A 70515-nucleotide genomic window follows, 5' to 3' on the forward strand; every position below is an offset into this window, starting at 1 on the left:
AACATGTATTATGTAGTACAAAAACCAATTAGTAGCTAACCGTTTATTTAATTTTAGGGCTTCCCATCCCACCCTTTTGACGGCGGAGAGAAAACAGAGGAAAAGAACAGGCAACTGAAGGGTCTATTTTAGTAACGGTTTTTTAAAATAACTTTTTATCTTTCAAAAAAAAAAAAAAATTCATTTAATAACCAAAAAACACAAAACTATTCTCTGTTCTTCGAAATATAAAATATGATGTTTTTAAATAATATATTTTAACTGTTTTCCAGTGTGGTTTTTTTTTAAAGGTGATTTTAAAAAATAATTATACACATACAAAGAATGATTAAAAATAAAATATTATATATAAAAATTATTTTTAAAAACATAGAAAATAAATTAAAAACATTTCAAATTCTTAAATAGATATTTATTTTATAAATCATAAAATTAAAAAGAAAAATATTTTTTAAAATAGTCAGCAAATAGACTGAAATCGCTGAGCAGCATTTGGGCTAGCGGAGGTGGGAGAGAAAGGAAGTGGGCTTTTAAAGCTTTAGCATATGCTAGATTGCGTATGATACGTTACAGGTTTTAGCCTAATTAATTACCTAAGGGCTTTTATGAATAGCTAGCGTTTTAATTTCATATTGAAGAGTCGAAGGGAGGGAAATAAAAGTAAATACAGTCAGTTTCACTAACGTCCAAGCATCGTATTAAATAATTTTGACAATTTCAATAATTTTATGAAATTTAAATCTAATTTTTTAATTAGTGAATGTTACTGTCATTTCATATGAGATAGTAAAATTTAATACAATTTATTAATATGAGTTAAACGTGGACACATTTTTCACGAGTTTAAACTAAGTATGATGATGTATGAGTTAAATTTATGTTGATTTTAATAATATATTAGGTCAACTTGCATAATATAAAATTAATTTATCTAATAATTATATTAATTAACCTAGTTATAATCATAACCAATATATTTAATTCATATTTGACTTAAAACCCGTTAGATAATAATTTTAGAAAACATTTTTAACATTTTTAATACTTGAAAAGTTTTATCGTCTAAAAGTTAAAAATGTTTCGAAACATTTTCTAAAATCATTCTCAAACACACTCTTATTTAAAATTTGATTTTAAATAAATAGATGAATTGAATCCTAAACATATTAGATTGAAAGATTAATCGTATCGGCTCAAAGAACCCAATCTTATTATTAAATAAAAAATTTTATTAAATAAGTTAAATAACATGTTATTGATCATATTTACATATATATTTTTAACCTAAATATTATTCTTAGGTTATTTGAACTACGTGACTAAGTACGTGACTAACATGACCTACCAAGGAAGTACCAGCCTACCTTCCAACCAAGCGGATAATCTCCCTTCGTGGACCACAAACCGGAGCGCAGATACCTATCGCCGGCCGAAATCTTTCTGAGGACATCCATCAAGAGGGCGACGGCGTAATCAGCCACGTCCTCAGAGAAAGCCTGACTGCCGTTGGCGACCGCAATCCCACGGAGGCGGCAAGTCGTGAGGTCAATGTGGTCAACGCCGGCGCTTGATGCCACGATGCACTCAAGTGAAGGGAGTTTATATATAGTCTGGGAGGTGACCGGAGTGTGATCCATGCAGAGCATGACCTTGACGTGGGAGGATTCAGGTAACTCAGACATGTGGATGAGTTGGAACCGACTCAGTAACCGGTCCTTGAAAGGGAGCCCAAACGGTGGGCTGCCATGAACAAATACCACCCGTGGTGCTTCTGCTTCTGCTTCTGCTTCTGCCTCACCAGTGATAGCAGCCATGTAGTTTCTCCGGTGTCCATTCTGCGGCAATGGTGTTTCTCCGTTTAACATTTTCCACCTTTTGCTAACTTATTGTAGGGATTGGGAAGGAGAAGCGTTGGGATTATTCAATCTGGCCTTGGTTGACGTATGGATTCTCTTGTTATACACGGGTCTGTAGCAGACACACATAGAGACGTATAAGATATGTGCTTTCCAAAAGATGACATGCAGTCGATTATCACACCCTTATTCTCCCTGTTGATTTTTCAAAACTACATAGTCAGCATGCAACACACCGGGGAGTTTCCAAATGAAATGTCTTCATCAATAATTAGAAGTTCGTGGAATGGTGGCTCTTCGGATCACTAATAGCCAGCCATTCAAAACTTTCAAATCAACTTCCAGATTCCATATGGTGTTATTACTTGAAACATGTGATGATAAAACAATTCCTCATCTAGAAAAGTAATCTTCATTTGTTTAAAATATGGAAATAAAATTATATTCACCAAAATGCCCTTCATCAATTTTGTGCATTTGGCACAAATATTCCCATTTATAAATGACAAAATATATATTAAATATGAATGAGACTAATTTTGAAACTATATATATATATATACATAGAATAATTAATATTTAAAAAAAAAAGTAATTAAGGTGTGGTTGATAGTAGCAGAGCCAGAGATTTTTGTTAGACGGGTATGAAAAAAATATTATATTATAGTCATTATTTATAAATTATAAGATAATTATGAAGGACGTTCATTATCCGTTATCACCAAAAACACATGGAGGATATATGTATATATTAATTCATTCAAAACATGTCTTATTATTCTTTGGAACATACCCGAGTCCATTTTTCCACAATTTTGTTGAAGAGGTACAAATCTTCTAAGGTTGTGGAGGGCACTACCTTACTCCGATTCTCTCTGACGATGGGAAGCAGGAGAGAACATGTTCTATTTTGTATTCAAAACGTTGTCATCCCAAGAACTAACACTGTTATGTGGATTTATACTCTCCTACCTTAGGGACCATATCCTTTGGTTATTGGGTCTCATGAGTCTTAGGCCCATCATTTAAGGCCCATGATGACACTGAGCTTTACACATAAGGTGGTCTATACTCTAGAACGAATAAAAATCATATGTATATATATGGATAACTAAATCCTAAACAATGATTAATATGATGTTGGTCCACATTTATTTTATCAAATTAATGGTATTTTATATTATTATTAAAAAATGTATAATTTTAAACATTAATTATAAAAATGCATCAAATTAAACAATCATGGTACTAAGAACACTTTAAAAAAGTTTTAGATTTTATATATAAAAAAAAATCATCAAGAATATTTAAAGGAATTTCTTAATAGAATTAAAAAAAAAATGGAAAGAAAAATCATTAGAATTTTAAAATAATTTTAATCAATTTGTACCAAAAACCTTTAAACTTATTTTAAAGAATTTAACAATTTTATTATAAATTTTGATATTTTTCAAATAGAAGAGGTGCGGGGCTTTTATGTCTCATATTGTCTTATCACTTGATTTTATTTATTTATACATTAATCTCATTCTTTATACTTAGATTAAGGAGCCTGAATTTTTTTTATATACTTTCAAAAGTGAAAATTAAGATTTTCATATATACCAAATCAATACCTTAATTTTTTTTAATAACTAAATATAAGATATTTGAAAGTAAAGTCTTTTACTTAAAACTTATATTTCATATAATAAATTGTTAAAACACTGGTAATTTAATGGTTAGATATTGATGGATTCACATTATATCCCTACTTCCAAGTAAAAATATAAGTAGTTAATAAAAACTAAATAATTTTTTTTTATAATTTAGTTAAACCAACCACAAAAAGTAAATATAAAAAAGGAAAAAGGTCAAATGAACAAGAAAAAACAAGTATGGATAATATTAAATAAGATTTTATTTTATTTTTGAACTTTAGTTCAATCTTAATATATTATTAGTAATTAATGGTAGATATTATTTTTTGGTAATAATATTTAGTCACCATTATTTTTCATTTTTTTAAATTTTAAAATTAAATTTATATTCTTTTAGAGTGGGCAAATTTTCTATTTTTATTTTTATTTTACTAAAGAATTTTTACATCTAAGAGTTTTTTTTTTGGAAAATTGAATATTATTTAAAACTTGACTTAAGAAATAATGATTTTTAAAAAATCGGTTTTTTTTTAAAAAAAAAGTTTGAAGTATTAACAAAATTTTACTATCTCAGATTTCAAAAATTAATTTTTAAAACATTATATATATTTAAATATCTCTAGCAATCCCTAAAGGTACAAACCTACCCCAAAAGAATTTTAAATGCGATACTGAATTATCATAACAAAGGACAAAACTAGCATTAATATTTCAACTCCAATTCTCTTACAACTCTCAACATTCATTGTACACGTTTTTCAAACTTCCCACAATTTACCGAACAACCTAAGCTCAGGGTTTGTTTGGTTGGGAAGAAAACGTCTAAAAGAGAACTAAGAATTAAATTCTTTAAAAAAGTTTTAGATTTTATATATAAAAAAAAATCATCAAGAATATTTAAAAGAATTTCTTAATAGAATTAAAAAAATGGAAAGAAAAATCATTAGAATTTTAAAATAATTTTAATCAATTTGTACAAAAACCTTTAAACTTATTTTAAAGAATTTAACAATTTTATTATAAATTTTGATATTTTTCAAATAGAAGAAGTGCGGGCTTTTATGTCTTATTGTCTTATCACTTGATTTCATTTATTTATACATTAATCTCATTCTTTATACTTAGATTAAGGAGCTTGGATTCTTTTATATACTTTCAAAAGTGAAAATTAAGATTTTCATATATACCAAATTAATACCTTAATTTTTTTTAATAACTAAATATAAGATATTTGAAAGTAAAGTCTTTTACTTAAAACTTATATTTCATGTAATAAATTGTTAAAACACTAGTAATTTAATGGTTAGATATTGATGGATCGATTCACATTATATCCCTACTTCCAAGTAAAAATATAAGTAGTTAATAAAAACAAAATAATTTTTTTTTTATGATTTAGTTAAACCAACCACAAAAAGTAAATATAAAAAGGAGAAAACAAGTATGGATAATATTAAATAAGATTTTATTTTATTTTTGAACTTTAGTTCAATCTTAATATATTATTAGTAATTAATGGTAGATATTATTTTTTGGTAATAATATTTAGTCACCATTATGTTTTATTTTTTAAAATTTAAAAATTAAATTTATATTCTTTTAGAGTGGGCAAATTTTCTATTTGGATTTTTATTCTGCTAAAGAATTTTTACATCTAAGAGTTTTTTTTTTTTTTTTTGGAAAATTGAATATTTTTTAAAACTTGACTTACGAAATAATGATTTTTTAAAAATCGGTTTTTTTTTATAAAAAAAAAAGTTTGAAGTATTAACAAAATTTTACTATCTCAAATTTCAAAAATTAATTTTTAAAAACATTATATATATTTAAATATCTCTAGCAATCCCTCAAGGTACAAACCTACCCCAAACGAATTAATCTAAATGCCATACTGAATTATCATAACAAAGGACAAAACTAGCATTAATATTTCAACTCCAATTCTCTTACAACTCTCAACATTCATCGTGCACTTGTTTTTCAAACTTCCCACAATTTACCGAACAACCTGAGCTAAGGGTTTGTTTGGTTGGGAAGAAAACGTCTAAAAGAGAACTAAGAATTAAGTTGTCAACCAATTAAGATGGGAGGATTGTAGCAATATTCCATTTTTCTTTTATACATTTCCTGACACTGAAAGGGATGGAATTGAAACTTTATGTGTGCAGTCCATGTCTAACGGTTTCTAAACAAAAATCTCAGACTACCTTATCTTTAGTGGGTGGAACTAATGAATCAGCATTCAGCAATAGGCATTATCAAGGAGAATGACTTGTTAACTAAAATATATGGACCTTTAAATATCTAATCCTTTAGTGGAGACGACAGGGAAAGGTTTTACCTGTACGCAAAGCAAATGTGGCATAGACTGATTTTTCAACGAGACTCCATGAAATCAATCTGGAAAGGGAATGTCTTAAGAGTTAAGACCAATAGGTTCAATTTGATCTTCAAGAAGAAAGGAATTTAAGGACAGGAAAAGACAAGTTCAAGGGAGCTTCCTTGGAAAGCTGGGTGGATGGGAATTTGCTGAACATACACAAGACTCTCAAGAGTTCATAGCTCACATTTGAAGTAGAGTTAAAAGTATACAGTACATGCCACCATAAGTTCCTTGGGTTTGGTCCAAATAAATCTGTGCACCATAAGATTTTTCATTTATATGATTCATCTCAGGCTTGATAATTTTTAATCATATTTCTAGATGTCACAAATTGACAAAGATTAAGTCATAGTTGTTTAAAAATTAGGGCCACCTATTTAACACCAGATGGCTTCACGAATCACCCATCTGCCTAATGTTTGTGTTTGGTTCTGGCCGGTCAATTGGGTCCTTCTGGTTCATCAGACTCGGGAGTTTTTTAAGTACATGTGGAGGGTCAGGATTTTGTGTAAAGGTGTGTGGTCCAAGGCTTTGGATTAAAGTAATTCGTACCCCTTCATTTTGATTATTGGATGAATATTACAGGATGGGATTAACTATGACAATTTTTCCCACAAGTTACTGCACAGGCCCAATCTGGATGAAACAAAAAATGGAGCTGCGTGTAGGGTTGAAAATTTTCCAACTGCCCCTCGAAAAAGTCTCAAATCTTTATCAAGAATTTAAGGCTAACATAAGTGCATAGATTTCAGCTTTCTTCCCACCAGTCATACCATTACCATATTGGCTTTATTTTTCAATGCAAGTAGCTTGAGAATTAATAATGACATTGGTAATTCAAATCCAAAACTTGGTTGTGCACAAAAGAAGAATAGAAATCTCGAATTTTATTAAACAAAAGCAGGCAGAGAAACAAACATATATGATGGCCTATACCTGCCATGATCAAAGATTGGGAAGCTTAAAAGTTAAAACACAGACCAAACTGTAACAGAACAGCCAAATAGAGAGCTTAGTATAGCAGATGAAATACAATAAGGCTACAGCTCATTTGGAGAGTAGAGCCTCCTGGGTCTTCCTGAAGAGCTTGTGCTGAATATGTTGGGCAAAGGTGCGAGGTGGGAAGAGTGGTGGCTCAGTCTCAGACACCGTCTCTGGCAGTGGCTTCAGGATGATCTTCTCCTTAGGCGGCTCGCAGAAAACTGCCCATGAAATCCTCACCTTCTCCTTGTTGACCAGTCCCCTGTGAAGAATACTCTTGTACTTACCATTGCTGAGAATCTCTATGGTGTCTCCAATGTGCATGATGATGGAGTTGGGGACACACTTGGCTGTCACCCACTTGCCCTCATAGAAAAGTTGCAGGCCGGGTACCATGTTGTGGAGGATGAAGGTGAGAGCGCTCACGTCAGTGTGAGCTTCCACCCCGAGAGCCAATTCAGGCTGGGGACACTTGGGGTAGTAGTTGATCTTCTTTTGGAGTAGTAGCTCTTCCATCCCACCAACTTCCTTTTCTAGTCTCCCTTCTTCCAATCCCAACCCAAGCGATAGCACCGATAGTATCTTGGTTGCCAGGCTCCTAAGTTTCACCGAGTACTCACAGGTTGCTGGACTGCAATCACAAGTTTGAACAAGTAATTCTTAGAACCCAGAAACGATTTCAAAATTAGTAAAATTTGCAGATTTTTTTTTATAATAGAAAATTCAGTTAGTAACTACTTGGCCAGAGGAAAAACAGATCAGCAAACACCGTATAGTTATATAAACAATGAATTGAACTTACATATAGTCGCTTGGTGTCTTAGGCCAGATGGTCATATCGCGCTTGTCTTCAGGGAAGATGAGGTGGAAGAAGTAGTCCTCCCACTCAAGCTGTCCACTAGCATTGTTGGCAAGCTTGCTGCCATAGCCAGCGATCTTGCCGGAGGCCTGGTCATTAGCATACTTCTCCTTTTCCTCAATGGGGAGATTGAAAAAGGTCTCTCCAGCAACCTTAACACGGTTGATAAGGTCATCAGAGATGCCATGGTTAACAAGGTGCATCACACCCCACTCCATGGCAGCTTTCTTCAACTCCTCCCGGCATCTCTCCCGGACCACCTCGTCCTCAGACTCAATATCCTTCAAGTCAATAGTTGGAACCTGAGGCCCTTCATCCTTCTTCTCCTCCTCAAAGACATTGCCAATGCTGGTGAGCTCTTCTTGGGGGCGGATGTACTCTTTGGGGATTGACTGGATCCCACTGCTGGACAAGCTCTCAACTCTAGGAGCCACTGAAGTCACCATTCTAGTAAATATCACTGATCTACTTGTTTTCCCTTCCCTTTCTCTCTTGCTTGCAGTCTGAATGATCAGCACGCTGCATTGGTCATTTTTGAAGCTTTAATTTATAGAGATGGTCTCTTCAACTAAACCTTAAGCCAAATGCTTAAAGATACTGTGTTACTCTACAACATGAGAATGGGGTAGCGCTACCAAGCTACCAACCCTCCAACTCAGAGAGAGAGAGAGAGAGATTGTGTCAGTTACTCACGTGATGACCTCCGCACCAGATTCAACACTAGACAGCCGAAGAGAACCAAGAAGGAAGGTGCGCTGACTGGAAGGTTTCAGGCACGGGGCCTTCTAACCCTTGTGAGATTTCGACCGGAGAAATCAACGGGCAACACGAGCCTCTTGGCCCTTGGCCAATCACCTCATGACCGTAAACTTCTCTAAAGATTCCTTACCACCTACCATCCAAGCCATACACGTTTCAGCTACCCCTCCTCCCCGGAGAGCTTTCCCAGACTTTTGACTTTGACCTTTAGCTAGCTGACAAATGCAGATGATTCTGTGGGGATGTTAATATTTAATTAAATTGGGTGAAGTTTTAATGCATAAAAACTTTAATTTGTCTGTCAATTTCTGATAAACCCTAACATTGAAATTGGTTGATGTCCTCTCCCTATAGTAGATCCTAGGATATAATTCAAACCGGGTACGTAGTGGTATGTATAGAAATGGGACAAATATGCAAGAAAATTTAACAAAACATTAACAAACTTTATCCATTGACAAGTGTATCAATCATACAATTTTTTATTAATGTATTAGCCATTCTTTATAATAAAATTAAGATTACTCATTCCTTATATTTTATTCAAAATAGTTTAATCAAAGACCACAAATATATAATATTTTTATAATATTAGTCTCTCTTAATGTTTTTGGTATTTATTCATGACACATAAGTTTTATCGCAGTGTATATGTGAATATTAATCAATCAGATACCTTTACTATTATACTAAATTTTTCAATAGTCCACTAAAGCCAAAAATAAGAAACTATTCCAAACAAGACCTAAATGAAATTGATTACATAAATACATTTGTTTTTATATTAAAAAAAATTGACAAATTCAACCCTTTAATAAATTCAATTGTATTTATATAGTTCTTATTGTAAAATTAAAACATTTATATATTATACAAGAAACTCTTGTATGTGGTTGTATTCCTATAGATGAACTTAAACAAAGAGATTTATTTTTAAAATACTTTAAAGCGTTTTTTCTTTTCAATTTTCAAAGGATACATAGAGTAGCAACCATTTTGGTCTTTTCATTTTGAAAACACTTCTGAAAATTAATTTGATAAATTAAAATTTGTTTTAAATGTGTTTTTTGTAAAATATTCTAAAAATAATTTGAGAATTGTTTTTTTGTTATCATATATGATTAATAAACTTTGAACAAAATAATAAATGAAAAATAATTTTTATATTTGAGTTATTAAACATAATTTTATTTTTTAAAAAAAAACTATAAAAAGTGGTTAATCATTAAAATTCAAATTGAAGTTTTGTAGGCTTATTCACTTTCATACGCAATTCATACATTACGGTATAGTTAACAAACTGAAATTGACATACTGATGGATAAAGACAACTTCTATTTTTCATGATGAGTCAAAATCATACATATAAGGCTAGAACTTAGAAGAGAAAACCGCCTAAATACGTTATTAGGATTTTGATTGCATTTAATAAACCACATTGTTAGGTAAGAAGGAAATGGACGTGGCAAACAAATATTATATAAATATGGGTTTATCCAGTAATAAAAAAATAAAAAAAATAAATCAATTGTCATCCAATTTAAAAATATTCATAACGATCATAACAATAACAGGATGACAATGAACAAGTTTTTTTCAATACTCATCTCACCTTATAACGGAATAGAAATTTAAATAAATCAGTTAAGGATTGGTTTAAGAATTTTTTTAAAACTATTGTCTTGTCCCGCCTAATCCTGATTATATATAAAATTAATTTAATTTAATTTTTATTTTTAAAATTTTAATATAATATGACATGTATGAGAAATTCGTATATTCATTATATTCTACTTAATTTTTTTAAAGGGACGAAAATGATAATTATTTTGAATGAATAAAATGAGATTGGAATGGAAGCAAGCCGTTTTGCAACCATCCCTAAACAGAGAAGAAAATTAGTTTATGGTCCTCTAAATTGTTAATGTATAATAAATATGATTAATTTTTAAAAGTTCCATGAGATATAGAAGTATTTAAAATAAATTTATACTTTTTTCTGAGTACAGCTTATTCCCAAATATGGCCCACCCCGTTGGTGGTGGTCGTATTTAAAATAAATTTATAATTTTTTCTGAAAATTTGTGGCTAAAGTCGGGTGACAGGCAATTCAGCATTTGAAAATTTGTGCTAAAGTCGGGTGAAAGCAAAATATAAAATTTGATTGAGATGTGACTTGTGAGGAGAGAGAGAGAGAGATGGTCAAAATTGAAAAATAAAAAATAAAATAAAATGAACAAAAGTCTAACGACTCCAAGGTGGTTGAGGCTCGTGTCCGCAACCATCAGTCTGTATCTGCCTTTTTCCGAACTACCAAAAGGTGAAATTCATAAATAAAGGCAAATCATTACTTCACAGCTACTCCCACTTTAATGCTCTCACTTTTTCTTTTTATGAAAACTACACAAGAAAACCAAATACAAATAAAACTTTAAAAAAAATTATATATATTTAAATGATTTAATTTTTATATAATTGAGATAAATAAGTGAAATAAGTTTAAAAAAACATATAAAAATAATTTATTAAGCTTAAACCTAATTTTTATTTTTCTTCATTTTTTTCTTTTCTTGTATTTTTCCAAAAATTTTCTAGAAACCAAACATAATCTTATGAAAAAATATGAGGAAAAGTAAATACTAAATAAAAAGAAAAATGAGAAGAAGAAAAAATAGGAAGAAAAATAAAATTAGATTTAAAGTTAATAAATTATTATTATATGTTATTTTAAATTCATTTCACATCTTTTTTTTTTTTCTTGTTTATATTAAAATTAAATAATTTAAAATTTTATAAATTTTTACTTAATTTTAGTTATATTTTATTTTTATATATTTTTCATAAATAAAATAAATAGGTAAAAAAATCATTTTTCTTAATTTTTTTAGTAATTTTTGGGGGTCAAATATTATCTTTAAAAAATTCATAAATTAAAACATATATTAAGAAAAAAAATAGAATGAAAATAATAATAATAATAAATAAAGCTAAAATCAAAGGGCATAGTTATCGGCTTTGGTCAATGATTCCATAAATAAAAAATAATTATGTCATTATCAAAGGACTGAAATTAAGGAAAAGTCACTTCTATTCCATTAAATAAATGCAAAACATAAGACGAGTCCATGAAAAGACCGAGAGGATTTTTTTTTTTTTTTTCATTTTTTGTTGAAAGTAATTTGTTTTATGACTTTAAATTGTTTTTTTTATGACTTATTATAAATTTTTTGTTAAATAGAAAAAGGTAAAACATTTAGTATTTTTTAAATGAAAAAAATAATATATTAATATTTTCTTTAGTTTTTAATGATTAATAGAAATAAAATATTATAAAAGCAAACCATCAAATACTTAACACTATTGTGAAACCAAGGTTTGATTAATCTTGATTTTGATGATAACAAAATAAGGTTTAGAACTAATAACTATATTTCAAGTGTGATTAGGTAAGACGATTTCTAAAGTGGCAATCATAAAGATAAATCAAGCCAAGGAAAAATCATGAAAAAGAAGACCACCTCAAAGAGAAGTGTTTTTCAAGATTCAAGCTTCATAAGATCTCTTTGTAAGGTTGTTGGTGCATTAGGATTTTCATGCATTACATTCTTTACTTATGCACCAAAATCATTCAAGAGTTATTTTGTTTTAAATATTTTAAGAATTTGATGATTTCATGTTTTTCAACTAAAACATTTTGTTAAATGTTTTTCAAACTTGTTTTAAAAGGTTTTAAATTGAAAAAATTGGTTGTTGAGCCAAAAAAACGGCTCAATCGGTTGAACCGGATGAGGAACCAGTCGACCGCAAGCTCAACCGGTCGAGGGTGCAAAAAACTTTCTCTTTCTTTCAAAACGGTTGTTCAACTGGTCAAGGTTGAACCTCAACCGGTTGAGGTCCGGTCGAGGTCCAACGATCACCTGCCAAACATTAAATGCTAACGCCTAGTCAACCGATCGACCCCTAGCTCGACCGGTCGAACCTCCAATGGCTAGTTTGACTTTTTTCTTCTATAAAAAGGCTTTAATCTTCATTGTTTAAAAAGTTTAACTTTCTCAAACCTTTCTTGATTATATTTGAGCCTTGGAATAGTGTTTTTGAGTGCATTGTTATTCTAAAACTTGCATATCCTTAGTGCACCTTTCAATCCTAGTTTTCTTGTATCATTTGAGCTTAAAGGTCTTGTGCTAGGATTTTTGTGAGATCATTTATTTGTAAACCTTTGAGAAGAAGTTTCTCAAGTGTGTGGTATCTCTTGAGAAGTATAAAGGGTGCTTGGAGCCAAAAGTCTAAGAGGGTGAATTGGAACCATAATCCAATTGTATTGCTTGAAGGCTTGGTTTGGAAGCCTTGAATTAGTGGAACCTCAAGCTCGGGATTGAAGCTAAAGGAGAGTGGATGTAAGTCGGGTTGCGCTGAACCACTATAAACTCTTGTGTTTGCATTCTCTCTTCCCTACTCTTTAATTTATATGCAATTGTCTTTATATTGCTTATTATATAATTGCATATAATTGTCTCTTACATTCACTTAGATTAAATTTGTAAAAAGAGACCATCACCCTATTCACCTCCCCCTTTCCTCTAGGGTAATTACCATAGGTTAGATTAGCCTAATTTTTCTAACAATTGCTTTTAGGAGAATTGGTAGCGCCTGAGGTCCTACAAGTGGTATTAAATTCAAGGTCATGGGTTTGAACCCCAGGGGTGTCATTCGGGGGGGGATTGTTGGCAGATCGGAGGGTTGACTGTGACCGCATTCATCAACTCCCCTTGTGTTCGCCGTGAGCGCTTGGATAAATGCATTATAAGGTTAGAGTATGCGCATTTCCTAACAGCAATTGCTTTTAGAAGAGTTGGTAGTGTCTGAGGTCCTACAACTATTAAATATTATTTAATTTTAAGTTATATTTAGAATTAAGTAGGAAAAAAAAACACTACTTAACTCTTTATTTGTTTAGAGGTTTTTTTTTTTCATTTTCAAGTAAAACAAAAATTGGGGCTGAAAACATGTTTCCACAATGTTTTTATTTTCCTTTTTTTTAAAAAAAAATTAAGCTCAAAAAATGAAAAAAAAAAAAAAAAAAAAGAAGTAAAAACACTGATTTGGTATTTTCAAAAATTTCTTTAAAAAATGAAATTTTCAAAATTTTCTTAAAAATGAAAATTATTTTCTAAACAATTAAAGATGGAAAACATAATGTAATCATATAAAAGACTTTGTTTACTTATAATATAAGAGAAATACAAATATGAGAGAAATTTTAATATGAATAAAATATTATCTCAGATATATTTCAAATAAAAAATTATTCTAAAAATATAATATAAATATTTTATTTATTTATTTATTAAATTATGGATAAGTATAGGTCATTTTATATTGGAACAATTTATTCGATTAATTATGGGTATATTAGAATATTTTATTAAACCATTTATAACGTGAATGAGAACTCAAAACCAAACAAGATTTTTACTTTTTTTAAAACAAACTCATTTTCAAAAATAAAATAAAATAAAACCCATATTCATCATATAATTAAATATTTAAAAATAAATAATTATAATTAGATTTAAATAATCCATATTTTTCGTGTATTTAAATATTTAAAAATGAATAACATAATGAAATTTAACTTGAAATCATCAAATCATTAAAATTATGTAATACAATATAATTCATTTAAAATAATACTCTTTATACCCAAAAAAATTATTATCTTAGTTATAGTTATTCTCATTAACCAATAGCTTCTTTGCCCGTCCTTTTCTTCCCCTTTTTAAAAATAGAAAGTAATGACAACTTTTACATAAAAAAAAAATATGCGTATATCTTATGCATTTTAAAATTTGATGTGATAAGAATTTTTTAATACATTAATTTTTTTAAATAATTTTTAAAAGGCATTATCTTTTTAATATAAGTTATATAGATTCCTCGTTTGTAGGAGGTCAAAGACAGACACAATGAGGTCTCAAGATTGTAAAAAGAGAGTGTAGGAGAGTGAGAGGTCTAGGAGGCTAGAAACAAATGAAATATTCATTTTTTATTATTATTATTATTTTGGTGAAAAATAAGGTATTTTTATAGTATTGCAAAATAATAACTTTTGTACTAATAAATCAATGATGATATGAAAGCTTTTAGAAATGACACGTGGCAAATACACAATGGTCCCCTTTATCAACTCCCATCACGAGATGGTGTATGTTAATCACACCTCAGGGAATATCCAACCTTAGCCATCAATCCAACACCCTCAATTCAATCCTAAAGTGCTTGATTGTGGGGAGACTAATTTCATAATTGAGACTCGTCGAGTCCATTTTAGAAGTTTGGAACCCCACTCCACACTTGGGCAAGCATTTTATGATTTATGGTATTGCAAAATAGTAACTTTTGCATTAATGAATTAATGACGATGTGAAAGCTTTTGGAAACGACATACCTCGAAATGACACAATGGTCCCCTTTTCAAGTTTTCTTCACAAGATGATGTTTACCAGTCTTATCTTAGGAAACATCCAACTCTAGCCATAAATCCAACACCGTCAATTCAATCCTAAAGTACTAAATTGTAGGAAGACTAATTTCACAATTGAGATGCATCAAGTCCATTTTGGAAGCTTGAAACCCTACTCTACACTCGAGAGCAAACATTTTATGATTTAAGCATTGTGTCAAGGGCCGGACTTTTAAGGGGTTTAAGAAATCATCTATCCATAAACATTTTAGAAGAAACAACATAATTGTAAGAAGAGTGAAACAATCAAGCTTCTCAAATGCACATATGTTGCCTTCATCGTAAAATGCAATAGGAGAAATCCCTTTTATTAAGAGCACGATACGAATATGAAATCTAAATCTTATAAGCTTAAACTTAAAAAATTGGTAACTCAACATAATACATTTGTTTTGATAGAAACAAAGGAAATATGAAGCCTCCATGCTCATGTGAATAATTTAATAGAATTTGTATTTATTAAATTTATATATTTAAATAAATGTAAGACATTTAACATAATTGTCAAGTTATAAAATAAATTGACTAATAATAACAATATAAATAAAAAAATTCTATGTACAAGGAAAGTAGGTGGCACTTGCATTCGTTTCTAAAAATAAGTTAAAAAAGAATTACATTTTTAACAACTTTTCAAGACTCAAGAGTAAACTTTGAGATCCAAGAACAATTTTTTCTAACAAATTTTTTAGAATAAGCTCCCGAGGCCCATTAATGGGTTTCTAGAAGATTTGATACTGTGGTCGGCAGGCCTGAAAAGTGGCTGCCTCTACCACTTCTTTATACCCAATTCACCACAATATTCTTAAAATTTTAATAGCCACAGAGGTAAAATTTTCCTTTAAGCATGACGGGTAGATAGATATATGCGTGGCTATCAGATAGTTTCGGGGCCAAACCAGGGAGAAATCTCTATGGAACCTGTGAGCTAGGACACCGTTTTTTGACTCACAGTTCCAAACAGGGGAGAAATCGCCGTAGAATCTGTGGGCTTTTATTTATATATATATATATATATATATATATTAAAAAAATTATCATAATGTTGTGAACTCATTTGCTGGACTTGGTCCAACCCTGATTATATCAAGCCAGATAAATATTTGTGCTCATAGTCTTCAACATTGTCATCATATTAAATAATTAGTCCCTGGAGTGGATCCTTCCAGATTACTTTTACACTTTTTATGATTATTTACTTCTGTGAGACTAGAGACTTGTACATTGCCTGTTTTTTTGAGTTGTAATTAGTGAGGACACCACTAAAACTTCTAATACTAGTTGAAAAATGTTATGGAATAGTTTGAAGTTTCAACTACCATTCACATTGATTATAAACTGAATTTTGATAGTTATTTATATGAATAGCAATTTCGTGGGTTTTTTGGGGTCAACCGCACTTATTAGGACGGGTATGGGAGCATAGAAATCGGGGATGGGACTGGTTTAGGGCGGGGTCGGGTTTAGTAATAATATGTCCCACTCCGCTCTGAATATGAAATTACAAGTTTACCCCCCACCTATAAATATTTGTTTTATTTGATCCTTTCTTGTCTTCCTATCTCATTTTAGGGTTCTCATTCCTCTCTATTGCTAAGGTTGTTATTCCTCCCACTCAATGCAGAAATCCTTTAGATAATTCATCGAAAAAACCATTCAATAATCTCATTTCCTCCACCTCTTCTCTTGATTCATCCTTGTTTATCGCATATTCACAGCTATTGGCAATCTCATTAGTTTACGCTACTATCATTTTCTCCGGAACATAAAATAAAGTGTTTTCAAATAATGTCTTTTAGTTATTTTTCATTTGTTTTTATGAAAATTGTTTTAAAAAATAATTATATATGTAGAATGATTAAAAATAAAACACTAAATATAAAAATTATTTTTAAAACATATTTAAAAATATTAAAAATATTAAAAATAAATTAAAAATATTTTAAGTTTTCAAATTTACTTTTGCTCTATAAAAACTATTTTTCAAAATTATTTTTTAAAATATTTACCAAACATATTCTTAATTTTTGTAGAAGTGACAAAGTTAAATACGATTCGTGAATATGACACAAACTCAACATATTTTTTTGTGGGTTTGAATTGAGTATAAATGAACTCAGGTCAAATTCATATTTACCATAATAACTCATTTAATAAATAAATAATTTTTGGGTCAACATATTGTAAATCTTATAATTTATCTTGAATTTAATTTTATATTAGTTTTGAGTTCAATTTTATTCTTAAATTTTAAACTTAATTATATTTGATTTTTTGTCCAAACCTTTTAATTTTTAATTTTTGTATTATCTTATTTTTAATTTTTATTATTATTGTATTTCTATTTTTTATTTTTTTTCCTCCTCTCTTTTCCCACCCACCCACACTTTCTCTCCCGCCCATTTTTCTCTCCCCCAAAACTCCAACTCTCGCACGACCATAGCCAGCCACCCCATCCCCCCAACCCCCCTCCTTTCTCTTTCCTCCTCTCTCCTTCCTTTCCTTTTTCTTTTTCTCCATTTTTTTCTACCTTTCCATTTTCCTCCCCACCCTCTCTCCCCAACTCCGATTGCCACTCGACCACACCCATTTTCCCTTTCTTTTCTTCTTTTTTTCTTTCTTTTCCTCTTTCCCATACCCATTTCTTCCCTCACCCAAAAACCCATCAAACCTCACCACCGCCGGCGAGCCATTGCCGGTCGGCGACCCCCCTCCTCCCCTCTCATTCTCCCCTTCCACCCATCTCCTCTCTCACTACTTTCTCTCTCTTTCCCTCTCATTCTTTGTTTTTTTTTTCATTTCTTTCTCCTCTCAACTCCACTGCCACCCTTCAGCAACCATCCATCCATGGTATCCAAAAAACCAAAAAAAAAGTGTAAGTTTATTTATTCTTTATTTTATTTTATTTATTATTAATATTATTATTATTATTATTTTGCTTTGATTTCAATAGTAATTATTTGTGAATTTTGGGGTTGTTAATTAATATGAAATTTGGTCCATTTGTTGTTGGTGAAATTGGGTGGAAGATATTTGATTTGAGTTTTGCTCAGTTGAATAGTTTAATTTTGGACATGAATTAATATTGTAGTGTATTTTTGTTACATTTAGACTCTCTATATTAAATTGGATTTGGTTTTGAATTTGGATTTGTGTATTTGGTGAGATATTAAATTTAGGTATAATTGAATTTATTTTGTTTTGTGATATTTTGGGTTTAATTGATTGTGTTGTATTTTGGTGATTTATTTGGAAATTTTGGACTAGGGCTACTAACAAGGGGTATTTTTGTTGGGTTAGATTTATTAATTTGAGTGCATTTTTATTGGTAAAAATTTATTGAATTAATTTGAAGTTTAAATTTTGGCTTGAATAATTATTTTGGACTCGGGATATTTATGCTTATTTTTGTTTTGCATGAGCCAATTCTAATGATGGGTACGTGTGGAGAACCAAATTTAATGAAAGAAAATGAGGCTCATGAAAGTTGTAAATGAAGCATTAAGTTTGTTGTAAGTTTATCTGGGTACATTTTATTTTCCTCATTTTTATTTAGATGATTGCAAAATTTTGTTTTAATAAAAGAAATAGTTTAATAATTTTATTTTAATAAAAAAATTGTTTAGAAAATATTTTTGTTAATAAATGAAAGTTTTTTTTAATAAAAATTCAGAAAAATGTTTTTAGGAAAATCCAAATTTTTTTTAACAAAATTAAAAAAAATTGTTTTTAGCAACTATTGTTAAGAAATTTATTTGTTTAATAAAAATTGTCAAAAAAAAATTGTTTTGTAAATAAAATTGTTCAAAAGGTTATTTTTTAATAAAATTGTCCAAAAAAAAGTTTTTTTTAAAACAAATTCTATTTCTCTAATTAGAATAGGATTATAAGAATGGAATATGCAAATTGAAGCTGTAGAAATAATTTTTTTTTATAAATAAAATTGGGTTGAAAATATGTTTTAAACAAAATTTATAAAAAATTTAATTCCTTTGTAAATAAAGTTGTAATTTTATTTTTTTTTTTGGTTAAAAGTTAGTGAAACCCTATTGTCAAATTGAGATTTTTGTAATAATTTTTTTTTTTATAAAATGAGTATAAATAACTTTTTAAAAAGTGAATACAAATAAAATGGAATCAAATCATTTATATAAAATGAATTGAAATTATTTTGTAAATAAATAAATTAAAATCATTAATTCGAAATTGTTTTTAATAAACTCATTTGGAATTTCTTAAAAAAATAATTTTTAATTTTTTTAATTGGTTGAATGAATCAATTTGGAAAATTTTCTTGTTATTTATTTTGTACATTATTGTAATTTGTTTTTATGATTTTTTTTTTTTGTATATTGATTTATGTCATTAATGTTGGTATCGATGATTAATTAATTAATTAATTGTCGTGATTCTTCCAATTCATTAAGTAGAGACTATAGGTATTTGGGCTTAGAGGGGTGTTACGGCTTTTTGTCGTATCTTCCCAATAGATAACCTAACCCTCCAATTTAGATTCGATTTTTACTGACATGTCTTTTCTAAATAAGAAGTCATAGTAAGGTTTTATTTCTTATTTTATTTTTCCTTTTAAAAATAAACTAAAATAAATGGTGATTTCAACTTTTTCAAAAATCAAATTTTCATCAAATAAAAAACGAGTCTCACCGTTTTGAGTGGAGACACGTGAAAAATGCAGGTCCATATCTGCATAACAAGAATTTAGCCCTAATTAATCCATTTAATAATCTAACTATTAACTTAATTATATATTTAAAATATTTAACCTATATTTGACTAAATTGTTTACATCTATTTTTTTTAAAAAAAAAAATTTAAAAACCAAAAGAAAAAAGGAACATGATCTCTTCATTTTTTTCATTCTTTTTCCACCAATCAATATAAAAAAAAAAATTTAAATATGATTTCTTTCTTAATTACGTGGTTTTTTTTTTATATATAAATTTCTTTTAACTTGGCATTAGTCTCTTTTTCAAATTTTAATGTACATGATAAGAAATAATGTAACGTAAAGCACACCCAATAAAAATATATGTTCCATAATTGATTACATCAACTCATTTTTATTTCAACTCGATCTTAAGGGTTTGTTTGGTAATTGTTTTTTAAAATAGTTTAATATTTTTTAAAACAAGAAAATAAAAAAACACGTTTAGGAATTAAAAATTATTTTCTATTTTATGTTTTTAAAAACAGGAAATATAGTGTATTAGATAACATTTTTTAATTATTTTATATTATTTTCACTTATTTTTTTAGGATTGTTTAAAAAAATAATTATACAAATATATAAAATAATTAAAAATAAAATATTAGACATAAAAATTATTTTTAAAACATATTTAAAAATATATTAAAAACATTTTAAGTTTTTAAACAAAATTTTATTTTACAAAACATTAAAAATATATATATTTTTTAAGAAATTATTTTTAAAAATTGTTTTTCAGAATTATTTTTGAAAATAATTATCAAACAGTTCCAAGGTTTTTTTTTTTTCATTGATCAGCACTTCTCATATAACGGATTTTCAAGGCTTCAATATGTCTTTATAATCACTCAATTGATTTTTTTAAGGTGAAATAACTTCTTATAAACGACGAAATCACTCAAAGTAAGCTTCCAAAAAAAAATCAATACTTGTGGACTATGGAAATAAAACTATATAAATATTTTCTTTTAGTAATGGAGGAGAAAATCGTAACTATTGCATCATGTGGGCAATATTTCCACGAAATAACTAAGAATTGAACCATGGTCTGCCGCGTGATCAATGTACTGCTAACCAACTAGGCATATACATACATATTCCAATCCCAGATTTAGCTTTAATTAAATTAATTTTAAGCCTGGTTAGGCTATTAGGTCGTTGGGTTATATGACGTGGTTCCAATGACATTGGAGCTGTGGTTAGGTTGTGTTAGATTGTTGTTGGATGGGCTATTGGGTTGTTGGGTTATATGATTATATCAAACTATGTGTTGACATTTGGGCTTAGCCTAGGTCGAGTTGAATTTTGGAGACTAAAAAATAAAAATAAAATATAAAAAAATCACCGACACCTTGTACACCCTATACGACGTAGTTTTATACCTAGAATGACCTACTCCGGTAGATAAAAAGGCTTGAAGAAGAATTTTTTATCTTTTAAAAACCAATTCAAACAATTAATGACTTAAAGGTGATTTCACATTTAAATTATGATTAAATTATTATTAATCTAAATTAAATTATTGATTAAAATTTATTATTTTATTTTTACTTTAAGTATTAAGATAGATGAAAGGATCTTAATTTTTTTTTTTGGAATTATTAAGTTAAGATATTCACCATTATCATATTAAATAAGATTACGAGAGATAAAAGAAGGGAGGAAAGAAAAGTGGGCAAGTAAACAAAATTGTTTATTTTAACTTACTATTTTAAATTATTTTTAATATTATATTATTATGTTAAACATGTTTAATGAGTTTAATGATTTTTAGTAGAATTATGCAAACCCTTATTTTGGTCTAAGTCTTTTGGTTATTTTTGGAACATGTTTTCACCACCTTGAGAAGAGTTGACAACTGGTTTTTTGGAGTGGAGAGCTGGATTTCGAAAGAGCCACATGCATGGGACGCATGGCGAAGGACACCACCACGTTGCCATGGTGATGGTTGGGGATAGATACGCCTTTGAGCAAGCTGTAGAAGATGATAACAGAAACAATACTGATGATGATGTTTTGGTGGAACCGAGAGCATTGAAAGGGAGGGAGCTAGAAACCAGTTTTAGAGGGGGGAAATTTTTTTTTCATCCATGGGCGATTCATTTTGGAGAGCTGAGAGTACAGGGATTTTTGTGGAGCAAGAAAAACGGAGAGGGGGGTGAGCTGAACCGAAAAGAAAGGAGATTGAGGTTGCAGAAAAAATAGGCAGAGCAAGCCTTTCGGGGAGGGAAGCAAAGAAAAAAGAAAACAAGCTGCCTGAGAGAGCCAGAGAAAGAAGCTAGGAGAAGAAGAAGAAAAATAGAGGGAGAAGCCGAGGGGGAGTTGGTCCAGGTTTGATCACTGCAAGCTTCATGTTTTCCTAATTTTTTTCACATTGTTTCATGTTCGTTTCTATATTTCATTTTGCCGATTGAGTGTGTATTAGAAACCATCATGTTTTATTGAGCCTGAGATTGTTTTTCTTGCTTCAACAGTTTGGGTTATGTTCTATCTTCTCTAGCTCTGTTTTATACTCACTGTGTGACATTTGAGGATATTATTTACATTCATATTTTGAACTCACTTTGGGATTTCCACACACTGGCTCTTAAGCTCACTGATAAGGATGACCTAGTTGTTTGTTTCTTTTAAACTCTGTTTCTATGGTTATTTCCTTGATGTGGTTTTCCTTTGTTTTTGGCTTGCAATGGAGGACAGGCATTTGTTCTGTGGTTTAGAGTGAGCTAGGCAAAGTGAGATTGTGGGCTGGTGCAACTTTCAGCTTACACGAATTTGTGGTATTCACAACATTAATATAATAAGAGAGAAGTTTGGATCCAATGAAGCAAAAGAAAAAGAAGAAAAAGTTAATAAAGTACAATTTGATTGTACACAACCATTTATAAAATATATGAAGCCTCTTCCATTAACATTTGATGACCTATTTTTTTTTTCTTTAAATGCCCCCATATCTTTCTTAATTCCCAATTTACGTTTTCAAGTATTAATTTTTAAAGTTTAGGTTTTTAAATCTAATTTCCAAAATCCCAAAACTCAAATAATTTCCAAAATTGCAATTTCTTTTAAATTTAATTTGCAAACTTCTAATTCTTAAATTTAATTTTCAAAATTCCATTTCCTAAATTTAATTTTTAAAGCTTCAATTTCTTTCAAATGAAATTTCCAAAATTTCATTTCCTAAATTTAATTTTTAAAACTCCAATTTCTTTCAAATTTAATTCCCAAAATCCCAAATCTCAAATAATTTCCAAAATTGCAATTTCTTTTAAATTTAATTTGCAAACTTCTAATTCTTAAATTTAATTTCCAAAATTCTATTTCCTCAATTTAATTTTTAAAGCTCTAATTTCTTTCAAATTTAATTTCCAAAATTCCGATTTCTTTCAAATTTAATTTCCGAAATTCCAATTCTTAAATTTAATTTCCAAAATTCCATTTCCTAAATTTAATTTTTAAAACTCCAATTTCTTTCAAATTTAATTTCCAAAATCCCAAATCTCAAATAATTTCCAAAATTCTAATTTCTTTCGAATTTAATTTCCAAATTTCCAATTCTTAGATTTAATTGTCGAACTCCAATTTTCAATACTTCAATTTTCAAATAAATTTCAAAACTCTAGTTTTAATTTCACTATTTTTCAAATATTTTTAATTCACAAATTTTCTTTGATTTTTAAATAATCTTTTCTTTTCCTTGATTTTTTTAAATAAGCATGAACATGCAATTTTCATAATTCCAAAATAATAGAATTTGTAGGATTAATTCATGCAAGATAAATTGGGCTTTGGTAGGGGCCTGACATCAGTGATGTTTTTTTCATTGATTGATTGATTGTTATGTTTGATTGATTTGTTTTGTGACACATGTGATCATTCTGTGTTCGTTCACTAATCTTTGTTTTCCGTGAAACAATCAACTCATCACTCAGGTACACTCTTTACCTCTTTTGTTCATTCGGTTATTTTGTTTTGATTAATATTAATTCGGTATTCGTGTCTGATCAATCAATTGTCATGCTTGCTTCATTTTTATTAGTAGAGATCCGTTTTTAGGGACTTAGAGGGGTGTTACGGTCTTTACCGTATCTTTCCGATAGGTAACCTGACCCCCGAGTCCAGATTCTGTTTTTGCAGACATGTTTTTTCCAAATAAGGAGCTACATAGGGTTTTCTTTCTTATTTTGTTTTCCCTTTTAAAAAAAAATTAAAATAAGTGACAACTTCAAATCATTTTCTAAAAAAAAAAATCATTTTCAAAATAAAAAGGTTTTGCCATCGAGTGGGAACGCATCGTACAAAATACGGGGTCCATAAAATGACGACTCCACTGGGGATCGATTGGAGGGTCAAGCTTGAACATAAGTTGAGGGAAATATGGCGTTTGATTGGTCGATCAGAGGGTACCCACCTCTCTTTGTGCTTTTGTTTGCTTGATTATTTATCACACATTGAGAGCTCTTGATGTCATTATCCTTGATGCATGATTAGTTATGGTATTCGTTTGAGGCATCGACATGTTGTTTATATTGATTGATCATTTCGTTTTTCCTCACACATTGACTTTCTTGGTTGTATGATCACTCTGCTCACCTTGACATGTACATTCTTCTTATTGCTTATCTCGTTCATCTTGACATGTTTGATTATTGGTTGTATATTATCATGATTGTTATGGAGCATGCTATCATTACCAGATACTCATCTCGATTAGCTTGTGTGTAGATTTGGATGATATATACTTATTTTGCATGACTGTCTATTGCATGACTTCTCTCATTCCATGTGATTGCATGAGTTGCTTGTCTATGTGGGACATACACTTATCCTTTTATTTCCAAGTCCCTAGTCTCAGTCAACCTTGTTTTCTGTGGTCTCATATTTGTTATGAGACTTGTTGCTTTGTTTGCTATTTGATAGAGCTAGTGATTAGGAGTAGGGTCCAGCGATGAGCTACATCTATGTTTGGGAGCATTCTGGAGGTAGCCAACACATGAATGCTGATTGGAGTCCAAACTTTGAAGACTTGTATAGTCCAGAGCTAGGTGTCAGGATATTTGTGTGGCCAGTGTGTTTTCTTTTTAGTTTCATAGGATTTTCGGATGCACCCACATCATTTACTGTGCACCTTAGATTGTCGATAAGTAATCAGAGTTGTGAGATACGCCAACCATTAGGAGAGGTTTCACCATAGGAGTCCCTAGGATGTCTAGGCAGTGCATGTGTGGAGGTGATGACCACCTTACATGGAAGCACCCCGTCTCTTTGGAGGCGTGCAGAGGGTTGCGTATCATCGGAGGGTACGATCGCTCATACTAGGGACCTTTGAAAGTCTACCATTTTCTTTTTAGGGCCACTTTGACCTTGTAGAATGAGCTTAGATCCTTTGATTAAGATTCCTTCATCACACGTGGGTGCATCTGAGAGCCTTCAGAGCCGCTTTAGTCACCACCTAGGTTTAATGTTTTCTCTTTTGGGTTTCCATTTGAGAGTGCTAAAAGATTCATATGAGTTTGAGTATCAGTTGGATCACCTTTTGTCATGTCGCCTTAGTTTGTTTTTCACTCGATGAGTTTAGCATGTTTTCTTCCTAAGGCTTTCGTCCCTCTCTTGGCTTGGCACACTCCTTTCACTTTGTTGTCACTTACTCAATGCTTTGAGATATGTTCATTGATCATCTTTTTACACTGTACACCTATCACGGGCTTAGTACCTCATTCTTTGTTGGATACTTGATTTGATTTTCAACTCGGTGCTCATATTTTCATTACAAAAAGGTGAAAGACACATTTTTACATTCACACATTTTTCGAGAGAGTCGCCTTGATCACCTTATCATTTTTTTCTTATGGAGCTCGGGTTGAAAGTTGAGTTAAAGATATGTGGTTAGAGATGGAATATTGATCTTGTGATAGTGTGTTTTTCACACCTCTTTTATCTTGGATTATAGATGGGAATTCTCTAGTCACATTTGTAGTCATCTCACGGTGGACACCTTTATGACTCCAGAGTTCTCATCATACATCCAGATTTCAGATTGCCATCCTAGGACCATGTGCTTGCATGTTATATAGTTGTCTTCTAGGGTTTTATTTTGTGTCTTTCATCCATTTCGTTTGCATTGTAAGGAGTCATTTTAGGAGTTGATTGAGTCTAGAGTCACATTCTTGGAGGAGTGTTGGGGGTCGATTGATCAGAGCAGATTCACATCAGAATTTAGATAGTTCGGTTGAGATGTCGGACGAGCTAGCTTCCACACTTGCTTCTATTCAGGAGTTCATGGCAGGAGTCAGTAGACGCTTGGATCAGATAGAGAGCTCTCGCCAGGATTATCGTCCAGTCAGTATTAGCACTGACGAGATAGTTTCCCATGCATCTCAGACGTCGCAGGTTATTTCACCTGGGATTTCACATGGCGTTCCATTCCATTTATCAGATCATTGTGAGACCGCTCCACCACCTACTGCCGTAGTGTCGCCTCCCATTGTTACTACTACTGATGATACTAGATTAGTCGAGCAAGATGCCAGGGTTGAGAGACTTGAGTCCAGGATGAGGCAGATCATATTACAGGATAGAGGTTTGATTTGGGATGATAGGGATGGCATACCGGCGGCTAGCTTGCCTGCCAAGTTTCGCATGCCAAACATTGAGCGTTATAGTGAGATTGGTTGTCCTAAGATCCACTTGAGACTATACAACACAGTCATGAAAGCACATGGGATAGATGGTGCACAGTTAGTGGTCATTTTCCTCATGTCACTTAGTGGGACAGCTCAGAGATGGTTTGCCTCAGTCGAGCTGTTGGAGGGCAAATGTGGCTGGTATGATAGACCGTCTTAAGGAGTAGGATTAGATTGATATGGTTCTTCGGAACCTACATTCGAGGTTTGATAGACGCCTTGTGGGCATTCCATTTCAAGATCTCAAGAGTCTGGTTCAGGCAGCTTTCAGTGTTGAGGAGGCCATTGCTCGAGGATTATGAACATATACTGTTCCTTCTCCTGACAATAAAGGGAAAATGATAGTTGGATCATTTAGTAGATCTGGAGAGGTTGACACTATTAGCTACTAGCATCAGAGACCTGCACATCACTCATACTATAGGTCTCCTACAGTCAGAGCTCATTTTTCTCATCCACAGTATCGGTATTAGCTGGTTTATGTTCAACCGCCTTACATAGCTTAAACTAGCATGCAGCTATGACCGCCACATCCGAGAGCCACTACTCATCCACCATCTAGACCATATGCATAGAGGCCCCCGAGTCCAGATTCTGTTTTTGCAGACATTTTTTTCCAAATAAGGAGTCACATAGGGTTTTCTTTCTTATTTTGTTTTCCCTTTTAAAAAAAAAAATAAAATAAGTGGCGACTCCAAGTCATTTTTTGAAAAAAAAAAATTCATTTTCAAAATAAAAAGGTTTCGCCATCGAGATGCGGGGTCCATAAAATGGCGACTCCAAGTTATTTTCTGAAAAACTAAAAAAAATCATTTTCAAAATAAAAAGGTTTCGTCATCGAGTGGGAATGCATCGTGCAAAATGCGGGGTCCATAAATTAATTAAAGTTAAATTGTTAAATTAAATTAATGTTCAATTAATTAATATAAGTCTAGGTTAAATTGTATTTTAAGTCATTAAGTCGTTAAATTAATTTATTAAATTTATTTTTAATTTTAAATTATTTTATGAAACATAAGGCCTTACTCTATTTGTTTGACTTTAAGTTAGGCTATAAGACATTTTTAGGTTATCTATCTTTTTAAGTTATCATTTTTTTCTAAAACAATTTTTGTTAGTGGAAAAAGTCGATTTTTATTTATTTTTATTTTCTCTTTTCAACCGTCTAATTTTGTTACAATAAATCTAATTTCTCACACAAAATAAAACCAAGTTTATTTAGAGAATTTTGTGTAATTCTTGACTTAAAAATAAATCAAGCTATCTCTATTTTTTTTTTTTTTTGGAGTGAAAATTAAATTAGCCAAATTGTCAAAAAAAAAAAAAAAATCAAATATGACTGAAATATGTTCTATTTTTCTCAATTTTTCCTTTTGTTTCTTAAGAAAATTTAGATCTATTTTTTTTTCTCATGAGGTCTTATCTCAATATAAAATAAATAACACAAAATTATTTAATTTAGATAAGAGATTAATCTAAAATAAATCCACAAAATTCCAAAAATTGAGATTGAACCATACACATATATTGTGGATTTATTTTAGATTAATTTCTTATTCAAATTAAATAATTTTATTTTAGTCTTATTTTGTTTGAGAAATTTAGTTTGATGGTCCAACACGGATAAAAATGGAAAGAAAAAAAAAACTTTTTCCATTAAGACAAAAGTAAAAACAAAAATCACTATTGTTATTAAAATAAAATTATCTTATAAAAAAATAATAACTAGCTCTAAAAATGCTTTAATCTTTTTAAAGAATTAAGTTAATAATAAAAAAAAATCTTAGGCATCATTTGGTTTGATTTATAAAACTATTTTTTAAGTTTAGTAAGAGTTACTATTAATATTTGACTAATATTTATATTTTAATGATTTAAGTTGCCTTAAGTTAAATTATACTTACGTTGTTGATTTAAAATTTATTACTTAATTCTAACTTTTAATTATTAAGATTATTTGATAAAATTAACTTAAAATTTATTTCAAATCATCAAATTGACATATTATTATGATAAATTATAATTAGAGCAAAGAAAATCAAATAACTATGGAGGTTATGAAGTAGCAAACGAGATTATTGAGATAATTAGGCTAAATGAAGGTAAAAAAGTAAAATGAATATGTTAACTTAAAAATAAATTAATTGTTTTTACCTATTACTTAAAATTATTATTATTATTATTATTATTATTATCTTAAGTCATATCATTGAGTTAATTTATCAAATATATTTAATTTACTTAATAACTTAAATTAAGTTATTAAGTCATTTTAAGTTATTAAATTGATTTATCAAACACTCGGAATGAGACCTTAATACTTAAATTAAGACATAAAATTATATTAAGGTATTAAATTGATTTACCAAATTCCCCCATATCGCCACTTATTTATTTATTTTTTATTATAATGAAAGATTTTTATCATGAATTTTTTTTGTTAATATGGATTTTTTATGGGAGAAATTAAGCTAATATGATATAATAAAATAAAAATCTATAATTTTAATTTTTTTTAATCATTTTGGGTAATGCTTACATTAAAAACATCTTAAAATAAGTCAAACGTGTTGTAAAATTATAAAGTGAAATGAGAAGAAAACAAGAAAGATAAATTAGAACGTAGGAAGAGAATATAATATAATTTTCATTAGAGGTATCTCCTTTTTATAAGGAGTTACAAAGAAATATACATCAATATAGATGATAAATTCTCATATTTTATAACACTCCCCCTTAGATGATCATAAGAATATGCCTCATTAAAACCTTATTAGGAAAAACCTTATGGGAAAAAACCCTAGTGAAGGAAAAAGAGTATAATATTCTTTTGGATTACTATAACTACTTCATTAAAAACCTTGCCAGTAAAACCCAATAGGACAAAACCTGGACGAAGGAAAAAAAAGTGTAGTATATCCATATTATCATTCTCTCCCTCATGTAAACATGATTATGATTTCTTCAACATTTCAAATGGTAGATCTCTCAATCTTCGTATTCCAAAGTCATACCTTAACTTTTTCAATGTGGTCGAAGGTAATGCCTTTGTGAATAGATATGCTAGATTATTGCATGACCGAATATGTTGAACACTGATCTTACCTTTCTTTTGGAGCTCATGAGTATAGAAGAATTTAGGGAGATATGCTTAATTTTGTCACATTTTATGAATTATCCTTTAATTTGTGCAATACAAGCAGTATTATCTTCATGTAACACGGTTGCATTGCCTTTGATTGAAGGTAGTCCACATGTTTCTTGTATATGTTGGATCATTGACCTTAGCCATACACATTCACGACTTGCTTCATGAATTGCAAGAATTTCTGAATGATTTGATGATGTGGCCACCATTGTTTGCTTGATAGATCTCCATGAGATAGCAGTATCATTGTAATTAAACACATACCATGTTTGCGACTTACCTTTATATGAATCTAAAAGATATTATGCATCTGCATATCCAAACAATTGTTGCTTTGATTCCTTTGAGTAAAATAGACCCATATTAATAGTTCCGCAAAGATAACGTAATATATGTTTGATGTCATTCAAATGTCTTCGAGTTGGAGCGGAACTGTATGTTGCTAATAAATTGACAGAAAAAACAATGCCTGAACGTGTATAATTGGCAAGATACATAAGTGCACCAATAACACTAAGATATGGTACTTCAGGACCAAGTAATTCTTCGTCCTTTTTCGCAAGGACGAAATGAATCATTTTTCACATCAAGTGATCAAACAACCATTGGAAAACATAAATGATGTGCATTATCTATATAAAAACGCTTCAAAACTTTCTTAATGTATGTTGATTGATGTAATAAAATTGCATTTGAAAAATGCTCGATTTACAAGCCGAGACAAAATTTTGTTTTTCCAAGATCTTTCATCTCAAATTCATTTTTCAAGTAATTTGTTGTTCTTGTGAGCTCTTCAGGACTTCCAACAAGATTTAAGTCATCAACATACACTACAATAATTACAAATCCCGTTTCTAATTTCTTAATGAAGATGCATGGGCATATAGAGTTATTCACATACCCTTCTTTTAGCAAGTATTCGCTAAGACGATTGTACCACATGCGTCCAAATTGATTTAATCCATACAAGGATCGTTGTAATTTGATTGAGTACATGCTACAAGGCTTTATACTATTTGCTTCTAGGCAATCTAAATCCTTATGGGATTTTCATGTATATATCATTATTTATGGATCCATATAAATATATTGTAATAACATTCATGAGACGCATATCTAGTCCTTCTGAGACTGCCAAACTAATTAAGAAATTATATGTGATTACGCCCATGATGGGAGAGAATGTTTCCTCATAGTCAATACTAGGTTTCTGTGAGAAACCTTGTGCTACTAATCGCACTTTATATCTTATGATCTCATTATTCTCATTGTGTTTTCGTACAAATACCCATTTGTACTCAACAGACTTTACATCTTTAGGTGTTTGGATTACAAGTCCAAAAACTTCTCATTTTGTTAATGAGTTTAACTTTGCCTGTATAACTTATTTCCATTTTGGCCAATCATTTCTATATCGGCATTCTTCCACATTTCATGATTCAGGATCTTCATCATTTCTTATGGAGACCACTTGGAAAGTGAAAATAATATTATTTTGATCCCATTTTTCTCCCGTGTATACATAATTTATTGAGATCTCACAATTTTCAGGTACCTATGCCTCTTCAGGGGCTTTTCATTTAATGTGTGCCTCTTTATGGGTTTCTTGTTCAATATGTGCCTCTTCAGGGGCTTCTTGTTCAATATGTGCCTCTTCAGGGTCTTCTGCATTATTTGTGCCTTTTCTAGGGCTATAGATTTATCAACTTTAAACTAATTAGTCATTTTAATGGCCTCTTTTACAGTGCCAAGTTTTTCTTGGGTTCTCCTCTTTCGGGGAGTTACATCTTTTGAGCCAACAAGTTTACCACACTTCAGGCGTATCTTAGATTAATTTGTTAAATATCCTACAGGGACATCAATCCATGTTGGAGTATTTGCAGTCGGGATATATGACTTTGTTACTTTCTTTGTATGAATGCATTTTGTAGTTGATTTGCAAGATTTTGCAAATGAATGATCCTTTGAACTTCTAGTTCACATTGATTTGTATGAGAATCAAGATGAGTCAAACTCAATCCATTCCAAATAATTCCACGTCGTTCTTCTGGAATTAGCTCTTCTCCCCCCTAACGGTGAGAAAATTGTGTCATTAAAATGATAATCTACACAACATGTCATTCTACCTTTTAAGTGTATAGGTAGACTAGTCACTAATTAAAAACTTCTAGTTTTGTAATGTACATCCATATGATCTTTAACCTTGGGGGACCAAGTTGGTCTTAAAAGATTCTTCTGGATCTATCATCATATAAAGTGTTATTCACATGGAATCAAATACTATTAGTGACATAGTATAAGCTCTTCTGAAGCCTTTAATTAGGTTTATATCACCTAATATAGTATTAGCATTATTTGTCATCAATGTTGTGCAATTAATGAGACAAAAGTTTCATCAAAATAACAAGTCATAAAACATTGTCATAAAGACATTGTCTTTATAGAATTGAATAAATATTATCATAGAGAAAAAGTTAAAATCAATAGAAAAATATTAGTCATTGATGATGACTTAACTTAATAACTTGTGTAAAAGCAATGAGAGCATATATAATACAATAAAACAAATCTGAATCTAAAAAAGATAATTTAAAGTTATATATTTCTTAAATAATCTCACATATTTGATTTTGTAAGTGTGAAACAATTTATACATAAAATAACAAGGAAATATTTCAATAACCAAACTAATTGTAGTGATAGGTCAATAATTTCATTCAAAATATTATTATGATCTAAATCAATGTGCAAAAATTAATTCATAAATCAAAATTTCAAGAGAACATATCATGATTTAAAGCATGTTGTCTCAAAATTTCAATTGAAATACTACAAATCCATTTGAACATATATGTAAAGATATAACATAATATATTGAGAACAATAGTTAAACTTATTGTAATTTCAAAATTATTTTGGATAATGAAATTATTACATTAATAAAAATATCATATGTGGCAACATGCAATAATATATGTAAAATTTTCCACTAATGACAATATAACTTCTAATAATAGAAATTTATAAAAACTATCAAACACTTACCTATTTGTATAACTTGATATACAAAAATATTAATCTTTTGATGAAATGTAAATATTATCTATATGCTTGTTATCATAGCTTCAGGTTATAAATATTTCATTATAACTTTTGGTTATATAAATTTCATAAAGTTGTACAAAATTGTTAGTTAACAATTTTGTTCTCTATAGCTTCTAGCTATAAAAAAAAGTACATATTAACAACTTTGGTATAACCTTTTATTAGCACAAAAAATATTAATTTTCTTATTTTCATAACTTCGGGTTATGAATAATAATATTTATATAACTTCTGGTTATATAACAAAATTAAAAAAATTATGTATCTTTTAGGTAGATAGTTGTTCATTTCAACTTCCTTTTCTTTTATTGATGTTTGGTAAATGTTGACCAAATGTTTGGACGTACGATAGGTACGCGACCAATGCCCCTTCATACCACATCTATAACACTTATTCTCATGATTCGTAGGAGGTTTGTCTTGTAAACATTTCACATTTTCTTGTTTTACCTCAATATTATTCCACTTCTGGTGGTGCAATGAGACTTTCCTTTTTTTTTTTTTTTGAGAATTTGGTAAATTATTTCTATAAGAACCATGATATTGGGGATTTCTTCCACGACCACGACCACATCCTCATCATTGTCCACGAGTTTGGGACAATATTGCATTCACTTCAGGGAATGATTCAAATCTAGTTGGACGAGACTGGTGATTTCTCATCAAAAGCTCATTTTTTGTTAAACCTTCATAGAGATGATGATGAAGGAAAATAAGTGTTTTTGCGTGATCCTATAGGGATGCTTGATTTCCTTCTTTGATCATAGCTCCAAGATTCATTGACAATTTTGTTTTGAATAACTTCTAATTATGCAAGAAAATTATAAATTGTATGCATACCTTCTGGCTATGAAACTATTGTTAATAAAAATTGTTTTCCATAATTCATATTGTGAAAAATAAGTGAGTACAAAATAAAAATTAAAAGTCAATATTTTTCATAACTTCGAATTATGATCATTTTGTCGAAACAAAAAAATATGCAAATTTGTACATAGCTTCAGGCTATGAACTATTTATGTATAACTTCTAGTTACACAATATAATTAAAAGAAATTAAAGAAATTGAAAGTTAATATCTTTCATAGGTTCAGACCATGATTATTTTGTCAGGATAAGAAAATATTTAAATTTGTACATAATTTCAAGCTATGAATTGTTTTTTTATATAAATTTGTGTATAACTTTGGGTTATGAACTTTCATTATGTAGATTTGTACATAACTTTAGGTTATGAACATTTATTTATTTATTTATTTCATAGCTTCTAGCTATAATATTGTTTGGTATAATTTCCAGTTATACCGTATAATTAAAAATAAATAATTAAGAATCATATACATAACTTCTGGTCATGTATCTGTAATTCTGTAATTTTCCCCATAACTTCTGGTTATAGGAATTGCACATATTTTTCATAACTTTTGGTTATGAATTTACTCCATAATTTATAATTTATAATTTATTCCATAACTTTTGGTTATAGGGATTGTAATATTTATGTATTCAAATAAAATAAATGAAAAAAGATATCAAATGATAATAAAATAGAAAATCATAATACAAGTTTATCACATACCTTTTTGTGAGAAAGAAGAGAGAAAAGTCTTTTTATTTCTCTGAAAAGGAGAAAAATCTTTCTATTTCTTTTGTAGAGACTAGTCGTACTGATAACGTGTTGTAAAATTATAAAGTGAAATGAGAATAAAACAAGAAAGAAATTAGAACGTAGGAAGAGAATATAATATAATTTTCATTAGAGGTATCTCCCTTTTATAAGGAGTCACAAAGAGATATACATCAATATGGATGATCATTCACAAGTTCCCAGATAAATTCTCATATTTTATAACAAAAAGATCTTATTTTATATTAAGACAATTAACTATTTTTTTAATAAAGGCAATCATAATAACGAGTGTCATTAATAAAAAGCTGATATTGGACTTGAACCAGACTCTGGCCCAGGCCCAAAAAGGCCCACCAAACCCATCCACAAAGCAATCGACACGTGTATCCAAGGGCAATAAGTATAAGAGACCATCCACCTGTATCCTAGTACAAATAAAAAAGGAAAATTGATGACGTGGCAGATGACACGAAATCAAAAGCAGGAAACTATGAGATCCTTTGCATTTTCCCTCCACACATTTCAGAGTTACCTTATCTCCGAGCTGTCCCTCTCTCTCTCTCCCTCCAAACAACCCAAAAATATCACAATGCAATTCATTTCCCTCACCTCACTCTCACCTGAAACCACCACTTTCCACCACCACCACCACCGGCACCGCCGGAGAAGAAGCTCATGTTTTCAAGCCTAATGGCTACCAAGTTGGGGTTTGCTCTAACCACAGCACCGCGCCTCTTCGCTCCTTCGTCACGGAAGCCATTGATTTCGCCGGCATCGTTGTCATCTGCATCATCTTGTTCGAGAGTTGAGTCATTTCAATTGGTCGGTCGGCAGTTGCGTCTTTCGCGTAGACTTTTTATTATTTCACCTAAGGCCACTGCAGATCAGCAAGGTTAGGGTTTTTTACATCCCTAGCAGAAGTGTTTATTATATTTTGTTGGTTTCAGGAAAATATTGAGAAACGGAAAAAACGTACAAAAAATACGATGTTATTGATTTATCACGAAAAAAATGCGAAAGAAAATTTAAAAACATTTATGCACAGAAGATGAAACTTCACTCAGATTTACTTAGATTTGGAATTCAACCTTGGTTTGCATAAGATACGCTGACTTAAATGTTTACAGGTCAGGTCCAAGGAGATGACGTCGTTGATTCTAAAATCTTGCCCTACTGTAGCATAGACAAGAAAGAAAAGAGGTCAATTGGGGAGATGGAACAAGATTTTCTTCAGGCACTGCAGGTTGATTCTGTTGTATTTTACCCATGTGCTTTTATATTTAATTTTGTTGCTTATCTTGCCGATTTAGCATAGGGCCAGGGCCACGTGTATCCTGAACCTTGAATTAAAACCTCCTAAATGGGGCTGTGAGGATCCAACTTTGGCCAAGCATAACAGAACCTGTATTACTATATGCAACCAAGCCTTAATACACAAAATGATACCACCTACGTTCATTCTATCCTTAAAAAACAAAGGGAGAGAGAATGATGCCAGATATATGATATTCCAGACCCTAGTGGTATTGTGGTACCCATTTCTCATTATTCTTATTGAAATAAATCTATAGCGTTTCTTACAAAAATAAGAGAGTGCTTAGTAAAACTTTACACCTAACTAATTAAGTTAATTCTAAATTAAATTATTCATAAGTTGTTGACTTAAAACTTATTAGTTTATTTTTAACTTTGTTTATTAAGGTTGTTTGGCAAGTTAACTTTAATTTTTTTTTTAAATTAACAAGTTGAAATATTTACCTTCATTGATATTAACTAATATTTTCCCTCATTAATCTTAAATGATAAATTTATTTGTTAAACATTCATATTAAAATTATTATGGATGCATAAAATAATTACAAAATATTTACAGTGCAAAATGGGTCATATATGTGGAGCCTCATAGATGTAAAGGAGACTCTCACCAGATGTGGGTAAATAAGGCAAAAAAAATCTGGGATTCAGAATAATTTAATTATTTTGATTTTAATATTTAAAGTTATTTTTAACTTTTAAGTTATGGTATTAAGCTATTTTTCTAAACATGTTTAATCTACTTAATGACTTAAATTAAGTTATTAAATCATATATTGTTAAGTTGATTTGCCAAACATGCTTTAAATTTCTATAAAAAGTTAAACAAAATCTTGATTTTCTAAAATTATTAGATAATTTTGATAATCTTTAATTTGCATGTGAGTATTATTTGATAATATTCATGACCACTCATGAAAACTTGTTGAAAAGAATTGTAAAGTTTTTATATTTATCATCATTTTTAAATTTTTCTTTACTCTTATATCCTTGGGCAAATTTCTGGCTTAGTCATTATTGGCCTCATTTTTAGCCTAACCTAATCAGAGCTTATGTGGCCCCTTTAGAGCAAATTTGCAGCTCCACTATTTTGTGTGCGGTGTGTTTGTGTTTATTCTCATTACATTTTGTTGTAATATTCTTTCCATTTTTCTGTTGTAGTCTTTTTATTATGAGGGAAAGGCTATTATGTCAAATGAGGAATTTGACAACCTCAAGGAAGAACTCATGTGGGAAGGAAGCAGCGTTGTTATGCTAAGTACATATTTAGATTATCGTAATCAATACTTTTATGATATAATAGTTTGTAATACTTTTTAAATCTCTAAAATGTAAAATTGGCTTACGTGTAATGCAGGTTCTGATGAACAGAAGTTTCTTGAAGCCTCCATGGCCTATGTTGCAGGGAACCCGATAATGTCTGATGAAGAGTTTGACGATTTGAAGATAAAGCTTAAGGTTTGGTGCCCATTTGTTTCTTGATTGCAAGTATCTCTATTCAAATAATTTATACAATGGGTTAGCATTATGTGGCTTTAGTCGCCTATCAAAAAATAAAAATAAAAATAAAAATGTGGCTTTAGTCTACTCAGCCATGAAGTTAGGAGATTCTCAACCACCATGTGGCACTTAGACATCTCAAAGACTTTGCTCTGACCAAATGGGCCTTCATCTATTCATAGCTGCCTTTGTAACTCTTTGTTGAGTGTCCAAAATCTTCCTAAAACTGATACTCAATACACTCTGCTTGAAGTATTCTAGATACTCCTATACTACTCCAAAGGCTTCCACCTAACTCTAGAGAACTCCACACTAATTTGGAGGCCTCTACAATGTCCAACCATATAGAAGCTTCAGCCAAAGATACGTGAAGAAAACTTCTGTGATGATTTTTGACCAGCTAATGACTATCTCAGAAAACTTTTGTGCTGACTTTTGAGCATCTAATGACTATCTCTTTAGAAAGTTCGACCACTACAAATACTTGTAAGGCCACACTTGTGTAAGATGCAGTCCACAAGGAGGTGGAGATTGAAGAGATCTTACGTATGATAAAAAGTTACATGAATTAATTGGATAGGCACTTGAGTGTCTTGTGATTGGCATGTTACACCAATTTGATTGAAGGGGGAATTTTAGATGATGGATGTAAAACCAACAATGCATTATATTGAAATACTAGGGGAGCACTTAGAAGTGATAAGATGGATTTTGACTCACATGCTTTTTTCATATGCAACAAGGACCAATAATTGTAGTAGTGACAAGGTGTGAGATGGTTAAGTTGAAGGTCCCCTTAAACAAGGTGAAGACCATAAAGGATGTGATCTAAGGTGGTCATAGGGATGATCAGATTACTTATAACTAAGAGAATACATGATTTTACATAAGGTTGAATAGTAGAATAGGATTGATGATGCCAACTTTAGATATATGATAAATGGTTTTAAGTTAGTATGCTCCATTTGGCCTTTGGAAGGACATAAAGACTTTACAAACCATACTTCTCTACCACCTCACAAAAATACTATATGAGGTTCTTGCTTCACAATAATGAGGAGTTCAGTTCAAGTGATGCAATTGCATTTGGGTGGAGATACATAGAAAGTTATCCAACTAAAGATTCTTCAAAAGCTTCCGTTGTTAATTTAGCTTTCAAGTTTGTTTTTTCCTGTGTTTGGCCATCCATATAATTGCTGCTATTATTATGCTTTCTTCTTGTCCATAATTTTCTTTTTCTAGATTGAAGTGAAATTGTAGTTGAAGGCCATAAAGGATGTGGTCTGAGGTGGTCATAGGGATGACCAGATTACTTATAACTAAGAGAATACATGATTTTACATAAGGTTGAATGGTAGAATAAGATTGACGATGCCAACTTTAGATATATGATAAATGGTTTTAAGTTAGTATCCTCCATTTGGCCTTTGGAAGGACCTAAAGACTTTACAAACTGTACTTCTCTATCACCTCTCAAAAATACTATTTGAGGTTCTTGCTTCACAATAATAAGGAGTTCAGTTCAAGTGATGCAATTGCATTTGGGTGGAGATACATAGAAAGTTATCCAACTAAAGATTCTTCAAAAGCTTCCATTGTTAATTTAGCTTTCAAGTTTGTTTTTTCCTGTGTTTGGCCATCCATATAATTGCTGCTATTATCATGCTTTCTTCTTATCCATAATTTTCTTTTTCTAGATTGAAGGAAGTGAAATTGTAGTTGAGGGTCCAAGATGCAGTCTTCGTAGTAAAAAGGTGTGTATCTTTCTGTATCTTCTCCCTTTTCATGGTGTGTGCTTTAATGTAATTCTGTGTGTCATTTAAGCTTTAAAAGTTGCATGGCTAAAACTGCATGATTATTATTTTGAAATTATTGTGGGTTGGTTGTTCGATTTATTTACTGCTTATATGATTTATTTATGAACTTTTAAAATTGCCAAGTAGGTAGTTAAGCCAATGTTATAAGCTCCACTTCCCTTTTCCTCTCTCATTTTCCACCATATCTTGCTCCACGTGGCTTTAAATACAAGCAGCATCTTTTATAAGCCTGGTACTATTTGGGTTTGGTACGGTAGCCTCCCAACAAATACAATTACATTTTCATGATTTAATTTTGACTCATAACATCATTATCTACCTTGTATTGATTAATTAGATACTTGTCTGCAAATCAGAACATTGATTGCCTGACTTGCCTGTAAAATTTCATTGCATTAGTGTTTTTAAGTTGTCTGCTGAGGAATAGCGTAAATACTCCAGTTTTTAAAAATTTAAACCTTTGTAGGAATTGGAGTTTGATGTGTTTTTATTGGAGACCTTTATTGATATCTTTTTTGCAGTCGTATTCTAGTGCATGCAACTTGCTACTAGTTACTATTTACTAGATACACTCAAGTTAACTTTTTCTCATCTTCTCCATATAGGTTTATAGTGATCTGTCTGTCGACTATCTCAAGATGTTCCTCTTGAATGTCCCAGCTGCTGTTGTTGCACTGTCATTGTAAGTAGAATTTGCACCACTGTATTATTATGCCTTTAACTTCAAATTTTAACTTCTTTTTTGGAATTTTTGGTTCTTCTTTATGGTGGTGGTTTGGAGGAATAAATTGCTGTTGTCCCAAAGCAACTGGCATGTAGCCTACTTTGTGGATCTAAACCTGTTCAATTCTTTTTGTATTGACAGGTTTTTCTTCCTGGATGATGTGACTGGATTTGAAATCACTTTTCTTCTGGAGGTGAGCTATTATCATTATTATTTTTGTTCTGATTCTTATGCATTTCAGTGTTTATTTTTTCGTTCTAGTTTTTGACCATTTGAAGGTAAGTGATTAGATACACTTTTTATTGAAATTGAGGCTTGCCAATTATTTCTCATAACTCACTCTCCATTTATCACTACGGAAGATGCTGAATGAGATGTTCCAATGGCTGTGTGGGTTGGTCAATTGAATCAGATTTGCTCATTGACAAAACAAACTTTTGACCATTCTTAGTCATTGCTTCTCACATTTAAAGTCTGGCTATCTTATTATTTATTGATTCATCTGTAAATCATTGAGTTGCAGCTCCAGGAACCATTCAGTTTCATTTTCACGTGGTTTGCTGCAGTGCCCCTCATATTTTGGCTATCTCAGACAATTACCAAATTTATTTTGAAAGATTTTTTGATCCTAAAGGTAAAATTTCTGCACACATTTATTACAAGGTTTTATACTGAAAATCCATGTTATATCAGTTTAACCGCCCAACTAATAAAACATTGTTTTTTAGGGCCCTTGCCCAAACTGTGGTACAGAGAATGTTTCGTTCTTTGGCACTATACTGTCAATTTCCAATGGTGGTACCACCAACAATCTTAAATGTTCCAAGTAAGTTTAAAGCTATTTACTAACTGCATTAATCGATAGACATTGTGAATTTTTAATATTGATGTTCCTGCAAGCATTCTCTTGGGATCATTAGTTAAAGAGGCAATATTTTCTCCACTGATTTTTTTAAATCTCGTCTATAATATTTTGTCTATAGTTGTGAGACTCAAATGGTGTATGATTCAAAGACACGCTTGATTACATTGCCTGAAGGAAGTGAAGCTTGAGTGCAGGTACATACCCATTCAACCCTAAAATCCTTGTACTTGATCATGGTAACACCAAAGAGGTAACAATTTCAAAAGCTTCTACTTTAGTTTCCATATGCAATTTGACTTGCTTGATCAAGGCTGCAACTTCGGATAGTTGGGCCATCTCAAGTTCAGTTCAGGCTTTCCCGTCGAGACATTGCTGGTCAAAATCAAGTCTAATAGTCCAATTTTTTTATTGGTTTGGACCTTTTTTCCATCCATGATTGCTTAGGGAATTAAAAGGCTTGGCCTGGGCTGATTTTATTTTTCATTTTTCATTTTTTATGTTTTATCCACTTTTGGTTTACTGATTTGAAGATATTGTTGTTATCTCGTGTTGGAATCTCCTTTTTTGCTAGCATTATTAGGGTAAAACCAAAATTTAGATCTGATCCTACCCCAGCCAAGTAAAACCTTAGTCCTGTCCACCATTTGAGTGACTGCAGCTGAAAGGTTTCAGCTGGAACCCAAAGTTGCAGGCCCAGTTATGACCTAGGAAGATTCCTTGTTTTGCAGAGTAGCAATGAGGTTAAAATTCTTGACATTTTGTTGATTCAGTAAACAAAAATCTCAAGGTTTCTCAATGCAGGATCGACCTATGTGGAAGGACCTACTACTACATAACTTTGTGGTAACATGTAAAGTTACTGGGAAAGGAATCGGGTTGTGTTTTCAGGAAGTGCAAAGAGATGGGCTGACATCAATGTGATGGGTTGGAGCTGAATTTCTAGCTCCATGTCAATATTGCTTGTATCTATATGTTCATATCGATATCTAATACAGGCTTGTACACTCAGAGAGGGACGATATTGTTGTAATCAAAACGTCCTACTTTATTAGAATTGTGTTTTGTGTAACTTCATAGTTTTGGGTTTTTCTCCTACAATCCGGCAAGTCTTCATGTAACCCCTCCTCAGCATGGGTTCTAAGTCACTACAGTAATATTCCCCCCTGTTTTTGGCAGATTTTCTGAATTGTAGGCTCATTTTGTTGCTAATTTTGAACGTAAATGGATATGAAGTAACTGATTGAATCTCAACTTGGCCAACTTAGTCTCTGCATTCCAAAATCATGACTAAGAACACATTTTTTCACAACCAAAACTGATCCCTTAGGCAAGAGAGGCTGGAAGTTTCACATCAATAAAAACTTGTATTTTAAAAGTCTGCAACTACGCTCGGCGCTTTGTGGGTGTGAATGATAATCCAAAAACGCCTTAACAAGCTAAAAATGCAGAGAAAATGGAGGCAGAGAAATTGAAGCTTTGAATATCAATACTTTTATTGTTTTGGAGTATAAGAAACTGAAACCTCCATGGAGCTATACCTAATAAATTCCGAATTATCTGAATTGATATGATAAAGACAATTGACGAGGTGGAGAAATTTCCATTTCCATCAATCATGGAAATTAGAATAAGCAATATTGATCTTCTCCGCCTCAAATATTAAATCTAATGACCCTATCCCACTCCAAGTCCAATGTTTAATCCGAAGGTAGCATCTAACACGATAAAACCTGCCCGCACGTTGCTAGTCATATCTAGCAAGTCAAGGCACGGCTACATGGCCTGCAACAAACAAGCCTACTTAGTATGTATGTTGGGCTGCCACCTCAACCTTCTTTTCATTTAAAATCCTCATTTGACTTGAAATACATTTTCTTCGTGAGTGTCACGAAGGCATTCTTTGCTCTACCATCTTGAAGTTTAGAAGCATATAAGGCACCATGTACAAGGCAATTGCCATTGTACTTACCCACAAGGTCTCAATCTGTACTCAAAACCAATGGCTTCTTCCCTTCACTCATGGGGCTGCAGGTTCCTCCTCATGGGATTGGTATTCACAATCATTGCCAAATCAACCCTCGCTGTTGCACCTGTCTTCAGGCCAAGCCGATGGGCACTTGCGCATGCCACCTTTTATGGCGACGACACCGCCTCCGAGACTATGGGTTAGTAGTGGATGGCTCTCAATGCAACTTTATCTATGCCATAATGCTGCACATTATTGAAAAATGTGTTTACTAAGTGTTGGGTGTTTTTTGTTTGTGAATTTAGGAGGAGCATGTGGCTATGGAAACTTGTTCCTTAACGGTTACGGGACAGACACAGTGGCTTTGAGCTCCACACTGTTTAACAATGGATATTCTTGTGGGAGTTGTTACCAGATCAAGTGTGTTCAGTCAAGTGCATGCTATAAAGGGTCCCCATACACCACAGTCACTGCTACAAACCTTTGCCCACCTAATTGGGCCCAGGACTCCAATGCCGGTGGCTGGTGCAACCCACCACGGGTCCATTTCGACATGTCCAAGCCCGCCTTCATGAAAATTGCTCAGTGGAAGGCTGGCATTATCCCAGTCATGTACCGCAGGTACCCCTTCTTTCTCACAACTTATTCCTTCCCAAAGAGTTTATGTTTTTTCTGAAATCCAGAAAAACCATGATGCATGTTATTCTTGGTCATGACTCATAATGCCCCCACATGATGCCTTTACGTATAATCCTAAGATTTTTTGATTTCTCAGAGCAGTTGGTTTTGTATTTCAAAATGGCAGATTAAACAATCCACATCACCTAAATGAAAGGCAGCATAGTGCCCTTGGAAGCAACTTTAAGGAACAAAAACATTCCTAATGCCTCGTATGGTGCCCTTGGAAGCAACTTTAAGGAACAAAGACATTCCTAATGCCACTATACTGGTTTCTAAAGAAATCAACATCATTCAATTACATCTCACTTTCAAGTTTCAACCTCCATACATGACCCCTTTCTCTAACTTTTCCTAAAAGCGCAGATGGGGACTGTTTCTTCCAGGAATTAGTCTGAAAGGTTGAATTTCTGGAAGATAAAATTAATCTGAATATTAACAGAAACCTTACTGGAAAGCTAACAGCAACATGAAAAGTTAGATAATCAAAAAATTTTTTCCCCAAAAAAGATTTAACAAACATAAATTCTAATCGTTCTGCACGATTCTTGTAGAGTACCATGTGTTAAGCGTGGCGGGCTTCAATTTTCTTTCCAAGGGAATGGATACTGGCTGTTGGTATATGTGATGAATGTTGGTGGAGGAGGAGATATCGCGAGCATGTGGGTGAAGGGAAGCAAAACAGGGTGGATTAGTATGAGCCACAACTGGGGGGCCTCATACCAGGCGTTTGCAACTCTGAAAGGCCAAACTCTTTCTTTTAAGCTCATCTCCTACTCAACCAAGCAGATTCTAGTAGCAAGCAATGTGGCTCCCTCTAACTGGAATGTAGGAATGACTTACAAGGCCAACGTGAACTTCCATTGATGGAAGAGATCACCACTGCCGTCGGCCTTTTTTCTCTTGGTTGCCCCCTTTTTGTGGCTCCTTTTAAGGCCTAGAGCTTTCATCCCTTGCTTTTGCTTTTCCTCTTCGGAGAAGAATTTTCGTTTTCTTGTATGTGATTGTATCTGCTGAGGAAGAATTTGTTTTCCCACATCTACAGTGAGAGTAGATGGAAATGCTAAGACTACATCTTCATGTTTTCTAGTCTCTCAGTGAAGTCAATGTTGCCATTGAAGAGTAATAAATTAAGGTTTTCCTCAGTATATACCCTGTATATACTCTATCCAGATTTGCTCAGATTTTCTAGTATGCTGTGTCCCAACATCAGAAAAGGAATTCTTAGCATAAATCTGAAATGGAGATACAAGATAGAAAGCCCCATTAGCATGAGAGAACAGTCAAAAAGAAAAATGGCTAATTGCTTCCTTGTGATCTACACCTACTGGATGACCCCCATGTGAGCATATGGGGCCATCAAAGGTAAAAAAAAATGGGGATGCCATGCTAGCTACCATGAGACCCACCATAGTTGTTGGAGTGGGGGACAAGTTATCAATACAATTAAAGAGAATTGAGTCCCAAACAGAGACTATGTGCCCTCATTCCATTCCCTAAGCACGCCAGCCCTTTTGATCCTCATTGTCATTATCCTTGCACGCCACCGGAATCATTTCTCCCAACCTTTGCCCACCTCACCCAAGCCCACTCTAACCCCCCCTTACACTTCAAGTTTTCTTTTCTCCATAGAAAAATAAACAGTCAAAAGACAGGTGAATTGCCAAGTACCCTTAACCTTTTGAGTGACTGCATCGCTTTGTGCATGCCACCGTGCGGCGCGTAGCCTTTCTTAACATGAAATAATGGTACATTTTGTCCTTCTGGGGATTGTTTAAAACTCGATTACTGTGTCATTCAATGGAGCCTAGACAAATTGAACTGCATATCTTTGATTATGTAGCCTACACAAACTGCAGTGCATTTGAGGATGGTCTGCTCTGTTACATGCAAACCAGAAGTCAATTCTCTGGACGATTCATCCCCCACCTTCTCTACACCAACAGGCAGTTTTTGATCTAAAATTTCACAGCCTAACCTATATTCTCCCCAAAACTCCCTATACTACGTGAAATTTTTTTAAGCTTTCCCCTCTTTTAGAATTCCCCATTTTTTTATTAATGAAGTCAAGCTTCTGTTTTCTCTGATCTATAACTTTCCCCGAACAGTCCAGACTTCAAACTTTACTCTTTAAAAACTCGGTTCCTGTATGAATCTACAGGAAGGAAAAAGCTGAATTGTAGCCAGTTCTCGCAGAAATCAAGCTCTCCTTTAATGTACCAGACCCACAACAGTGGAAAACCCTGGTATATCCAGCTTTAACTTCTTTTTAGACCAAACCTCGCTTCCTCACATGGGTTCACTCTTCCCTCTCATACTAATAGTTCTTTCATTGGGATCTTCTGCATTGATGAAAACTGAAGCTCAGGGAATCAAATCAGCCCGCCTGCTTGATCTGGTCCTCAGAGACTACACCATCAGATCCTACAACACACGCTCCAGGACAGGAATGCTACACACTGTAGACTTACCGGCCAACTTCTCCGGCATCCGAGTCGACACAGTGAGATTCAGGTGCGGTAGTCTTCGCCGGTATGGCGCTCAGGTCAAGGAATTCCAACTGGGTATCGGGATAAAAGTCAGCCCTTGTGTGGAGAGAGTCATAGTGATTAGGCAAAACCTCGGAAACAACTTGTCTTCTATTTACTCAGAGAGCTACAATTTATCTGGATACCAGCTTGTTTCCCCTGTTTTAGGCCTTTTGGCATACAATGCAGACGACAATAGGAACTACACCAACCCCTTTGAGCTCGGCATTCTCGCCGGAAAAACACCCATCAAGGTAGACTTCAGCAACATTACCCTGGTCCAGACTCCGGGAACTGTTCCATTATGTGCTACATTTGAGCGTGATGGCAAGGTGACATTGACAAACCAGACATCACCATATGTTTGTGTCACATCAAAGCACGGCCATTTCGGGTTGGTGATGGAGTCACCGGAGTTGCAGGAGGGGAAAAGGATGAGCTGGTGGAAGGTGGCAGTGGGGGCCTCCATTGGGGCTACATTGGGTGCATTTCTCCTGGGATTGCTTCTGGTGGCAATGTTTGTGAAGGTAAAGAAGAGATCAAGAATGGAGGAGTTGGAGAGGAGAGCCTATGAAGAAGAAGCCTTGCAGGTGTCCATGGTTGGGCATGTGAGGGCTCCTATAGCTGCTGTAACAAGGACAATGCCCTCAATTCAGGATGAGTACACACCTCCTCCTCCTTGAATTGTTATACTCCAATTAGCCATTTTCATTCTTTCTGTAAGATTAGCTCAAAATATATTAAGTTTTTTTGTTCTGAGAAGAAGAAATTAAGAGAAGTCGTCTTAATTTTCTTCCATAAATTTCATTCAGAATCATATTCACAAAAGCAGTTCTGGGTCTTCTTTGAGACAATGCTCTGTAAAACAGAGTATGATCTTCTGGTCCAATGTTTCATAAAGAGGAAGCATAGAGAAGGAGAAAAAGGATTGGGAAAAAAAGAAAGATCAAACATAGATGCTAAATTGGATCAATCACAAAAAGTAATTTCTGTTCAGTGTTTAAGAGAGGGAAGTGAATTGATTAGGGTTTAGAATGTGGATCAATTACATTATATCTTGTATGGTCAACTCTGAATCACCCAACTTCCAGGTAGGCCATGGATTTCAAATGTGAGATTGATTAGAGTAACAGAGAAAGTCAAATTTGAATGAGATTGGGAGGGGCAAACTATTGATCTGGTGGTTGAGGTGAGATTCGGCATCCCAGGAAAAGCAATATGTGATTCAACAGTAATCTCTCCACACAGCATGGGCTCCACATTAAGATTATTAACAGCTCTCTGCGAAATCGTGGGTAAAAAAGTTTTTTGGATTCATTCTTTCTTAAGTCGAAGACTGTTTGTCCAGTTGAATGTCGTCTCACTGTGAATTTTTAGAGGGTTTTTTTTTAATAAATAATTTTAAAGAAAAAAAGGAGAAAGTTTTTTTCTTCTCATTTATGTAGAATATTGTATCACCTTTAATAAAATATTCACAACATCAAAATTATTCCCCTAAAATCATAATTTAGGTGCCCTATGATACACTTTCTATTTTTAAAAAATGGAAAGTCCAATAATAAATAAATAAAAATTCACTTTGTATTTTTAAACTCTTTTCAAAATTTTAAAAATATAAAAAAGTGAAATTTACTTCCTTAAATTTTAAAAAGTGTTTTTTTAGATATACAAGCATCTATGTAAGATTTGTTTCAAAATTTTTATATTTTGAGTGTATGTGATAAATTAATTTAATGACTTAATTTGATTTAATAATTTAATTTAAGTCGTTAAATATATTTATTATATTTGATAAAATAACTTAATAATATAACTTAAAATTAATAATAGTTTTAAGCTTATATTTGGTTCTTATAAAATTGGAAAGAAATTGCCAAAAAAAAAAACTAAAAAGAAAAATAAAAGAAAAGAAAAGAATGAATGAAGAAAAAATAAAATAAAGTAAAGCCAATAAATTATTTTTATAGGTTACTTGGAACACATTTTACTTATTTTAATCCTTTTATATAAATGCGTATATTTTTAATTAATTTTATTTTTATTTATTTATTTATAAAAAAATTTAATAGTAAAATAAAAAATGAGAAAATCATTTTTAAACATTTTTTTTATATTGCGGTTATTTTATATGTGTACAAGACTTTGAATATAAAATTATAACAAATTTATTACTCAAGATTAAGGAAGCTTTATATTGGTTAACATTAAGGAAGATAAATATTAATTAAAATTAATGATGATAAAAAGACAATTCAATGATTTTAAAAAAATTAAAATAAATTTATTAAACAATTTAAATATGTAAAGTAAAAATTAATTAATAAATTTTAAGCTAATAACTTAGATGGTATATTTTTTATTTTTATAAATAAATTCCCCTATATAAAATATAAGAAACCTTATAAAAAAAATATTAAAAAATTCCTTAAATTTTAAAAATTTTAAAAGATCCTCTCAAGGATGCAAGGTATGTACTTACTTTTTGTATGAGAAATCTTTTATTTTGTATAAGACTTATTTTTAAAAACAAAAACAAGAAATGTATTCAAATATGCACTTACTAACTTTAAGTCATTGGCTAAAAAGTATTAAGTTTACCAAATACTAATAACACTTTCTATTTCTTTTTTCTTTTTTTTTTAAAGCAAGTTTTTAATTGAGTTAACCAAAAAAAAAAAAAAAAGTTCTAAATGAAAGGGTGTTTGGAAAAATTTAATATTTATTATTTAATAACATAAATTGATTTTAAAATAAATAATTCTTAAATTTTTTACTTAAAGCTTACTACCTAAGTATTAAAATTGTTTAATAAATTTAATTTAATTTTTTTAAAATCATCAAATCCTCATTAATTTTAACTACTATTTATATTTATTAATCTTAAATAATAATTTTTAAAAACTAAAATCTAATTCTAATTTTAGATACTTCCTAAATCAATACCCTAGTTTGATTTTAAGGCTTTGCAAATTAGGTATTTTTTTTAAATTGTCTCCAATTATGCATTGCTTTTTAATTATTTTACTTACTAAATCTGAATTTTTAATTATTTCCATTATAATTATTTTCCTTAATAAATTTGATTTATTAAACAATCTCTAATATTTGACACACACACATATATATATATAGGGGGATTAGATGATGTAGCTCTTACAAGTTACAACTTACAAGTGGTCTGCGTCCACAATTGAAAAGGTAAAACATATTTCTCATATTTATTTTATAAATTTAAAATTATATTTTGAAAAAATAATTGATGAGAAGGAGGGCTTATGAACTGTGGGCATGCCTGGTGATTGGGTTGCTCGAGCTCAAAGGCCCAAGATATTGAGCCTAATCAATCTATAAGGTGAAAGCCCAACTTGCAGTTTGGATTCGGAAAAGGTAAGGAAATCTACACTTGAAGCCGCTTGACAATTGACATCCACCGCAAACGCAGCGTCTATTTTTTCCCGCAAAGGGAACTTCTAATACTAAATTTTCCCGGGAAAAATAACAGCTTCTTGTCAATTTCCCACAAACCAAACGGTCATTATTTTTCTACATTATCTTCTACCATACGCAAACCCTAACCTGTTACCTCTCTTGTCTCTCTCGCTCCAGGTCTAGGGTTTCTTCTCTCACTCTGATCGCTTATGGATGATCCCACAACACCTTCAACAACCAACCCATCAGCTCTCAGAAGCTCCTCAGGGTTAAATCTACCTTCTACAATGTCGAAGACCCCTCTATCTCTCGAACCCGTAACCCCGTCGACCCACATCGAGCGTATGATCAGTGTAGGTTATCAGCCGTCGCCGTCGAGAACGATTTACAGCGATAGATTCATCCCCAGCAGAACAGGTTCCAATTTTGCGCTCTTCGACATCTCCCCGTCAGCTAACTCGCCGGCGGAGGGGCGAGAGGATGGCTCTGGCGCGTATGCGACGTTGTTGAGGACGGCCCTATTCGGGCCCGATGCCGGAGTCTGTTCCCCAGGCACGCCGGATAAGTTGATGAGATTGGATGGGAAGAATTCTTCTGTGTATCCGTCGAGCCGGAATATTTTTCGGTACAAGACGGAGACTCGGCAGTCGATGCACTCGCTGTCGCCGTTCGGGTTTGAAGATGCATTGCCGGGCGTGAGTCATGGCCCAGTCAAGGCAGCACGGAAGGTTCCTCGATCGCCTTATAAGGTGAATTTCTTGTTTGATTGATGATGTGTTGGCTTAGACATAAATTTCTGTCCTTGGGTTTTATGGTTTATGGAGGTTATCGTGCTTTGACTAGGTTTTGGATGCTCCGGCATTACAAGATGATTTTTATCTGAATCTCGTTGATTGGTCCGCGCATAATGTGTTGGCAGTTGGGTTGGGCAATTGTGTCTATTTATGGAATGCTTGTAGTAGCAAGGTGAGTTCTGGATTTTCCATTCTAAATAAGACTTAAATTTGTTCCCTTTTGAATGTAATCTGAGGTTGGTGTATATGTTGTAACCTGGCATGATTGTTTTGCACTCTTGGATTTGTGCCTGTATGTGTGTTGATGTAAAACTTTAGAATGTTTATACAATGCCTTGTGTTTGATGCTTGCCTTGTGAATTCTACAAAAATGATCATGATCGCTAATGTGGCCATACACACAGAGTTTTAGTACTTTTCTATGTTTACCTCCATAAATTTTCATTTTTCTATTTTCTGTCTCACCTACTTTGCTCTTTGAGTTAATTAATTTCCTTCTCCTTGCCATCTGCAGGTGACAAAATTGTGTGATCTGGGAATGGATGTAAGTGTCTGTTCAGTAGGCTGGGCACAGCGTGGCACACATCTTGCTGTTGGAACTAGTAATGGAAAACTCCAGGTTGGAAATTATTAGTTGATCACAATCTCGTATTTGTTGCAAGTTCTAGATTTGAGCAAGGCATGTGGTCGTTCAGTTATTTGGGTGTTGTGCCATTTGTTTACATCAACATAGGCTTTGTAAATTCAATTAATGAAATATGATAATACGGGATGCCAATCATCCCTGATGAATTTAAATGCTGATAGTGATATGTTGGATGTTCACTCAACTCAGACAAGCCTTAACTCAATTTGCATCAATCACATGAATTTTATTTCACCATTTTGTGCTATATGCTGCCATAGCTCCTGTTAAACCATACTTCTCAGGTTCTTTCCACTATAGAAGATAAACTTCAAAAGCAAATACTTAAGTTGATGGGTTTTTTAGAAGTTTCTGAAGTTGTCTTACAATTGGAAACAAACATTATTATTCAGGACAAGATTTTGGAAACTTCTTGATTCAGTTTGCAGCTTTATTTTGTTTTGTTTTTGTTTTTGTTTTTGTATTTTTTTAATAAGGGAATGTGCTATCAATAAAAAAGGACCACAAAGTTTTCAATTTAAGTGGGGGACTTTTGAAATTAAAAGCAAAGGACAGAAAACTTATTGTTCGGGATAGGCTTCCTCAGTGGCCCCTATTTGAACTCCATTAATTGTAGGTTATGTCTTAGAAACATTTTTCTCCTTAATTTCAAAATGTGATCACTAATAGTGATATCAAACAGTGTGGTTGATGATAAATGTTTAAGATTATGGCCAATCTAATAAATTAGTGGACTAGAATGAATGGAATATGTGAAGGGTTTTCCATTGGACTAGTAGTTGTTCACTGCAAGATTTTTTTCTCAAATTCCCTTGGTTGCTAAATCCCAAGGACATGAAGGATTAGTTAAGGGTAACGTTATGAAAGAGTACTTTGTCTAGGGGAGGGAAATTAATTTTGTTGAAGAGTACTTTGTGTAGCTTTCTTATTTACTGCCTGTCCCTCCTTTTTATCCCTAGAATGATGTTGTTGAGGCATGAGAAGATTAAGCTTAACATTGTACATGTTGAAATGGTTGCTCTTCTTTGTATTTACCATTCAATGAAATGAATTTATTTTGTTTCCAAAAAAAAAAAAAAAAGAAAACAGAAAAGATTAGGCTTAACTTTCTGTGTGTTAAGAGTGGTGGTTGTGAGTTGCTGGTGAAATGGTATAATCTTTTATTTGATTAGGGAAAGCAAGATCTAGATCTTAGAAACTTGTTCCTCCTTTGTAAGGCCATGCTCGAGTAATGGTGTTAGCGGTGGTTGTGAGGGGCTGGTGAAATGGTACAATCTTTTATTTGATAAGGGAAAGCAAGAACTAGGTCAAAGAAACTTGTTCCTCCTTAGTAAGGTCATGCTTGAGTAATGGTGTTGGATGTATAATCCTTGCAAGGGGTGAGTATTTGGTGCTCTAGAGAGTTTTTGGGAGTGGGATTGTGGAAAGTGATAAGGATAGGATGGGCAAAGCTTCTTTCATAAACAGATTTTTGTTATTTTTTTTTATTTTTTTAATGTAAGTTTTAACATAGCATTTGGTGTCATGAGTTGTTATTGAGTACCTCCTTTTTTTATTTATTTTTTTATTCCCAATTGTTTTTATTTAGAATGCTTGGGTGGTTGTTTTTTATGAGGAGATTGGAGGCTGTGGGCACTGAAGTCTATGTTTTCTAAGACATTTTCATAATTGGGAGTTGTTGAATGTTGAATCACACAAGTAAATTTAGAAGGCCAATGATGCTTAGGGATAGGAAGAATGGTATCATAGTTTGCCCCCAATTTTATGTGGATCTTTTTCCGTTCTCCTAAGTTCAAATAGCTTCAAAACCTTATAGAACCCTGAGCTGCTTGGAGCAACATTGAGGTTCTTATGGTAGCTTAGAGGTGCTTGGATGTAATTGACATGCATGTTGACCTTGACTAACTTATCTATATCCCACATCATACTCATGGGAGAAAGGTACTTTCCCTAGATAACCTATTCTAACCACCTCAAGAAGTCGAGAATTGTCTTGTATGGTAACTCTTTCTTCAAAGATTCCCTTCTCATTGGTTCTTAGTTTTGCTTTTGTAGCCACTTGAGTTGGGCTAACTTGGGTACTTAGAGTTTTGAGGTGCCTAATAGCTGCATGGTTATCTTAGGAGAGATCTTAGTCTATAACAAGTGACATCAAAGTTGAGGTTACAAAAGAAGTTTGTAACTAAGGAAGAGAGGAAGCTAACAAGTATGTTTGACTTTGAGATAGATGAAGCAGCTCTTAGCAAACAATCTTGTAGTAGTAAACTTAGCATGACCATGGTTGAGAAGAGGGAGATGCCTAAAGATGCTCTTTAGACCATGGAAGTATGCTTTGTCAAAGTAGAGGTAGCAATGGGCAAAACCAACGGGGATTGACTTAGGGAGCATGGCTTAGAGCAAGACATTGATAGCTTAATGGAACAAGTCTGGACCCAATGAGGGCATGTTGAGGTCAACCTAGATTTTAAGGCATGAGGTATGTGAAGAATTGTCTTCCTTTCAAATTAAGATGTTAGAGACCTTTTCTAGTTTTGAGGTTAGCTTCAAGAAGCTTTGCCAAGGTGTGGCTATGTGGCCAAGCCCCATTTCTTCAATGACAATAAGGATGTTAAGGAGCCCAACTACTTGTGGCATATAGAGCACTACTTCGAGACAACAACACCCATTGATGAGCAGGTCAAGCTATGAACTGCTACTCATTATTTTTCTCAAGGCATGCCTATGTGGAGAAAGGCTTGTGCACCATAGATACTTTGGATGATTTCAAGAGAGAGATAAAAAGATAGTTATACTAGACAATGTTTTTAGAAGGCTATTGAGGCTTCCTCAAGGCGAGGCTATAAATCAACCTAAAGGCTATAGCCCCGGGGCTATTAAGGCTTGAGCCTCAAATATTCAAAGGGTTTTAATGTGTTTAGGCTGTTTATTCATATTTTGTATGATGTTTAAATCTCAAAATTTAATGGTTTTAATGAGTTGTGCTTTTTTAAGGTCTTGGTATAGATTTATAAGTTTTTTCTTGAGTTCAAGACTAGGGCTAGAACGTACATAGTTGATTGGTTTAGCTCCAAGTAAGGAGAAGGAGCTGTTTTTTTTTTTTTTTTTCTCTCTGCATTGTTGCTATGGTGATGGAACTAAGATTGATATTGCAGTCATTTCTAGCATGCAACTAAGGAAGGGCATTGAGGAAGGAGAGACATACCTAGTTGCACTCAAGGGTGAGAGCTAGCTGCACTTCGAAGAAACCCGTGCCTAACATTGTTTAGAGGTTTGAGTTAGATTCAAAGGTGAGATTCCTAGCCACAACCACGAGTGATACAATGTGCCATGGATCATCACACCTTGTGAATGGGTGACCACATCAAACTACCAAGAGGAAAAAGGAAGGGAAGTCTAGAAAAGGCACCTAGGTGGGACATAACATGCTACAAGCTAAAGGTAGAAAATATGCTGGCAAAATGCATCCCTTGACAATAGGTACTTTCAACAAAAAAATAACTTACAGTAGTTTTTAGTAGTTTTTAAGGTACTTGGATGTGCTTGGTAAATTTTAGAGCATCTTTTAAGGTACTTAGAGGTGCTTGGAAAAACTTGGAGCAGCTTTTAAGGTACTTGGTAATTGATGTGCTTGATGAGCTTATTTGAATACCACATCGAAAACATACTAGAAGGGTACACTCCCCTAGTACCTATAAATAAGGAACCTTGTAACCTATTCTAACAACTTCAAAGAGTTGAGAAGTGTCTTGACTCTTGTATAATAAAGTTTCCTAGTGCTATTATACTTGATTTCTGCAAGCATTCTCTTCCTTTTGGCTGTTAGGTTTGCTTCCTTGCATGAATCAAGTCGAATTAGATGCTCAAAGTGTTGAGGTGTTTAATTGCTGCATGGATTTTTAGGGGAGATCCGAGCCCATGACAATATGCTAGTATAAAGATGCATTAAGAACGGAAAATTTTCAATCAAATATTTTTATTGAACTTTGGAGCCCAATTCAAGAGGTCCCTTCCTTGAAAAGTCCTTGGACCCTACAAAAGTGAGTTTCTTCATTTAGGAGACTTGTCTGGGGAGAAAATGGACCAGCTAAGGAATGGAGGGTGGCATTTAGCTAACTGGTTGTGTTTGTGCATATGCAATAAGGAATCAACCAATCATATTTGCCAACTGGTAAAGTTGTGAGTTTGTAGCATTTGTTATTCTTTTGTTTTGACCCTTCTTAGGTGCGTACTAAGACAGTGAAAGAAGTTTTATTGGGAGTGGCATGAGAAATTTGTTGGCAAAAAGCGAAAGAATTTGTGGAAAAAAATGCATAATGTTTGTACTGGACCACTTGATATAGCAAGGTAGCAGAACTTTTGAAGGCTCAGGGGACTTGGATCAATCATTGAAGGAGTCTTTTTTTGTTCTCTTTGCCTTTGGTGTTGAAAGTCCTTGAGCAATGATTGCTTGGCCATGTTAGATTTCTTTAATTGTATGGATGTGCAAGAAAGGTGTTGTTTGCGTCTTTTTTCATTTGCCTTTTTGTAATGGGACTCTTGGGCTATGCCTCCTGTTTGTTAGCACTTTTTAAAAAAAATCTTTTGCCTATAAACAGGGTAACAGAATTAAAAAAAAAATGGAGAAAGAAAAAAAAGTTTGAAGTAAATACTTTCGTAGTTGAACTCCATTAATTGCCCATGGTAACTTGTACCTTTAAGATCATTTATCTTGGCTTCAGATTTTGTGTTTCCCTTTGGTTATATTGGAACTGGCTTTGCTTTTGAGCATATGGGATGTGTATGTTTGTTGAACACCTTGGCATTCTTGAGCATATCATGTTCCAGTTGTAAGTGAGACACAACAAAGGGTGGAAAGATTGCCCCTTAAGAATTTGAATTGTTTGTGTAAAAAAAACTTGCATTTGGCTTTGGAAGGGGACTCCCTTGGCCTTTGTCTTTTTTTTTTTTTGGTTGCCTGGAGAACCATCATTTGCATGCGGTCAAAATGCAAGCTTGTTTTCAATGTCTACTTCTTATCTTACCTTTCTATATGTATAACTGCTCTTGTAACGTTCATAAGGCTTCATTTTTCATTTCATATGGTAAAGCTTGAAGCTTCTATGCAGAAATGATTGGATGAATTGGATCCATTCAACTGTTTTCTGAGATTTTTTCTTTGCTTATGTGTTTGTTTGGGAAACGATGAAACCTGGCCTGATGTTTATCCCTGGTTGGAAAACTTGGAATATGTTTGGTTTTGTTTCTTCAAAATGATGTGTACAGTGGCAAAAATATGAACATGCTTATTACATAATTTACACCTAAAGGACGGTGGCTCCAAATTTATATTTGGAAAATCCTTTTTTGAGATTCTCAAATATCCAATATGAAAATAAAAGATGATCGGCTGCTAATCAAAAAATAAAATAAAATAAAATAAAAGATGATTGTCTATCTTTCTTCAGGAGCTATAATCTAATATTGACATATGACATGCGGTATTCACTAGTTTTACCTTTAACTGATGCCTCTCACCGCCTTCTATGTAGATTTGGGATGCATCTCGCTGCAAGAGAGTGCGAACTATGGAGGGTCATCGGTTACGTATTGGAGCTCTAGCCTGGAGCTCATCCATGTTGTCTTCAGGTAGTCGGGATAAAACAATTCTTCAACGTGATATACGTGCTCAGGATGATTTTGTTAATAAGCTCGCTGGACACAAGTCAGAGGTCAGACTCCTACACATATTGGTTACCGCTTGAATTTCTTGGTCAATCAAATTCTTTCTATGTTTACTCTTCATTTAGTATATATATATTTTTTAATCTTTTTGTTTCTCTTTCTTTTTTCTTTTTTTTAAACCATTTGTTATCCTGATTTTTCTTGCAGATTCTGGTTTTCTTAAAACTATAGTTGCTTCTTTTTTCTTTCCCAATGTCTCATGCTGCATTCCTTTTTGTTAAAAACCATTTAGTATAGCTATGTTGTTCTATTCATTAAAATTATGAGTTTGTATTTTTCTCAGCCTGAAAATCATTTACCTTTGGTGTAGGTTTGTGGATTGAAGTGGTCTTATGATAACCGTGAGTTAGCATCAGGAGGAAATGATAATAGAGTATGTAATTTTATTTATTTATCATCTTCTATTTATGTTGATGCTTAGCAGTTATTACAGAGGAATTCATGTATTCCTGCAGTGATAGTAATATCTGCTCCTGAGTGTGTCTCATCTATGTGCAGCTTTTTGTTTGGAATCAACATTCAACTCAACCTGTCCTAAAATACTGTGAGCATACAGCAGCTGTAAAAGCCATAGCATGGTCCCCCCATCTTCATGGTCTTCTTGCATCTGGGGGTGGTACAGCAGACCGCTGCATTCGATTCTGGAATACAACCACTAACTCACACCTGAGCTGCATGGACACCGGCAGTCAGGTGATACTGATCCTCCTTTTTATAGCTAAGCAGCTTGTCTACCTTTTCATTCATATGGTTTTTTTATTCATGCTTTCTGGCACATGCAAAGAAAAAGGGACATCCACCTAGGTTTTTTCGACTTATCATGTTGCATGAGTGATGCATACATACACAGTTTCCTAACAGTCAATAAAACAAATATAATGTAAAGGCCTAGAGGTATTTGCTCCTTATCCTGAAACTTCTGTTGTACTCTAAAAATATGCTGAACAGGAGATATCAATAGTGGAATTAAGTAGCACATGCCTCTACAAGAACAAAAATAATTAGATCAAAATCTTCATTTTGAAAAAGCAGCTGACAATACACAGATAAGGAGCCTAAAAGTAGTAGTGACTGTTTTCTTTCTTTGTTTCTCTTCAACATTTTGTTTTTCTTTTTCAGTTCAGTCATATTGGAAAAGAAAATGGATAATGAACTGTTTAGTTTGGCTGTTCAACTTAAGGCAGAAGAAATAAACAAACACAGGAAGAACTTCATAAACGATTCCTTCCTTAATTTCATATTCTTGAAACCATGATATAACATATAAGTCTCAAATGATTACAGTTTGGAATGGAGTGGAAGGAGCCTTTCTCATAATGCTTTTGCTTTCTGGCTTCTTACATGTGAGAGCATGTTGTGGGTATATGGGATCACATTGTCTTGTGGACCAAAATCACAAAGATACATAGCCTAGAGGCATGATCTAGAGGTGGCTGCAGGAAGTGGGTTCAGGGTTGAGAATAAGGGAATGCTTTTCCCATAAGCTCTGTTTGGATCATGGAAAGTAGGGAAATGAAAAAAAACAAAAAAGGGAGGAACAAATTCAAAATCTCTTGTTTGGTTTACCAAAGAAAATATGAAGAAAAATCAAATTTAATGAAAATTACTTTGAAATTTATATATTTTCAAATTCTTTATACTTTGTATAGGAGAGAAAAAGAGATAGATTTGGTGAAGGATTTAAGAAAATTTTATTGAGTTCAATTTTTTTTTTTTCCTTTCAGTTTTACTTTCTTTCCATTTTTTCTCTCTCTTTTCGCTTTGTTTTCCCTCAAACTTTCCAAGCAATGAAAAATGGAGTGTTAAATAGTTCTATTATGTTGGCAGTGTGGTTCTATATCAGAGAAATGCTTGCAAACTTCAAGAGTATGAAGCAATATTTAGGATAGAAGCCTTCTGAAAGTATGATCAGCAATGTAGAAAACCCAAAAAGTGAGGGTTCCATTTTAATATAAATAAATCTGATGCAAGAAAGAATAAGAAATGTAAGAGAGAAGCAGGCATACTAGAAAGAGAGAAGAAGAGTAAAGAGCAAGAGAAAGAAGATGAAAGAGTAATAAGGGGTAGAACATTTGGGTTTCCCCTTGAGAGCCTCATACAAATCTTCCAAGGTGTAGGATGCAATGGAGGAGAGATTTAGGAAAAGACTAATGTTGTGGAAGAGACGATACCTTTTTAAGGGAGCGAGAATCACTCTAATAAAAAGCACTTTATCAAGCCTTCAAATCTATTTTATGTCCTCATTTGCCATTCCAAGGGAGGTCGGTTCAAGACTCGAGAAAAGAGGATGAAGAAACCTCATACTAGGCACTTCAAATAAGTAGTTCTACCTCCCCTTGGTAATAAGGAGACCAAGAGAAATGAGGCACTCATAAAAATGAATTATTCTCTCTCTCTCTCTCTCTCATGTTTTATATCAGCACTAAGAGAAATTGTATCTCATGGTTTTCAACAGTACTAATTTTGTTTTATTTTTTTTTTCTATTAAACATGACAGGTATGCAACCTTGTCTGGTCTAAAAATGTCAATGAACTTGTAAGCACCCATGGGTACTCCCAGAATCAAATAATAGTTTGGAGATATCCTACCATGTCAAAGGTATGAAAGTTGGTGTATTATTATTTGTCAAACAGCAAAGAAGAAGCATTGTTTATTAGTTTGGTTCTATAATTTTGTTTGGCTAATACAGCTGGCAACCCTTACCGGCCATACGTATAGAGTTCTTTATCTTGCCATCTCCCCCGATGGACAGGTAATTCATCCTTCATCATTCCTTGTATTCTTCTTATGAGAGAGCTGTAATACCATTTATTTCCCTTTAGTTTGAGGATGTTCATCTCATAGTTCCAATAATCGCTGTTGTTTCAGACAATCGTCACAGGAGCAGGAGATGAAACACTTCGGTTTTGGAATGTCTTCCCTTCTCCCAAATCACAGGTAAGTGATTTGTTAGATGATAAAAAAAATTTCTTGGGGCTCCCATGCTATTAAGTTGTTTTTAATAATAACTAAGCCTGATTATGATGGAAATATGCATGTCATACTTCCTAGGCATTGGGTTCTCTATTTACTATTTAGGCTGGAGGGGAAACTGATACCCTATTAGGCAGAATCTTCATGGAAGGTTGTTTTACCTGTTGATTCCCTTTGATTGTTTGACCAATGAAAGGCATATACAAACTATATATCTCGCCTCCTCGTGCATCAACCTGTTTGCTTTAGCCTTTCTTCATCTGAATGGGAGACCAAAAGTCAAAACACTTATTACAATTGGAACTGTTAATGCAGAATACTGATAGTGAAATTGGAGCATCATCCCTTGGAAGAACTCAAATCCGATGACTCTTTGGGATTGATGTGTATCGAGTTAGCAGCTTTTGCACTTGCTTGGGCCATGGCAGGATGAGGAGAAAGGTAATAACTTGTCAAGATGACGAGCTCATCAGATTAGTCCACTGGAACCAACACCCATACAAGAAAATTTGCATGAACCTGAAAAAGCAAAGATCTGAGCGGAAGTTGTAGATTATGCCTGCATTCTTGCAAATTGATTATTGTTAGTTTTCCCTGAATGGTTATACAATGTATAGTGGGAAGCGGTGTCAGCTACTCTTAACTGCCGCTCATCCATCCTATAATTAAGAATGTTTCAATGATCAGATGTAGCACGGTTCTTGAAAGTTTATGTAAATAAATTAGTTTTCTTTCACATTTCTGCCTCCCTGAACAAGTATTTGTGGATTTTTCATGAAATATTAGGTATGATGCCCACCCAGTGGTAAGGACGTCTTCTGGAACACATAACGGTATTGGAAGTATGCCTTCTAATATACTCCATTGAAAATAAAAAAAATGGAGAGAAGAAGGAAGAAAGTAGGTATGAAAGACAATAATAATGAGAGCATTTCAAAACCCCTTTTGATCACCCAACCCTTTCCCATTTCTTTGTTCAACAAACTGCTCTTTTAGCTTGGTTCATGGAAATGCTCCTGTTTTCTTCTTCATCTTCTTCAACATCAACATAGAAGAAAAAATCAGGCTATAAAAATATGCTCTATTAGAAAAATCTGCGAAGAAAAATATACATATAAAACAAAGGTTAGTGAGGGAACATTTCAAGCGGGAGTAGACTCCAATGGACTCCATGAGAAATCTCCATGGGGAGAATATACAGTTCACACGTTTCGCGGGTTAAGAGCCACTGCACAAATATCAGAAACGTGCTTTATTTGGAACATGATTGTTATGTGTCAATGTGGTCGGTTTGGGCCCCCCTCCAACAGCCTGCACATTTCCATTCAGGGCCCTCGAATGGTACTTCACAGTTGTATTCACATGTTGAGGATGATAGTGAACCGACATGGCCATAAATGTTCCAACCCACCATTTTCATTTTTCATCACATGTCATTACTTTTTAAGGCCATGTTGGATAAATGAGAATGAGAATGAAAAATAAGCATAAATATTTTAGGTTTATTCGGGACCTATTTTAAAAAACAATTTAGAAAACTAGATCTGTTTGATGGTATGATTTAAAAATAGAAAACCGTTTTTAAAATTTTCAAATATCATTTGACTATTGTTTTTTAAAAACAAAGTAAAATATAGAATAATTTTTAAAAACAAAAGGAAAACATGACCAGCTAATTATGTTTTTAGAAACTTGTTTTAAATACTGTTTTTAAGTTAAAGAATAAAAAACAATTTTTAAAAATAAATTTCAGCAAATATGGCCAAACAGATGCTAATTTTTGTATAATAAAAGTTTATTTGAAATGTAAAATATTCTTAACTTATTTTCTTTAATTTAAAAATAATTTTGATATATAATATTTTATTTTTAATCATTCTTAATATTTGTATAATTATTTTTTAAAACAGATAAATTACTTAAAAGTATTAACTCAAAACACTATGATTTCTAATTTTTTTTAAAAAAATTATTTTCTATTTTTTTTGGTTGTGGACCATATTTTTTTGGGTTTTTATTTTTTTAGTTTTTACGAACATAAAAATATTTTTTTAAAAAAAAAAAAACAGTTACCAAGCCTTTATTTCGATTCCCATTCTTAAATATGAATGAATTTGATGATTTCAATTTTTATGTTTGGATGCACCTAGAAATAGGTTTGAATTATTATTTGTTTACATTTCAACGTTAGATAAGTGAAAATGAAAAATCAAGAATATTGACAATAACCACAAAAAGTCAAACAAACCTAAGGAAGATGAAGTTAAATAATAAGTTTAACATGTTTTATATCATTTTTTTTATATTCAAAGAATCAAAATATCTCTCATTAGAAATAAATTGACATCCATTTATGAATAAGATTTCATAGTGGTTCAAAACAATTTAAGGTTTGAAACTTAAACAAAACTAACTGAGCTTAAAACAGAATAAACAGAAAACAAATAGAATTATAAGACATTTATTGGATTAGTGTGAGTGAGGAGTGAGAGATGATTATCCTCCTCTAAGATCAGTCTTGATTCAATAGGGAATAAATGTTTTACCTTTAGGATTCAACAACCAAAACGTCGTCTAGGATACAAAATCCAATTAAAAAAGTTGAGATTTTGAAGGACCCTTAAAAGATGTGTGGAGAGAAAGTCAACCATGGACTCCGATGTAAGAGGGTTATAATGGACTCAAATTAAGGTTTCTTAGATCGAGGCATCTGAAATCCCACCTGATAGGCTTGGACCCCATGAAGGTAGAAGACTCTCACTTTCCTGTTCATACATCCAAGAGATCGATTTAAGAAATGGTTCACAATACAAGACGCTTAAAGTATTCAATCCCTTATCTACGGGGAAAGGTACACTTTAGCTTATACACCACAACACATATTCATGCACTCTTCCAACATTTCATTTCTACGTGAATCATTTTATTTTCATTTATTTAATGTATCCAAATATGAGAATGGATGAGAAAAGAAACAAGATGTCGATTTCCACTGTCCTTCCCTCCTACCAAACACCAAATTTTATTTACATTTTACAACAAATTTTACGGCAGTAACTCGAGTGCTTGAAAGTAATGAATAGCAACAACCAGACTCTAGAGTCAGGTCATCAGTTCAGATTTGCTGCTGTAAGCGCTTCTGGGTATCATGAGTATTTTCATGGGCGAGATCTTGTGACCATGGGATGAGGCTCATTGATGGGAAGCAACATGTACAGTTCTCAATGCATGGCTCTTCTGGCCTCGATGGTTCCACTTGCCTCATGTTCGGCTGTCCCTCAACCCCACCGCCACCACCACCAGCAGCGGCAGCAGGAGGAGGCGCCGCTGCATTATTGAGCGGCCCCCAGCATTCCACTCTATTGAATTCTGGGAGGTTTGAGTGAAAGTAGACCCAAACCAAAGCTTCCTGTAATTCTGGGTAATTATTGAACAAGTTACTATCTCCATGAACAAAAGCCTTCAAAACCTGTGATATTCGATTATTTTCATCCTTCCGTCAAGAAATTAATTTGTTCACTAAACAACTAGAGGAAACTAAGCCAATACTTGGGAGAATACTGGAAATTTACCACTGGAAGCTCTTTGCAGAAGATGAAGTATCTAAGTTCAGCACACAAATCTAAAAGGAAATGGCCTCCACTCACGTGGCAGTGCACATGCAGAGACATCTGGTCTTCCACTTTCTTCCATTCAGCCACCACCTCATCTCTCTGTAATCTGTTGTACCACCCCTGCAACTGCAATTCAGAACTCTAATTACCCTTCATTCTTTCAGCTCTCGTGATCAACTCAACAATGACAACATCAAAATAGCTAGAAATCCATGCTCTAATTAAACTAACAATAATCCATGTTTGACTCTGTTTTTTTCCCCCTTATTCTAATGCTTCTCGGTCAAACCTGTTTTCCTCTGTTTTTGAATTCATTCATACATTCATTTCGACTCATAGACAAATAAGAGAAATAATATTCAAACCCCGCTAACAAAAATCGATAATACCTGAGAGTTGTTTATAGTTTGAGATATAGCCAGAGTGAGTTTAGATGTCATGTCACTATGCGTAAGCGTGTAAATTCTAGGAAGCTTCCCCTGGTGATTCTTCTCGTCCACTCCCAGAAACAGAACTTCAAGCTTTGAAGCTTCGAAAATCGCTGGACCGAACAGCCTTGCAACCTGATCCAATCAAACACATCAACTTCGCAAGAGAAAACAATACACTGAACCCTTGAAAACTATTCAAAACCACAGAGAAAAAAATATAAACATACAGGAAAAGCAGGGTGACTCTTCCTAAGTCTTCTTCTAGAGACGAAGAGAGAAATTTGATGTTGAGAGAAAGAAGGTTTGAGCTCAGACGGAAGCACAAGAGCAGTAGTCAAAATAGCCATCTCCCCTGTCTCCTACCTTCTTTGTTAAACACTCCCTTCAACCTCGAATTCTTTGTACTGTGAGGGCAAACCCAAATTCATGAATCGACAAATAATAGCTTATAAGAGGGGGGGAGAGACTTTCGTGGGGTATTTGCTTATTATGGGCCTATTTTAACTCTCTTGTAAGCCAGCAACGATCCAAAAATTTTTGTGCTTCACCCAATCTCTTCAATGATACGTCAAATACTCACATGGGAATTCTGATTAATTTGATAGGTATGCCATGTTTTACTAAAATCATGTCTAAGTCTACGTCTGGGAGTATCCACCCACCACGTGAATTATTTCATTATTTTATGATCTATTAGGTGATCATATATTTGTCTCATTTTTAAATGTAATGCTTACCTTTTCCAAGCTCATTGCATAAATAATAAAATTACAAGCACAATTTCTAAATTATTCAATTAAAATTACAGATTTTGATAATGCTAACAAATTTACTTTTCAAATATTCATTGACTATTACACGTCAATTAGGGGTTGATATTGAGCATCATGTTGGAAAAAAAAAAGTCAAATTTCTCACTTGCTAACGTTTAGTTATGTAGTTTATGAACCAATTGAACCTACACAATTCTCTAAAATGGTTTCTTAACCAAGACTTGGGATTTATGTAAGATTTGATTCTTTATCGATCATAAGATATATAAAACCCTTGACAAGTAATGTTTTACAACCATTTTATGGATTGCTATTTTAATAAAAATGTTTTCCTGCCATTAGGAGAAAAGTCGATTCGAGAAGAATGATGAGAAATTACTTAAAATGCATATATTTTGTCTCATCTTGATCCTTGTACAAATATATATTAACCGGTAGTTCAATGGATCATTTATTTGCAAAATTTTGCAAACTAATTACCAAATGCATTTATTGATACAAAGAAAATGACAAAATCATATATCTTGATTGCAAATACCCTAACACAAATTAATGTCCTTATAAGATACTTAATAAGTGAGTTTAAGATATATTTGAAGAGTGGTGGACTTGAAGGAAAATTTGGCACTCTAGAAGAGCTTATAAAAATGACTAATAAGTTGAAAACTAATGAATCTATAATCCCCAAAGATGCACAAATAAAGCACATAACCCTTAAAGAAGTAAATATTGAATAAAAAACCTTTGAAAAGGTATAAATTGAATAAATAGCCTCTAAAGAGGCACAACTATTTGAAAATAATGAGATCTCAATAAGTTATGTACATACGAGGGAAAATGAGATCAAAAGTATTTTGTTATTAACAATAATTTCGATTTCCAAGTGGCCTTTGATATCATAAGAAATGATGAAATTCTAAACCACAAAATATGGAAAAATCCCAATATGAAAATGATTGGTAAAAATTGGAAAGAAACCGTGTAGACAAAATTAAACTCGTTAATAAAATGAGAAACATTTGAACATGTAGTTTAAAGACTTGAAGACATAAAGCTCGTCGAGTACAAATAAGTATTTGTATGAAAGCGCAATAAGAAAAATGATATCATAAAAAAAAAAAATGATTAGTAGCATAAGGTTTCCTATAGAAACTTTGTATTAGCTCATGTAATGATTTAATTTTATGATCAATAGTCTATGAAGGACTTAATTTATACTTTATTACATAGCTAATATATATATATATATATATATCAAAAACAAATAATTTCCCAAAAGATTTAAATTGCATGAAGAAAATAATTTCTTGAAGGATTTAAAATGTCTGAAACAAATAATTCCTTAAAAGATTAAAATGTTTGAAGCAAATAATTTTTTGAATAATTTAAATTATCAAAAGCAAACAATGGAGAGCCTTGCAACACATATGTGATCAAGTTACAACAATCTTTGTATGAATTAAAACAATTTGAATGCATGTGACAGTAAATACCTACAAAAAGACATTGTGTGAATAACCCTATATATATGTTCATGCATTTTTATTAAAGAAATTAGAATGAAAATTTGCAATTATTATAATGGATGTTACTAACTTAAATCTTATTGGGACTCTTGAAGAGCTTACAAGAATAATAAATTATTTGATAAATCAAGTATTTTCCAAATAGAGTTTCAGTACATCAATCAACATACATTAAGAAAATTTTGAAATGTTTTCATATGTATAAAGCAAGTCCTTTAAGTTCTTCAATCACTTAACTTGAAAATTGATTCATTCCACCCTTATGAAAATGACGAAGAATTATTTAGTCCTAAAGTATCATATTTTAAAGTTATTGGTGCACTTATGAATCGTGCCAATTTTAGATGCCCATAAATTGCTTTTTATGTCAATTTATTAACAAGATTCGGTTTTGTTCTAACTCAAAGACATTAAAATGATATCAAACATATATTGTACTATATTCACGAAAATATTGATATGAGTTAATTTTATTCAAAAGAATCAAAGCTATAATTATTTAAATATACAAAAGTAGGAGACACTTTAGACTCATATAAAGTTAGGCCACAAACAAGATATATATGTGTTTAATTGTGATGATATTATTATTTCATGGAGATATGTCAAATAGACAATGGTGGTCATATCATCAAACCATTAAAAAATACTTACAATTCATGAAACAAGTCATATTTGGGAATTATATGAACTCTCCTCTATTAAAGGCAATTTGACAATATTATGTGAAGATAATACTGCATACATTGAACAAATAGAGGGAAAGATGTTATATTAAATTGGATAGAACCAAACAAACAATTCTTTTATACACATAAACTCCAAAAGAGTCGTAAAATTGATATTCAACGAATCTGTTCAAGTGATGATCTTGTAAATTTATCCACAAAGTCATTGTCAACCTCAACATTTAAGAGGTGGTTAATACACAAAATTAAAATTCACCAACTCAAGGATATTTTGTAACGAATTAGTATAAGAATATAAGAATGAGGGGGAGCAAGTTTATACAAGGATATTGTTAGCATATTGTACTCTTTCTCCCTTCATAAAAGTTTTGTCCCAATGGATTTTATTAGTAAGAATTTTAACGAGGTGGCCTTATAGACTAAGAGCAACTAAAAAATTATAAGGATATTATCAATTTTTTTTTTTTCATTCGTTAGGTTTTTCCTCTTAGATTTTTTACTAGCAAAGTTTTAATGATATATATTCATCTTAATACCGTGGACATCCAAGGGTAAGTGTTATAAATGCATTCAATATGATGGTGGATGACCACCGCCTTCGGACCCCCCCTGTCCACACCCCCCAACCCCCCCTTTAATGTTCCATTGCAAGAAAAATCTCTTTTGCTCCATTCTCTAATCCTCTCAATTCTTCATTTTTATATATGACAAATATTAGTGGCGGAGCATTGCATATGGACATGGCACTAGACTCCAATGGACCTCACAATTTGAGGAAATCAGACGTTAATAGGGAGAGTACTCGAACTCAACACGTCTTACAGGTTGAGATCTACCGCACAAATATCATAAAAAAAATCGTGCTTTTATTGTGAACACGATTGTTCCTTTCCTATTGTTATGTGTCAATGTAGTTGGTTTTGGTCCCATCAAACAGCCAGCAAAATACCAAAATACGATACTTGGATATGGCAATCATTCAGGGCCCTCAGAAGGCAACTAACAGTGTTCTGAAACAGGGAAAGATTATGCAGTCACGTTGTACAAAGACGATGGTAATGAACAGAGACATATAGCCATAAATGTTCCAACCCACCATGCCGACTAATATGAACCTTTTATTTACATTTTACAACAAATTTTACAGTAGCAATGCAAGTGCTTGAAAATAGTGAATAGCAGCCTACAGACTCTTAAAGAGTAAAGATCATCTGGTCAGGTTTGCTGCTGTAATCCCTTTTGGGTATCATGAATATTTTCATGGGCGAGATCTTGTGACCATGGGATGAGGCTCATTGGTGGGAAGCAACATGTACAGTTCTCAATGCATGGCTCTTCTGGTCTCTCCCATTTGCTTGATGGTTCCACCTGTCTCATGTCCTGGTGTGCCTCCACCCTACCATCGCCACCACCGGCGGCAGGAGGAGGAGGCGCCGCTGCATTATTGAGCGCCCCCCAGCATTCTACTCTATTGAATTCTGGGAGGTTCGAATGAAAGTAAACCCAAACCAAAGCTTCCTGTAATTCTGGGTAATTGTTGAGCAGGTTGCCATCTCCATGAACAAAAGCCTTCAAAACCTGTGATTTTTTCATCATTCCGTTAAGAAATTAATTTGTTACACTAAACAACTAGAAGAAACTAAGCCAATACTTGGGAGATTGCTGGATATTTACCACTGGAAGCTCTTTGCAGAAGATGAAGTATCTAAGTTTAGCGCACAAATCTAGAAGGAAATGGCCTCCACTTATGTGGCAGTGCACATGCAGAGACATCTGGTCTTTCACTTTCTTCCATTCTGCCACCACCTCATCTCTTTGTAATCTGTTGGACCACCCCTGCAACTGCAATTCAGAACTCCAATTACCCTTCATTCTTTCAGTTCTTGTGATCAACTCAACCAGGATAAAACATCAAAATTAGCTTCAAATCCATGCTAAACAAACGATAATCCATGTTTGACTCTGTTTTTTTTCGTATTCTAATATCTCTCAGTCAACCCCTGTTTTCCTCTGTTTTTAAATTCATTCATACATCCAGATCGACTCATAAACAGATAAGAGAAATAATATTCAAACCCCACAAGCTAAAATCGATAACAAAACGTCACTTTGATCTGGGTTTCGAGGATCATATTTACCTGAGAGTTGTTTATAGTTTGAGATATAGCCAGAGTGAGTTTAGATGTTATGTCACTATGCGTAAGCGTGTAAGTTCTAGGAAGCTTCCCTGGGTGCTTCTTCTCATCCACTCCCAAAAACAGAACCTTAAGCTTTGAAGCTTCGAAAATTGCAGGACCAAACAGCCTTGCGACCTGATCCAATCAAACCCATCAACTTCACAAGAGATAAAAATACACTGAACCCTTGAAAACTAGTCAAAACCACATAGAAAAAAAAAGATACACATACAGGAAAAGCAGGGTGACTCTTCTTTGGTCTTCTTCGACAAACGAAGAGAGAACTTTGGTGTGGAGAGAAAGAAGGTTTGAGCTCAGACGGAAGCACAAGAGCAGCAGTCAAAGTAGCCATCTCCCCTCTCTCCTATCGTCTTCGTTAAACTCTCCTTCAACCTCCAAACCCTTGTACTGTGAGCGCAACCCAAATTTAGAAACCAACAAATCAAAACTTACAAGTGGGGACAGAGAGAAACTTTCGTGGGGTATTTGCTCATGGGCCGAGTTTGTAGGTTCGATGTTTTTCTTGCTTTTACGCTATGCCTCTGGCTTTAGCTTTACCTTTAGCTTTAACTTTGCTTACTGAAACCGGCACTGCACCGAGGGCACCTGGGGCTGTGAAGACCTCAAGTTGAGTTTGAAGTTTTGTTCTCCGAAAAATAAGGATAAATTGATTGCGTGTCCGCAGATCAGCCTAGGCTACGAGAAGGTTGCTTGTACATCCACGCCACTTCTCTTCACTCACACGCCTCCTTTTTCCACTGATGTTGAGTTGTTCTTGATATTCATGCCCCGCAATTGGACGGATCTTTCCGGAACATCCAAATTCAACTTCTAATCGATTCATTTCCGAAAGTTAGATTCTTACTTTGACTAATTCGGCCGCTTTCCGACAATTTATATGCCTTCTAACTTTGTAAATCCGATCAATGGAAACAAAAATGATGGAGCTTCAGTTGATGCTCGCGTATTCCCAATAAATACAATCATAAAAATTAAGCACTAGAAAAGGACAAATGCTCACGCCCTTCCCTGGTTCTTTCCATTTTTGTAACTTCATGGACTCCATAAATTACTAGTTTCATCCTTTGTGATTATTTTCTAGGGAAAATTACTAGTTTCCATATGATTATAAAAATAAGTTGTACAGAGAAGCACTTTTCTGGGATCGGCTTAAAATTCAATATTATCAGCACCTACTTCAAACAACTTTCTTGAAATCTCTTTTAAATACAAAAAATCAGTGGGTTTTTTTTTCTTTTTTTTTTCTCTTAATTTGTAAATTAGATAAAATTATTTTATACAGAATAATAAGTGATATATAAATTTTAATGTAAATTTGAAATATTTGAAAATTGAAAATGCGGGAGGGATTAAAAAGATGAAAGATGTTGTTTATCTTTTAAAATTAAAACGTTTTTTTTTTTTTTTTTTACGAAAAGAAATGGCCCTATGGCCGGGCAAACTAAAGGGTGGGTCCCGGATTTGGAGGTAGTAGGTAGAGAGCAGTGGAGGAGCCATGTGGAAATAACCTGTTTGCAACTGCCAAGCCTCCGTCGTCCTCCGGTTCTTTTGGAGTTTTCCACAGAGCCATCACAAACTACTCTTCTCTTCTTGCACGTTTCTATTTTCTCTCTGTAGTCTTTTTCTCTTTTCTCTCTCTTTCAAAGGCGCAATATGATGTTTGTCTGTATTGAAAATTATGGTCAATAAAACCCCCTTTCAGATGAGTAAAATAATTAGAAACCTCCATTTTGTTTTTTTTTTTTTTTATTGCGAGATACGAGTTTTACCAAATTAATCAGACGGGGATTTGGCTTGGAAGACTTCGTAAGTAGATGAAATAGCGGACTTATTTCATTCAGTAATTACTTAATATGGTTAACTGTGAAACAGATGAGGCGAAGATATGGTGCTAATTTTTAAGGAACATGGTTAAGATTATATGGGTAATATGCTTGTCGATATTAAACAAAATTTGTCATCGTAAAAAGCTTTGAAAAAGTAAAAACTCATTTGTCTCTTGATTATATTATTTTTATTATTTTTATATTTATTT

General features: G+C 32.7%; 8 protein-coding genes across 12 annotated transcripts in view; 4 read left to right on the forward strand and 4 right to left on the reverse strand.

Moving 5' to 3' along the window:
• LOC117904928 (glyoxylate/hydroxypyruvate reductase HPR3-like) overlaps positions 1-1941 on the reverse strand; it is a 2679-nt gene extending 738 nt beyond the window's left edge. The window contains exon 1 of the mRNA XM_034817753.1: positions 1365-1941. Within this exon, the coding sequence (XP_034673644.1) occupies positions 1365-1865 (501 nt within the window). The 5' untranslated portion in view covers positions 1866-1941. The remainder of the gene's footprint in view (positions 1-1364) is intronic.
• A 4806-nt stretch (positions 1942-6747) lies between these two features.
• LOC117904624 (leucoanthocyanidin dioxygenase) lies at positions 6748-8244 on the reverse strand. Its single transcript, XM_034817321.1, has 2 exons — positions 7663-8244; positions 6748-7491 (listed from the first exon to the last, which is right to left on the reverse strand). The coding sequence occupies exons 1-2, from the start codon at positions 8163-8165 to the stop codon at positions 6927-6929; spliced, it is 1068 nt and encodes a 355-aa protein (XP_034673212.1). The 5' UTR covers positions 8166-8244; the 3' UTR covers positions 6748-6926.
• A 26599-nt stretch (positions 8245-34843) lies between these two features.
• On the forward strand, positions 34844-41611 carry LOC117932914 (PGR5-like protein 1B, chloroplastic). 3 transcript variants are annotated; one of them, XR_004654262.1, is made up of 11 exons: positions 34844-35185; positions 35421-35536; positions 36769-36865; positions 36965-37065; positions 38805-38861; positions 39530-39606; positions 39790-39841; positions 40172-40282; positions 40377-40474; positions 40632-40763; positions 41315-41611. XR_004654262.1 is itself a non-coding variant. In XM_034854248.1 (11 exons), the coding sequence occupies exons 1-10, from the start codon at positions 34969-34971 to the stop codon at positions 40699-40701; spliced, it is 996 nt and encodes a 331-aa protein (XP_034710139.1). In that variant the 5' UTR covers positions 34844-34968; the 3' UTR covers positions 40702-40707; positions 41301-41611. The 3 variants fall into 3 exon arrangements, 2 of the variants coding, with proteins under 2 accessions (XP_034710139.1, XP_034710130.1); XM_034854248.1 differs by having other exon boundaries at positions 40632-40707; positions 41301-41611; XM_034854239.1 differs by having other exon boundaries at positions 34845-35185; positions 40632-40707.
• Positions 41612-41808: 197 nt separating this feature from the next.
• Positions 41809-44305, forward strand: LOC117932943 (expansin-A7-like). Its single transcript, XM_034854272.1, has 3 exons — positions 41809-42678; positions 42785-43100; positions 43712-44305. The coding sequence occupies exons 1-3, from the start codon at positions 42513-42515 to the stop codon at positions 44022-44024; spliced, it is 795 nt and encodes a 264-aa protein (XP_034710163.1). The 5' UTR covers positions 41809-42512; the 3' UTR covers positions 44025-44305.
• A 105-nt stretch (positions 44306-44410) lies between these two features.
• Positions 44411-47055, forward strand: LOC117932933. Its single transcript, XM_034854260.1, has one exon. The coding sequence runs from the start codon at positions 45451-45453 to the stop codon at positions 46366-46368; it is 918 nt and encodes a 305-aa protein (XP_034710151.1). The 5' UTR covers positions 44411-45450; the 3' UTR covers positions 46369-47055.
• A 2036-nt stretch (positions 47056-49091) lies between these two features.
• Positions 49092-60003, forward strand: LOC117905580 (protein FIZZY-RELATED 2-like). Its single transcript, XM_034818478.1, has 10 exons — positions 49092-49863; positions 49958-50080; positions 50423-50527; positions 56083-56262; positions 56586-56648; positions 56774-56968; positions 58773-58874; positions 58966-59028; positions 59145-59213; positions 59565-60003. The coding sequence occupies exons 1-10, from the start codon at positions 49324-49326 to the stop codon at positions 59616-59618; spliced, it is 1494 nt and encodes a 497-aa protein (XP_034674369.1). The 5' UTR covers positions 49092-49323; the 3' UTR covers positions 59619-60003.
• Positions 60004-62151: 2148 nt separating this feature from the next.
• Positions 62152-63740, reverse strand: LOC117905826 (protein STAY-GREEN homolog, chloroplastic-like). Of its 3 annotated transcripts, none has more exons than XM_034818699.1 (4): positions 63522-63740; positions 63268-63426; positions 62822-62992; positions 62152-62718 (listed from the first exon to the last, which is right to left on the reverse strand). In XM_034818699.1, exons 1-4 carry the CDS (start codon positions 63639-63641, stop codon positions 62365-62367), a joined length of 804 nt encoding a protein of 267 aa, XP_034674590.1. In that variant the 5' UTR covers positions 63642-63740; the 3' UTR covers positions 62152-62364. The 3 variants fall into 3 exon arrangements, with proteins under 3 accessions (XP_034674590.1, XP_034674584.1, XP_034674594.1); XM_034818693.1 differs by having other exon boundaries at positions 62822-62989; positions 63253-63426; XM_034818703.1 differs by having other exon boundaries at positions 62420-62666; positions 62822-62989; positions 63253-63426.
• Positions 63741-67228: 3488 nt separating this feature from the next.
• On the reverse strand, positions 67229-69164 carry LOC117927199 (protein STAY-GREEN homolog, chloroplastic-like). The gene is made up of 4 exons (XM_034846643.1): positions 68692-69164; positions 68421-68594; positions 67957-68124; positions 67229-67860 (listed from the first exon to the last, which is right to left on the reverse strand). Exons 1-4 carry the CDS (start codon positions 68809-68811, stop codon positions 67498-67500), a joined length of 825 nt encoding a protein of 274 aa, XP_034702534.1. The 5' UTR covers positions 68812-69164; the 3' UTR covers positions 67229-67497.
• Between the last annotated feature and the right edge of the window lie 1351 nt (positions 69165-70515).

The sequence above is a fragment of the Vitis riparia genome, chromosome 2, assembly GCF_004353265.1.
Source record: "Vitis riparia cultivar Riparia Gloire de Montpellier isolate 1030 chromosome 2, EGFV_Vit.rip_1.0, whole genome shotgun sequence".
Taxonomy (NCBI): domain Eukaryota; kingdom Viridiplantae; phylum Streptophyta; class Magnoliopsida; order Vitales; family Vitaceae; genus Vitis; species Vitis riparia.

Excerpts from the sequence above, each read along its gene's own strand:
- LOC117904624 (XM_034817321.1), bottom strand. The coding sequence starts at position 8,165 with ATGGTGACTTCAGTGGCTCCTAGAGTTGAGAGCTTGTCCAGCAGTGGG. Across the intron at positions 7,492-7,662 it reads AAGACACCAAGCGACTATAT|TCCAGCAACCTGTGAGTACT; the intron begins GTAAGTTCAATT and ends TTGTGATTGCAG.
- LOC117932914 (XM_034854248.1), top strand. The coding sequence starts at position 34,969 with ATGTTTTCAAGCCTAATGGCTACCAAGTTGGGGTTTGCTCTAACCACA. Across the intron at positions 35,537-36,768 it reads ATTTTCTTCAGGCACTGCAG|TCTTTTTATTATGAGGGAAA; the intron begins GTTGATTCTGTT and ends TTTCTGTTGTAG. Across the intron at positions 36,866-36,964 it reads AAGCAGCGTTGTTATGCTAA|GTTCTGATGAACAGAAGTTT; the intron begins GTACATATTTAG and ends CGTGTAATGCAG.
- LOC117932943 (XM_034854272.1), top strand. The coding sequence starts at position 42,513 with ATGGCTTCTTCCCTTCACTCATGGGGCTGCAGGTTCCTCCTCATGGGA. Across the intron at positions 42,679-42,784 it reads CACCGCCTCCGAGACTATGG|GAGGAGCATGTGGCTATGGA; the intron begins GTTAGTAGTGGA and ends TTGTGAATTTAG. Across the intron at positions 43,101-43,711 it reads ATCCCAGTCATGTACCGCAG|AGTACCATGTGTTAAGCGTG; the intron begins GTACCCCTTCTT and ends CGATTCTTGTAG.
- LOC117932933 (XM_034854260.1), top strand. The coding sequence starts at position 45,451 with ATGGGTTCACTCTTCCCTCTCATACTAATAGTTCTTTCATTGGGATCT.
- LOC117905580 (XM_034818478.1), top strand. The coding sequence starts at position 49,324 with ATGGATGATCCCACAACACCTTCAACAACCAACCCATCAGCTCTCAGA. Across the intron at positions 50,081-50,422 it reads GGAATGCTTGTAGTAGCAAG|GTGACAAAATTGTGTGATCT; the intron begins GTGAGTTCTGGA and ends TGCCATCTGCAG. Across the intron at positions 50,528-56,082 it reads CTAGTAATGGAAAACTCCAG|ATTTGGGATGCATCTCGCTG; the intron begins GTTGGAAATTAT and ends CCTTCTATGTAG.
- LOC117905826 (XM_034818693.1), bottom strand. The coding sequence starts at position 63,641 with ATGGCTATTTTGACTACTGCTCTTGTGCTTCCGTCTGAGCTCAAACCT. Across the intron at positions 63,427-63,521 it reads AGAGTCACCCTGCTTTTCCT|GTTGCAAGGCTGTTCGGTCC; the intron begins GTATGTTTATAT and ends TGATTGGATCAG. Across the intron at positions 62,990-63,252 it reads AAACTATAAACAACTCTCAG|TTGCAGGGGTGGTACAACAG; the intron begins GTATTATCGATT and ends TCTGAATTGCAG.
- LOC117927199 (XM_034846643.1), bottom strand. The coding sequence starts at position 68,811 with ATGGCTACTTTGACTGCTGCTCTTGTGCTTCCGTCTGAGCTCAAACCT. Across the intron at positions 68,125-68,420 it reads AAACTATAAACAACTCTCAG|TTGCAGGGGTGGTCCAACAG; the intron begins GTAAATATGATC and ends TCTGAATTGCAG. Across the intron at positions 67,861-67,956 it reads TCTGCAAAGAGCTTCCAGTG|GTTTTGAAGGCTTTTGTTCA; the intron begins GTAAATATCCAG and ends AAAAAATCACAG.